Genomic DNA, 72089 nt, shown 5'->3' on the forward strand with positions numbered 1-72089 from the left:
AGTCATGATTTTGTAGATTTCGTGCTCTTCTTTGCGAATTCAAGTCAGAAAACAACGAAAATCGGCGAGAAATCGTCGTTTTGCATCGAAATATGCGGTTTTCTGTAAGAATTTTGATGATTTCGTGCAGAATTCTGCTGTTTTCTTGCAATTCAGCCGTTGAATCTTGGTAAAAAGTGATGATTTTGTAGATTTCGTGCTCTTCTTTGCGAATTCAAGATAGAAAACAACGAAAATCAGCGAGAAATCGTCGTTTTGCATCGAAATATGCGGTTTTCTGTAAGAATTTTGATGATTTCGTGCAGAATTCTGCTATTTTCTTGCAATTCAGCCGTTGAATCTTGGTAAAAAGTCATGATTTTGTAGATTTCGTGCTCTTCTTTGCGAATTCAAGCCAGAAAACAACGAAAATCGGCGAGAAATCGTCGTTTTGCATCGAAATATGCGGTTTTCTGTAAGAATTTTGATGATTTCGTGCAGAATTCTGCTGTTTTCTTGCAACTCAGCCGTTGAATCTTGGTAAAAAGTGATGATTTTGTAGATTTCGTGCTCTTCTTGGCAAATTCAAGATAGAAAACAACGAAAATCGGCGAGAAATCGTTGTTTTGCATCGAAATATGCGGTTTTCTGTAAGAATTTTGATGATTTCGTGCAGAATTCTGCTGTTTTCTTGCAATTAAGCCGTTGAATCTAGGTAAAAAGTCATGATTTTGTAGATTTCGTGTTCTTCTTGGCAAATTCAAGATGGATTTTGTAGATTTCGTGCTCTTCTTTGCAAATTCATGCCAGAAAACAACGAAGATCGGCGAGAAATCGTCGTTTTGCATCGAAATATGCGGTTTTCTGTATGAATTTTGATGATTTCGTGCAGAATTCTGCTGTTTTCTTGCAATTCAGCCGTAGAATCTTGGTAAAAAGTGATGATTTTGTAGATTTCGTGCTCTTCTTTGCGAATTCAAGCCAGAAAACAACGAAAATCGGCGAGAAATCGTTGTTTTGCATCGAAATATGCGGTTTTCTGTAAGAATTTTGATGATTTCGTGCAGAATTCTGCTGTTTTCTTGCAATTCAGCCGTAGAATCTTGGTAAAAAGTGATGATTTTGTAGATTTCGTGCTCTTCTTAGCGAATTCAAGCCAGAAAACAACGAAAATCGGCGAGAAATCGTTGTTTTGCATCGAAATATGCGGTTTTCTGTAAGAATTTTGATGATTTCGTGCAGAATACTGCTGTTTTCTTGCAATTCAGCCGTTGAATCTTGGTAAAAAGTCATGATTTTGTAGATTTCGTGCTCTTCTTTGCGAATTCAAGCCAGAAAACAACGAAAATCGGCGAGAAATCGTCGTTTTGCATCGAAAAATGCGGTTTTCTGTAAGAATTTTGATGATTTCGTGCAGAATTCTGCTGTTTTCTTGTAATTTAGCCGTTGAATCTAGGTAAAAAGTCATGATTTTGTAGATTTCGTGCTCTTCTTGGCAAATTCAAGATAGAAAACAACGAAAATCGGCGAGAAATCGTTGTTTTGCATCGAAATATGCGGTTTTCTGTAAGAATTTTTTCAGCCGTTGAATCTTAATAAAAAGTCATGATTTTGTAGATTTCGTGCTCTTCTTTGCGAATTCAAGCCAGAAAACCACGAAAATCGGCGAGAAATCGTCGTTTTGCATCGAAATATGCGGTTTTCTCTAAGAATTTTGATGATTTCGTGCAGAATTCTGCTGTTTTCTTGCAATTCAGCCGTTGAATCTTGGTAAAAAGTGATGATTTTGTTGATTTCGTGCTCTTCTTTGCGAATTCAAGCCAGAAAACAACGAAAATCGGCGAGAAATCGTTGTTTTGCATCGAAATATGCAGTTTTCTCTAAGAATATTGATGATTTCGTGCAGAATTCTGCTGTTTTCTTGCAATTCAGCCGTTGAATCTTGGTAAAAAGTCATGATTTTGTAGATTTTGTGCTCTTCTTTGCGAATTCAAGCCAGAAAACAACGAAAATCGGCGAGAAATCGTCGTTTTGCATCGAAATATGCGGTTTTCTGTAAGAATTTTGATGATTTCGTGCAGAATTCTGTTGTTTTCTTGCAATTCAGCCGTAGAATCTTGGTAAAAAGTGATGATTTTGTAGATTTCGTGCTCTTCTTTGCGAATTCAAGCCAGAAAACAACGAAAATCGGCGAGAAATCGTTGTTTTGCATCGAAATATGCGGTTTTCTGTAAGAATTTTGATGATTTCGTGCAGAATTCTGCTGTTTTCTTGCAATTCAGCCGTTGAATCTTGGTAAAAAGTCATGATTTTGTAGATTTCGTGCTCTTCTTTGCGAATTCAAGCCAGAAAACAACGAAAATCGGCGAGAAATCGTCGTTTTGCATCGAAATATGCGGTTTTCTGTAAGAATTTTGATGATTTCGTGCAGAATTCTGCTGTTTTCTTGCAATTCAGCCATAGAATCTTGGTAAAAAGTGATGATTTTGTAGATTTCGTGCTCTTCTTTGCGAATTCAAGCCAGAAAACAACGAAAATCGGCGAGAAATCGTTGTTTTGCATCGAAATATGCGGTTTTCTGTAAGAATTTTGATGATTTCGTGCAGAATTCTGCTGTTTTCTTGCAATTCAGCCGTTGAATCTTGGTAAAAAGTCATGATTTTGTAGATTTCGTGCTCTTCTTTGCGAATTCAAGCCAGAAAGCAACGAAAATCGGCGAGAAATCGACGTTTTGCATCGAAAAATGCGGTTTTCTGTAAGAATTTTGATGATTTCGTGCAGAATTCTGCTGTTTTCTTGCAATTCAGCCGTTGAATTTTGGTAAAAACTCATGATTTTGTAGATTTCGTGCTCTTCTTTGCGAATTCATGCCAGAAAACAACGAAAATCGGCGAGAAATCGTCGTTTTGCATCGAAATATGCGGTTTTCTGTAAGAATTTTGATGATTTCGTGCAGAATTCTGCTCTTTTCTTGCAATTCAGCCGTTGAATCTTGGTAAAAAGTCATGATTTTGTAGATTTCGTGCTCTTCTTTGCGAATTCAAGCCAGAAAACAACGAAAATCGGCGAGAAATCGTCGTTTTGCATCGAAATATGCGGTTTTCTGTAAGAATTTTGATGATTTCGTGCAGAATTCTGCTGTTTTCTTGCAATTCAGCTGTTGAATCTTGGTAAAAAGTCATGATTTTGTAGATTTCGTGCTCTTCTTTGCGAATTCAAGCCAGAAACCAACGAAAATCGGCGAGAAATCGTCGTTTTGCATCGAAATATGCGGTTTTCTCTAAGAATCTTGATGATTTCGTGCAAAATTCTGCTGTTTTCTTGCAATTCAGCCGTTGAATCTTGGTAAAACGTGATGATTTTGTAGATTTCGTGCTCTTCTTTGCGAATTCAAGCCAGAAAACTACGAAAATCGGCGAGAAATCGTCGTTTTGCATCGAAATATGCGGTTTTCTGTAAGAATTTTGATGATTTCGTGCAGAATTCTGCTGTTTTCTTGCAATTCAGCCGTTGAATCTTGGTAAAAAGTGATGATTTTGTAGATTTCGTGCTCTTCTTTGCGAATTCAAGCCAGAAAACAACAAAAATCGGCGAGAAATCGTCGTTTTGCATCGAAATATGCGGTTTTCTCTAAGAATTTTGACGATTTCGTGCAGAATTCTGCTGTTTTCTTGCAATTCAGCCGTTGAATCTAGGTAAAAAGTCATGATTTTGTAGATTTCGTGCTCTTCTTGGCAAATTCAAGATAGAAAACAACGAAAATCGGCGAGAAATCGTTGTTTTGCATCGAAATATGCGGTTTTCTGTAAGAATTTTGATGATTTCGTGCAGAATTCTGCTGTTTTCTTGCAATTCAGCCGTTGAATCTAGGTAAAAAGTCATGATTTTGTAGATTTCGTGTTCTTCTTGGCAAATTCAAGATGGAAAACAACGAAAATCGGCGAGAAATCGTTGTTTTGCATCGAAATATGCAGTTTTCTCTAAAAATTTTGATGATTTCGTGCAGAATTCTGCTGTTTTCTTGCAATTCAGCCGTTGAATCTAGGTAAAAAGTCATGATTTTGTAGATTTCGTGCTCTTCTTGGCAAATTCAAGATAGAAAACAACGAAAATCGGCGAGAAATCGTTGTTTTGCATCGAAATATGCGGTTTTCTGTAAGAATTTTGATGATTTCGTGCAGAATTCTGCTGTTTTCTTGCAATTCAGCCGTTGAATCTTGGTAAAAAGTGATGATTTTGTGGATTTCGTGCTCTTCTTTGCGAATTCAAGCCAGAAAACAACGAAAATCGGCGAGAAATCGTGGTTTTGCATCGAAATATGCGGTTTTCTCTAAGAATTTTGATGATTTCGTGCAGAATTCTGCTGTTTTCTTGCAATTCAGCCGTTGAATCTTGGTAAAAAGTGATGATTTTGTAGATTTCGTGCTCTTCTTTGCGAATTCAAGCCAGAAAACAACGAAAATCGGCGAGAAATCGTGGTTTTGCATCGAAATATGCGGTTTTCTCTAAGAATTTTGATGATTTCGTGCAGAATTCTGCTGTTTTCTTGCAATTCAGCCGTTGAATCTTGGTAAAAAGTCATGATTTTGTAGATTTCGTGCTCTTCTTTGCAAATTCATGCCAGAAAACAACGAAGATCGGCGAGAAATCGTCGTTTTGCATCGAAATATGCGGTTTTCTGTAAGAATTTTGATGATTTCGTGCAGAATTCTGCTGTTTTCTTGCAATTCAGCCGTAGAATCTTGGTAAAAAGTGATGATTTTGTAGATTTCGTGCTCTTCTTTGCGAATTCAAGCCAGAAAACAACGAAAATCGGCGAGAAATCGTTGTTTTGCATCGAAATATGCGGTTTTCTGTAAGAATTTTGATGATTTCGTGCAGAATTCTGCTGTTTTCTTGCAATTCAGCCGTAGAATCTTGGTAAAAAGTGATGATTTTGTAGATTTCGTGCTCTTCTTAGCGAATTCAAGCCAGAAAACAACGAAAATCGGCGAGAAATCGTTGTTTTGCATAGAAATATGCGGTTTTCTGTAAGAATTTTGATGATTTCGTGCAGAATACTGCTGTTTTCTTGCAATTCAGCCGTTGAATCTTGGTAAAAAGTCATGATTTTGTAGATTTCGTGCTCTTCTTTGCGAATTCAAGCCAGAAAACAACGAAAATCGGCGAGAAATCGTCGTTTTGCATCGAAATATGCGGTTTTCTGTAAGAATTTTGATGATTTCGTGCAGAATTCTGCTGTTTTCTTGTAATTTAGCCGTTGAATCTAGGTAAAAAGTCATGATTTTGTAGATTTCGTGCTCTTCTTGGCAAATTCAAGATAGAAAACAACGAAAATCGGCGAGAAATCGTTGTTTTGCATCGAAATATGCGGTTTTCTGTAAGAATTTTGATGATTTCGTGCAGAATTCTGCTGTTTTCTTGCAATTCAGCCGTAGAATCTTGGTAAAAAGTGATGATTTTGTAGATTTCGTGCTCTTCTTTGCGAATTCAAGCCAGAAAACAACGAAAATCGGCGAGAAATCGTCGTTTTGCATCGAAATATGCGGTTTTCTGTAAGAATTTTGATGATTTCGTGCAGAATTCTGCTGTTTTCTTGTAATTTAGCCGTTGAATCTAGGTAAAAAGTCATGATTTTGTAGATTTCGTGCTCTTCTTGGCAAATTCAAGATAGAAAACAACGAAAATCGGCGAGAAATCGTTGTTTTGCATCGAAATATGCGGTTTTCTGTAAGAATTTTTTCAGCCGTTGAATCTTAATAAAAAGTCATGATTTTGTAGATTTCGTGCTCTTCTTTGCGAATTCAAGCCAGAAAACCACGAAAATCGGCGAGAAATCGTCGTTTTGCATCGAAATATGCGGTTTTCTCTAAGAATTTTGATGATTTCGTGCAGAATTCTGCTGTTTTCTTGCAATTCAGCCGTTGAATCTTGGTAAAAAGTGATGATTTTGTTGATTTCGTGCTCTTCTTTGCGAATTCAAGCCAGAAAACAACGAAAATCGGCGAGAAATCGTTGTTTTGCATCGAAATATGCAGTTTTCTCTAAGAATTTTGATGATTTCGTGCAGAATTCTGCTGTTTTCTTGCAATTCAGCCGTTGAATCTTGGTAAAAAGTCATGATTTTGTAGATTTCGTGCTCTTCTTTGCGAATTCAAGCCAGAAAACAACGAAAATCGGCGAGAAATCGTCGTTTTGCATCGAAATATGCGGTTTTCTGTAAGAATTTTGATGATTTCGTGCAGAATTCTGCTGTTTTCTTGCAATTCAGCCGTTGAATCTTGGTAAAAAGTCATGATTTTGTAGATTTCGTGCTCTTCGCGAATTCAAGATAGAAAACAACGAAAATCAGCGAGAAATCGTCGTTTTGCATCGAAATATGCGGTTTTCTCTAAGAATTTTGATGATTTCGTGCAGAATTCTGCTGTTTTCTTGCAATTCAGCTGTTGAATCTGGGTAAAAAGTCATGATTTTGCAGATTTCGTGCTCTTCTTTGCAAATTCATGCCAGAAAACAACGAAGATCGGCGAGAAATCGTCGTTTTGCATCGAAATATGCGGTTTTCTGTAAGAATTTTGATGATTTTGTGCAGAATTCTGCTGTTTTCTTGCAATTCAGCCGTTGAATCTTGGTAAAAAGTCATGATTTTGTAGATTTCGTTCTCTTCTTTGGGAATTCAAGCCAGAAAACAACGAAAATCGGCGGGAAATCGTCGTTTTGCATCGAAATATGCGGTTTTCTGTAAGAATTTTGATGATTTCGTGCAGAATTCTGCTGTTTTCTTGCAATTGAGCCGTTGAATCTTGGTAAAAAGTCATGATTTTGTAGATTTCGTGCTCTTCTTTGCGAATTTAAGCCAGAAAACCACGAAAATCGGCGAGAAATCGTCGTTTTGCATCGAAATATGCGGTTTTCTCTAAGAATTTTGATGATTTCGTGCAGAATTCTGCTGTTTTCTTGCAATTCAGCCGTTGAATCTTGGTAAAAAGTGATGATTTTGTAGATTTCGTGCTCTTCTTTGCAAATTCAAGCCAGAAAACAACAAAAATCGGCGAGAAATCGTTGTTTTGCATCGAAATATGCGGTTTTCTGTAAGAATTTTGATGATTTCGTGCAGAATTCTGCTGTCTTCTTGCAATTCAGCCGTAGAATCTTGGTAAAAAGTCATGATTTTGTAGATTTCGTGCTCTTCTTTGCAAATTCAAGCCAGAAAACAACGAAAATCGGCGAGAAATCGTCGTTTTGCATCGAAATATGCGATTTTCTGTAAGAATTTTGATGATTTCGTGCAGAATTCTGCTGTTTTCTTGCAATTCAGCCGTTGAATCTTGGTAATAAGTCAGGATTTTGTAGATTTCGGGCTATTCTTTGCGAATTCAAGCCAGAAAACAACAAAAATCGGCGAGAAATCGTTGTTTTGCATCGAAATATGCGGTTTTCTGTAAGAATTTTGATGATTTCGTGCAGAATTCTGCTGTTTTCTTGCAATTCAGCCGTTGAATCTTGGTAAAAAGTCATGATTTTGTAGATTTCGTGCTCTTCTTTGCGAATTCAAGCCAGAAAACAACGAAAATCGGCGAGAAATCGTCGTTTTGCATAGAAATATGCGATTTTCTGTAAGAATTTTGATGATTTCGTGCAGAATTCTGCTGTTTTCTTGCAATTCAGCCGTTGAATCTTGGTAATAAGTCATGATTTTGTAGATTTCGTGCTCTTCTTTGCGAATTCAAGCCAGAAAACAACGAAAATCGGCGAGAAATAATCGTTTTGCATCGAAATATGCGGTTTTCTGTAAGAATTTTGATGATTTCGTGCAGAATTCTGCTGTTTTCTTGCAATTCAGCCGTTGAATCTTGGTAAAAAATCATGATTTTGTAGATTTCGTGCTCTTCTTTGCGAATTTAAGCCAGAAAACCACGAAAATCGGCGAGAAATCGTCGTTTTGCATCGAAATATGCGGTTTTCTCTAAGAATTTTGACGATTTCGTGCAGAATTCTGCTGTTTTCTTGCAATTCAGCCGTTGAATCTTGGTAAAAAGTGATGATTTTGTAGATTTCGTGCTCTTCTTTGCGAATTCAAGCCAGAAAACAACGAAAATCGGCGAGAAATCGTCGTTTTGCATCGAAATATGCGGTTTTCTCTAAGAATTTTGACGATTTCGTGCAGAATTCTGCTGTTTTCTTGCAATTCAGCCGTTGAATCTTGGTAAAAAGTCATGATTTTGTAGATTTCGTGCTCTTCTTTGCGAATTTAAGCCAGAAAACCACGAAAATCGGCGAGAAATCGTCGTTTTGCATCGAAATATGCGGTTTTCTGTAAGAATTTTGACGATTTCGTGCAGAATTCTGCTGTTTTCTTGCAATTCAGCCGTTGAATCTTGGTAAAAAGTCATGATTTTGTAGATTTCGTGCTCTTCTTTGCGAATTTAAGCCAGAAAACCACGAAAATCGGCGAGAAATCGTCGTTTTGCATCGAAATATGCGGTTTTCTCTAAAAATTTTGATGATTTCGTGCAGAATTCTGCTGTTTTCTTGCAATTCAGCCCTTGAATCTTGGTAAAAAGTCATGATTTTGTAGATTTCGTGCTCTTCTTTGCGAATTCAAGCCAGAAAACAACGAAAATCGGCGAGAAATCGTCGTTTTGCATCGAAATATGCGGTTATCTGTAAGAATTTTGATGATTTCGTGCAGAATTCTGCTGTTTTCTTGCAATTCAGCCGTAGAATCTTGGTAAAAAGTGATGATTTTGTAGATTTCGTGCTCTTCTTTGCGAATTCAAAATAGAAAACAACGAAAATCGGCGAGAAATCGTTGTTTTGCATCGAAATATGCAGTTTTCTCTAAGAATTTTGATGATTTCGTGCAGAATTCTACTGTTTTCTTGCAATTCAGATGTTGAATCTTGGTAAAAAGTCATGATTTTGTAGATTTCGTGCTTTTCTTTGCGAATTCAAGCCAGAAAACAACGAAAATCGGCGAGAAAAGGTTGTTTTGCATCGAAATATGCGGTTTTCTGTAAGAATTTTGATGATTTCGTGCAGAATTCTGCTGTTTTCTTGCAATTCAACCGTTGAATCTTGGTAAAAAATCATGATTTTGTAGATTTCGTGCTCTTCTTTGCGAATTCAAGCCAGAAAACAACGAAAATCGGCGAGAAATAATCATTTTGCAACGAAAAATGCGGTTTTCTCTAAGAATTTTGATGATTTCGTGCAGAATTCTGCTGTTTTCTTGCAATTCAGCCGTTGAATCTTGGTAAAAAGTCAAGATTTTGTAGATTTCGTGCTCTTCTTTGCGAATTCAAGCCAGAAAACAACGAAAATCGGCGAGAAATCGTCGTTTTGCATCGAAATATGCGATTTTCTGTAAGAATTTTGATGATTTCGTGCAGAATTCTGCTGTTTTCTTGCAATTGAGCCGTTGAATCTTGGTAAAAAGTCATGATTTTGTAGATTTTGTGCTCTTCTTTGCGAATTTAAGCCAGAAAACCACGAAAATCGGCGAGAAATCGTCATTTTGCATCGAAAAATGCGGTTTTCTCTAAGAATTTTGATGATTTCGTGCAGAATTCTGCTGTTTTCTTGCAATTCAGCCGTTGAATCTTGGTAAAAAGTCATGATTTTGTAGATTTCGTGCTCTTCTTTGCGAATTCAAGCCAGAAAACAACGAAAATCGGCGAGAAATCGTCGTTTTGCATCGAAATATGCGGTTTTCTGTAAGAATTTTGATGATTTCGTGCAGAATTCTGCTGTTTTCTTACAATTCAGCCCTTGAATCTTGGTAAAAAGTCATGATTTTGTAGATTTCGTGCTCTCCTTTGCGAATTCAAGCCAGAAAACAACGAAAATCGGCGAGAAATCGTCGTTTTGCATCGAAATATGCGGTTATCTGTAACAATTTTGATGATTTCGTGCAGAATTCTGCTGTTTTCTTGCAATTCAGCCGTAGAATCTTGGTAAAAAGTGATGATTTTGTAGATTTTGTGCTCTTCTTTGCGAATTCAAAATAGAAAACAACGAAAATCGGCGAGAAATCGTTGTTTTGCATCGAAATATGCAGTTTTCTCTAAGAATTTTGATGATTTCGTGCAGAATTCTGCTGTTTTCTTGCAATTCAGATGTTGAATCTTGGTAAAAAGTCATGATTTTGTAGATTTCGTGCTCTTCTTTGCGAATTCAAGCCAGAGAACAACGAAAATCGGCGAGAAAAGGTTGTTTTGCATCGAAATATGCGGTTTTCTGTAAGAATTTTGATGATTTCGTGCAGAATTCTGCTGTTTTCTTGCAATTCAACCGTTGAATCTTGGTAAAAAATCATGATTTTGTAGATTTCGTGCTCTTCTTTGCGAATTCAAGCCAGAAAACAACGAAAATCGGCGAGAAATAATCATTTTGCATCGAAAAATGCGGTTTTCTCTAAGAATTTTGATGATTTCGTGCAGAATTCTGCTGTTTTCTTGCAATTCAGCCGTTGAATCTTGGTAAAAAGTCAAGATTTTGTAGATTTCGTGCTCTTCTTTGCGAATTCAAGCCAGAAAACAACGAAAATCGGCGAGAAATCGTCGTTTTGCATCGAAATATGCGATTTTCTGTAAGAATTTTGATGATTTCGTGCAGAATTCTGCTGTTTTCTTGCAATTGAGCCGTTGAATCTTGGTAAAAAGTCATGATTTTGTAGATTTCGTGCTCTTCTTTGCGAATTTAAGCCAGAAAACCACGAAAATCGGCGAGAAATCGTCGTTTTGCATCGAAATATGCGGTTTTCTCTAAGAATTTTGACGATTTCGTGCAGAATTCTGCTGTTTTCTTGCAATTCAGCCGTTGAATCTCGGTAAAAAGTGATGATTTTGTAGATTTCGTGCTCTTCTTTGCAAATTCAAGCCAGAAAACAACAAAAATCGGCGAGAAATCGTTGTTTTGCATCGAAATATGCGGTTTTCTGTAAAAATTTTGATGATTTCGTGCAGAATTCTGCTGTTTTCTTGCAATTCAGCCGTTGAATCTTGGTAAAAAGTCATGATTTTGTAGATTTCGTGCTCTTCTTTGCAAATTCAAGCCAGAAAACAACGAAAATCGGCGAAAAATCGTCGTTTTGCATCGAAATATGCGATTTTCTGTAAGAATTTTGATTATTTCGTGCAGAATTCTGCTGTTTTCTTGCAATTCAGCCGTTGAATCTTGGTAATAAGTCAGGATTTTGTAGATTTCGTGCTATTCTTTGCGAATTCAAGCCAGAAAACAACAAAAATCGGCGAGAAATCGTTGTTTTGCATCGAAATATGCGGTTTTCTGTAAGAATTTTGATGATTTCGTGCAGAATTCTGCTGTTTTCTTGCAATTCAGCCGTTGAATCTTGGTAAAAAGTCATGATTTTGTAGATTTCGTGCTATTCTTTGCGAATTCAAGCCAGAAAACAACAAAAATCGGCGAGAAATCGTTGTTTTGCATCGAAATATGCGGTTTTCTGTAAGAATTTTGATGATTTCGTGCAGAATTCTGCTGTTTTCTTGCAATTCAGCCGTTGAATCTTGGTAAAAAGTCATGATTTTGTAGATTTCGTGCTCTTCTTTGCGAATTCAAGCCAGAAAACAACGAAAATCGGCGAGAAATCGTCGTTTTGCATCGAAATATGCGATTTTCTGTAAGAATTTTGATGATTTCGTGCAGAATTCTGCTGTTTTCTTGCAATTCAGCCGTTGAATCTTGGTAATAAGTGTGATTTTGTAGATTTCGTGCTCTTCTTTGCGAATTCAAGCCAGAAAACAACGAAAATCGGCGAGAAATAATCGTTTTGCATCGAAATATGCGGTTTTCTCTAAGAATTTTGATGATTTCGTGCAGAATTCTGCTGTTTTCTTGCAATTCAGCCGTTGAATCTTGGTAATAAGTCATGATTTTGTAGATTTCGTGCTCTTCTTTGCGAATTCAAGCCAGAAAACAACGAAAATCGGCGAGAAATAATCGTTTTGCATCGAAATATGCGGTTTTCTGTAAGAATTTTGATGATTTCGTGCAGAATTCTGCTGTTTTCTTGCAATTCAGCCGTTGAATCTTGGTAAAAAATCATGATTTTGTAGATTTCGTGCTCTTCTTTGCGAATTTAAGCCTGAAAACCACGAAAATCGTCGAGAAATCGTCGTTTTGCATCGAAATATGCGGTTTTCTCTAAGAATTTTGATGATTTCGTGCAGAATTCTGCTGTTTTCTTGCAATTCAGCTGTTGAATCTTGGTAAAAAGTGATGATTTTGTAGATTTCGTGCTCTTCTTTGCGAATTCAAGCCAGAAAACAACGAAAATCGGCGAGAAATCGTCGTTTTGCATCGACATATGCGGTTTTCTCTAAGAATTTTGACGATTTCGTGCAGAATTCTGCTGTTTTCTTGCAATTCAGCCGTTGAATCTTGGTAAAAAGCCATGATTTTGTAGATTTCGTGCTCTTCTTTGCGAATTTAAGCCAGAAAACCACGAAAATCGGCGAGAAATCGTCGTTTTGCATCGAAATATGCGGTTTTCTCTAAGAATTTTGATGATTTCGTGCAGAATTCTGCTGTTTTCTTGCAATTCAGCCGTTGAATCTTGGTAAAAAGTCATGATTTTGTAGATTTCGTGCTCTTCTTTGCGAATTTAAGCCAGAAAACCACGAAAATCGGCGAGAAATCGTCGTTTCGCATCGAAATATGCGGTTTTCTCTAAGAATTTTGATGATTTCGTGCAGAATTCTGCTGTTTTCTTGCAATTCAGCCCTTGAATCTTGGTAAAAAGTCATGATTTTGTAGATTTCGTGCTCTTCTTTGCGAATTCAAGCCAGAAAACAACGAAAATCGGCGAGAAATCGTCGTTTTGCATCGAAATATGCGGTTATCTGTAAGAATTTTGATGATTTCGTGCAGAATTCTGCTGTTTTCTTGCAATTCAGCCGTAGAATCTTGGTAAAAAGTGATGATTTTGTAGATTTCGTGCTCTTCTTTGCGAATTCAAAATAGAAAACAACAAAAATCGGCGAGAAATCGTTGTTTTGCATCGAAATATGCAGTTTTCTCTAAAAATTTTGATGATTTCGTGCAGAATTCTGCTGTTTTCTTGCAATTCAGCCGTTGAATCTTGGTAAAAAGTCAAGATTTTGTAGATTTCGTGCTCTTCTTTGCGAATTCAAGCCAGAAAACAACGAAAATCGGCGAGAAATCGTCGTTTTGCATCGAAATATGCGATTTTCTGTAAGAATTTTGATGATTTCGTGCAGAATTCTGCTGTTTTCTTGCAATTGAGCCGTTGAATCTTGGTAAAAAGTCATGATTTTGTAGATTTCGTGCTCTTCTTTGCGAATTTAAGCCAGAAAACCACGAAAATCGGCGAGAAATCGTCGTTTTGCATCGAAATATGCGGTTTTCTCTAAGAATTTTGATGATTTCGTGCAGAATTCTGCTGTTTTCTTGCAATTCAGCCGTTGAATCTTGGTAAAAAGTCATGATTTTGTAGATTTCGTGCTCTTCTTTGCAAATTCAAGCCAGAAAACAACAAAAATCGGCGAGAAATCGTTGTTTTGCATCGAAATATGCGGTTTTCTGTAAGAATTTTGATGATTTCGTGTAGAATTCTGCTGTTTTCTTGCAATTCAGCCGTTGAATCTTGGTAAAAAGTCATGATTTTGTAGATTTCGTGCTCTTCTTTGCGAATTCAAGCTAGAAAACAACGAAAATCGGCGAGAAATCGTCGTTTTGCATCGAAATATGCGATTTTCTGTAAGAATTTTGATGATTTCGTGCAGAATTCTGCTGTTTTCTTGCAATTCAGCCGTTGAATCTTGGTAATAAGTCAGGATTTTGTAGATTTCGTGCTATTCTTTGCGAATTCAAGCCAGAAAACAACAAAAATCGGCGAGAAATCGTTGTTTTGCATCGAAATATGCGGTTTTCTGTAAGAATTTTGATGATTTCGTGCAGAATTCTGCTGTTTTCTTGCAATTCAGCCGTTGAATCTTGGTAAAAAGTCATGATTTTGTAGATTTCGTGCTCTTCTTTGCGAATTCAAGCCAGAAAACAACGAAAATCGGCGAGAAATCGTCGTTTTGCATCGAAATATGCGATTTTCTGTAAGAATTTTGATGATTTCGTGCAGAATTCTGCTGTTTTCTTGCAATTCAGTCGTTGAATCCTGGTAATAAGTCATGATTTTGTAGATTTCGTGCTCTTCTTTGCGAATTCAAGCCAGAAAACAACGAAAATCGGCGAGAAATAATCGTTTTGCATCGAAATATGCGGTTTTCTGTAAGAATTTTGATGATTTCGTGCAGAATTCTGCTGTTTTCTTGCAATTCAGCCGTTGAATCTTGGTAAAAAGTCATGATTTTGTAGATTTCGTGCTCTTCTTTGCGAATTTAAGCCAGAAAACCACGAAAATCGGCGAGAAATCGTCGTTTTGCATCGAAATATGCGGTTTTCTCTAAGAATTTTGATGATTTCGTGCAGAATTCTGCTGTTTTCTTGCAATTCAGCTGTTGAATCTTGGTAAAAAGTGATGATTTTGTAGATTTCGTGCTCTTCTTTGCGAATTCAAGCCAGAAAACAACGAAAATCGGCGAGAAATCGTCGTTTTGCATCGAAATATGCGGTTTTCTCTAAGAATTTTGACGATTTCGTGCAGAATTCTGCTGTTTTCTTGCAATTCAGCCGTTGAATCTTGGTAAAAAGTCATGATTTTGTAGATTTCGTGCTCTTCTTTGCGAATTTAAGCCAGAAAACCACGAAAATCGGCGAGAAATCGTCGTTTTGCATCGAAATATGCGGTTTTCTCTAAGAATTTTGATAATTTCGTGCAGAATTCTGCTGTTTTCTTGCAATTCAGCCGTTGAATCTTGGTAAAAAGTGATAATTTTGTAGATTTCGTGCTCTTCTTTGCGAATTCAAGCCAGAAAAAAACGAAAATCGGCGAGAAATCGTCGTTTTGCATCGAAATATGCGGTTTTCTCTAAGAATTTTGACGATTTCGTGCAGAATTCTGCTGTTTTCTTGCAATTCAGCCGTTGAATCTTGGTAAAAAGTCATGATTTTGTAGATTTCGTGCTCTTCTTTGCGAATTTAAGCCAGAAAACCACGAAAATCGGCGAGAAATCGTCGTTTTGCATCGAAATATGCGGTTTTCTCTAAGAATTTTGATAATTTCGTGCAGAATTCTGCTGTTTTCTTGCAATTCAGCTGTTGAATCTTGGTAAAAAGTGATGATTTTGTAGATTTCGTGCTCTTCTTTGCGAATTCAAGCCAGAAAAAAACGAAAATCGGCGAGAAATCGTCGTTTTGCATCGAAATATGCGGTTTTCTCTAAGAATTTTGACGATTTCGTGCAGAATTCTGCTGTTTTCTTGCAATTCAGCCGTTGAATCTTGGTAAAAAGTCATGATTTTGTAGATTTCGTGCTCTTCTTTGCGAATTCAAGCCAGAAAACAACGAAAATCAGCGAGAAATCGTCGTTTTGCATCGAAAAATGCGGTTTTCTGTAAGAATTTTGATGATTTCGTGCAGAATTCTGCTGTTTTCTTGCAATTCAGCCGTAGAATATTGGTAAAAAGTGATGATTTTGTAGATTTCGTGCTCTTCTTTGCGAATTCAAGCCAGAACACAACGAAAATCGGCGAGAAATCGTTGTTTTGCATCGAAATATGCGGTTTTCTGTAAGAATTTTGATGATTTCGTGCAGAATTCTGCTGTTTTCTTGCAATTCAGCCGTTGAATCTTGGTAAAATTCATGATTTTGTAGATTTCGTGCTCTTCTTTGCGAATTCAAGCCAGAAAACAACGAAAATCGGCGAGAAATCGTCGTTTTGCATCGAAAAATGCGGTTTTCTCTAAGAATTTTGATGATTTCGTGCAGAATTCTGCTGTTTTCTTGCAATTCAGCCGTTGAATCTTGGTAAAAAGTCATGATTTTGTAGATTTCGTGCTCTTGCGAATTCAAGCCAAAATACAACGAAAATCGGCGAGAAATCGTCGTTTTGCATCGAAATATGCGGTTTTCTGTAAGAATTTTGATGATTTCGTGCAGAATTCTGCTGTTTTCTTGCAATTCAGCCGTTGAATCTTGGTAAAAAGTGATGATTTTGTAGATTTCGTGCTCTTCTTTGCGAATTCAAGCCAGAAAACAACGAAAATCGGCGAGAAATAGTCGTTTTGCATCGAAATATGCGGTTTTCTCTAAGAATTTTGACGATTTCGTGCAGAATTCTGCTGTTTTCTTGCAATTCAGCCGTTGAATCTTGGTAAAAAGTCATGATTTTGTAGATTTTGTGCTCTTTGCAAATTCAAGATAGAAAACAACGAAAATCAGCGAGAAATCGTCGTTTTGCATCGAAATATGCGGTTTTCTCTAAGAATTTTGATGATTTCGTGCAGAATTCTGCTGTTTTCTTGCAATTCAGCCGTTGAATCTTGGTAAAAAGTCATGATTTTGTAGATTTCGTGCTCTTCTTTGCAAATTCATGCCAGAAAACAACGAAGATCGGCGAGAAATCGTCGTTTTGCATCGAAATATGCGGTTTTCTGTAAGAATTTTGATGATTTCGTGCAGAATTCTGCTGTTTTCTTGCAATTCAGCCGTAGAATCTTGGTAAAAAGTGATGATTTTGTAGATTTCGTGCTCTTCTTTGCGAATTCAAAATAGAAAACAACAAAAATCGGCGAGAAATCGTTGTTTTGCATCGAAATATGCAGTTTTCTCTAAGAATTTTGATGATTTCGTGCAGAATTCTACTGTTTTCTTGCAATTCAGATGTTGAATCTTGGTAAAAAGTCATGATTTTGTAGATTTCGTGCTTTTCTTTGCGAATTCAAGCCAGAAAACAACGAAAATCGGCGAGAAAAGGTTGTTTTGCATCGAAATATGCGGTTTTCTGTAAGAATTTTGATGATTTCGTGCAGAATTCTGCTGTTTTCTTGCAATTCAACCGTTGAATCTTGGTAAAAAATCATGATTTTGTAGATTTCGTGCTCTTCTTTGCGAATTCAAGCCAGAAAACAACGAAAATCGGCGAGAAATAATCATTTTGCATCGAAAAATGCGGTTTTCTCTAAGAATTTTGATGATTTCGTGCAGAATTCTGCTGTTTTCTTGCAATTCAGCCGTTGAATCTTGGTAAAAAGTCAAGATTTTGTAGATTTCGTGCTCTTCTTTGCGAATTCAAGCCAGAAAACAACGAAAATCGGCGAGAAATCGTCGTTTTGCATCGAAATATGCGATTTTCTGTAAGAATTTTGATGATTTCGTGCAGAATTCTGCTGTTTTCTTGCAATTGAGCCGTTGAATCTTGGTAAAAAGTCATGATTTTGTAGATTTCGTGCTCTTCTTTGCGAATTTAAGCCAGAAAACCACGAAAATCGGCGAGAAATCGTCGTTTTGCATCGAAATATGCGGTTTTCTCTAAGAATTTTGATGATTTCGTCCAGAATTCTGCTGTTTTCTTGCAATTCAGCCGTTGAATCTTGGTAAAAAGTGACGATTTTGTAGATTTCGTGCTCTTCTTTGCAAATTCAAGCCAGAAAACAACGAAAATCGGCGAGAAATCGTCGTTTTGCATCGAAATATGCGGTTTTCTCTAAGAATTTTGATGATTTCGTGCAGAATTCTGCTGTTTTCTTGTAATTCAGCCGTTGAATCTTGGTAAAAAGTGATGATTTTGTAGATTTCGTGCTCTTCTTTGCGAATTCAAGCCAGAAAACAACGAAAATCGGCGAGAAATCGTCGTTTTGCATCGAAATATGCGGTTTTCTCTAAGAATTTTGACGATTTCGTGCAGAATTCTGCTGTTTACTTGCAATTCAGCCGTTGAATCTTGGTAAAAAGTCATGATTTTGTAGATTTCGTGCTCTTCTTTGCGAATTCAAGATAGAAAACAACGAAAATCAGCGAGAAATCGTCGTTTTGCATCGAAATATGCGGTTTTCTCTAAGAATTTTGATGATTTCGTGCAGAATTCTGCTGTTTTCTTGCAATTCAGCCGTTGAATCTTGGTAAAAAGTCATGATTTTGTAGATTTCGTGCTCTTCTTTGCAAATTCAAGCCAGAAAACAACAAAAATCGGCGAGAAATCGTTGTTTTGCATCGAAATATGCGGTTTTCTGTAAGAATTTTGATGATTTCGTGTAGAATTCTGCTGTTTTCTTGCAATTCAGCCGTTGAATCTTGGTAAAAAGTCATGATTTTGTAGATTTCGTGCTCTTCTTTGCGAATTCAAGCTAGAAAACAACGAAAATCGGCGAGAAATCGTCGTTTTGCATCGAAATATGCGATTTTCTGTAAGAATTTTGATGATTTCGTGCAGAATTCTGCTGTTTTCTTGCAATTCAGCCGTTGAATCCTGGTAATAAGTCATGATTTTGTAGATTTCGTGCTCTTCTTTGCGAATTCAAGCCAGAAAACAACGAAAATCGGCGAGAAATAATCGTTTTGCATCGAAATATGCGGTTTTCTGTAAGAATTTTGATGATTTCGTGCAGAATTCTGCTGTTTTCTTGCAATTCAGCCGTTGAATCTTGGTAAAAAGTCATGATTTTGTAGATTTCGTGCTCTTCTTTGCGAATTTAAGCCAGAAAACCACGAAAATCGGCGAGAAATCGTCGTTTTGCATCGAAATATGCGGTTTTCTCTAAGAATTTTGATGATTTCGTGCAGAATTCTGCTGTTTTCTTGCAATTCAGCTGTTGAATCTTGGTAAAAAGTGATGATTTTGTAGATTTCGTGCTCTTCTTTGCGAATTCAAGCCAGAAAACAACGAAAATCGGCGAGAAATCGTCGTTTTGCATCGAAATATGCGGTTTTCTCTAAGAATTTTGACGATTTCGTGCAGAATTCTGCTGTTTTCTTGCAATTCAGCCGTTGAATCTTGGTAAAAAGTCATGATTTTGTAGATTTCGTGCTCTTCTTTGCGAATTTAAGCCAGAAAACCACGAAAATCGGCGAGAAATCGTCGTTTTGCATCGAAATATGCGGTTTTCTCTAAGAATTTTGATAATTTCGTGCAGAATTCTGCTGTTTTCTTGCAATTCAGCCGTTGAATCTTGGTAAAAAGTGATAATTTTGTAGATTTCGTGCTCTTCTTTGCGAATTCAAGCCAGAAAAAAACGAAAATCGGCGAGAAATCGTCGTTTTGCATCGAAATATGCGGTTTTCTCTAAGAATTTTGACGATTTCGTGCAGAATTCTGCTGTTTTCTTGCAATTCAGCCGTTGAATCTTGGTAAAAAGTCATGATTTTGTAGATTTCGTGCTCTTCTTTGCGAATTTAAGCCAGAAAACCACGAAAATCGGCGAGAAATCGTCGTTTTGCATCGAAATATGCGGTTTTCTCTAAGAATTTTGATAATTTCGTGCAGAATTCTGCTGTTTTCTTGCAATTCAGCTGTTGAATCTTGGTAAAAAGTGATGATTTTGTAGATTTCGTGCTCTTCTTTGCGAATTCAAGCCAGAAAAAAACGAAAATCGGCGAGAAATCGTCGTTTTGCATCGAAATATGCGGTTTTCTCTAAGAATTTTGACGATTTCGTGCAGAATTCTGCTGTTTTCTTGCAATTCAGCCGTTGAATCTTGGTAAAAAGTCATGATTTTGTAGATTTCGTGCTCTTCTTTGCGAATTCAAGCCAGAAAACAACGAAAATCAGCGAGAAATCGTCGTTTTGCATCGAAAAATGCGGTTTTCTGTAAGAATTTTGATGATTTCGTGCAGAATTCTGCTGTTTTCTTGCAATTCAGCCGTAGAATATTGGTAAAAAGTGATGATTTTGTAGATTTCGTGCTCTTCTTTGCGAATTCAAGCCAGAACACAACGAAAATCGGCGAGAAATCGTTGTTTTGCATCGAAATATGCGGTTTTCTGTAAGAATTTTGATGATTTCGTGCAGAATTCTGCTGTTTTCTTGCAATTCAGCCGTTGAATCTTGGTAAAATTCATGATTTTGTAGATTTCGTGCTCTTCTTTGCGAATTCAAGCCAGAAAACAACAAAAATCGGCGAGAAATCGTCGTTTTGCATCGAAAAATGCGGTTTTCTCTAAGAATTTTGATGATTTCGTGCAGAATTCTGCTGTTTTCTTGCAATTCAGCCGTTGAATCTTGGTAAAAAGTCATGATTTTGTAGATTTCGTGCTCTTCTTTGCAAATTCAAGCCAGAAAACAACAAAAATCGGCGAGAAATCGTTGTTTTGCATCGAAATATGCGGTTTTCTGTAAGAATTTTGATGATTTCGTGCAGAATTCTGCTGTTTTCTTGCAATTCAGCCGTTGAATCTTGGTAAAAAGTCATGATTTTGTAGATTTCGTGCTCTTCTTTGCGAATTCATGCCAGAAAACAACGAAAATCGGCGAGAAATCGTCGTTTTGCATCGAAATATGCGGTTTTCTGTAAGAATTTTGATGATTTCGTGCAGAATTCTGCTGTTTTCTTGCAATTCAGCTGTTGAATCTTGGTAAAAAGTGTTGATTTTGTAGATTTCGTGCTCTTCTTTGCGAATTCAAGCCAGAAAACAACGAAAATCGGCGAGAAATTGTCGTTTTGCATCGAAATATGCGGTTTTCTGTAAGAATTTTGATGATTTCGTGCAGAATTCTGCTGTTTTCTTGCAATTCAGCCGTTGAATCTTCGTAAAAAGTCATGATTTTGTAGATTTCGTGCTCTTCTTTGCGAATTCAAGATAGAAAACAACGAAAATCAGCGAGAAATAGTCGATTTGCATCGAAATATGCGGTTTTCTCTAAGAATTTTGATGATTTCGTGCAGAATTCTGCTGTTTTCTTGCAATTCAGCCGTTGAATCTTGGTAAAAAGTGATGATTTTGTAGATTTCGTGCTCTTCTTTGCAAATTCATGCCAGAAAACAACGAAAATCGGCGAGAAATCGTCGTTTTGCATCGAAAAATGCGGTTTTCTGTAAAAATTTTGATGATTTCGTGCAGAATTCTGCTGTTTTCTTGCAATTCAGCCGTTGAATCTTGGTAAAAAGTCATGATTTTGTAGATTTCGTGCTATTCTTTGCGAATTCAAGCCAGAAAACAACGAAAATCGGCGAGAAATCGTCGTTTTGCATCGAAATATGCGGTTTTCTCTAAGAATTTTGACGATTTCGTGCAGAATTCTGCTGTTTTCTTGCAATTCAGCCGTTGAATCTTGGTAAAAAGTCATGATTTTGTAGATTTCGTGCTCTTCTTTGCGAATTTAAGCCAGAAAACCACGAAAATCGGCGAGAAATCGTCGTTTTGCATCGAAATATGCGGTTTTCTCTAAGAATTTTGATAATTTCGTGCAGAATTCTGCTGTTTTCTTGCAATTCAGCCGTTGAATCTTGGTAAAAAGTGATAATTTTGTAGATTTCGTGCTCTTCTTTGCGAATTCAAGCCAGAAAAAAACGAAAATCGGCGAGAAATCGTCGTTTTGCATCGAAATATGCGGTTTTCTCTAAGAATTTTGACGATTTCGTGCAGAATTCTGCTGTTTTCTTGCAATTCAGCCGTTGAATCTTGGTAAAAAGTCATGATTTTGTAGATTTCGTGCTCTTCTTTGCGAATTTAAGCCAGAAAACCACGAAAATCGGCGAGAAATCGTCGTTTTGCATCGAAATATGCGGTTTTCTCTAAGAATTTTGATAATTTCGTGCAGAATTCTGCTGTTTTCTTGCAATTCAGCTGTTGAATCTTGGTAAAAAGTGATGATTTTGTAGATTTCGTGCTCTTCTTTGCGAATTCAAGCCAGAAAAAAACGAAAATCGGCGAGAAATCGTCGTTTTGCATCGAAATATGCGGTTTTCTCTAAGAATTTTGACGATTTCGTGCAGAATTCTGCTGTTTTCTTGCAATTCAGCCGTTGAATCTTGGTAAAAAGTCATGATTTTGTAGATTTCGTGCTCTTCTTTGCGAATTCAAGCCAGAAAACAACGAAAATCAGCGAGAAATCGTCGTTTTGCATCGAAAAATGCGGTTTTCTGTAAGAATTTTGATGATTTCGTGCAGAATTCTGCTGTTTTCTTGCAATTCAGCCGTAGAATATTGGTAAAAAGTGATGATTTTGTAGATTTCGTGCTCTTCTTTGCGAATTCAAGCCAGAACACAACGAAAATCGGCGAGAAATCGTTGTTTTGCATCGAAATATGCGGTTTTCTGTAAGAATTTTGATGATTTCGTGCAGAATTCTGCTGTTTTCTTGCAATTCAGCCGTTGAATCTTGGTAAAATTCATGATTTTGTAGATTTCGTGCTCTTCTTTGCGAATTCAAGCCAGAAAACAACAAAAATCGGCGAGAAATCGTCGTTTTGCATCGAAAAATGCGGTTTTCTCTAAGAATTTTGATGATTTCGTGCAGAATTCTGCTGTTTTCTTGCAATTCAGCCGTTGAATCTTGGTAAAAAGTCATGATTTTGTAGATTTCGTGCTCTTGCGAATTCAAGCCAAAATACAACGAAAATCGGCGAGAAATCGTCGTTTTGCATCGAAATATGCGGTTTTCTGTAAGAATTTTGATGATTTCGTGCAGAATTCTGCTGTTTTCTTGCAATTCAGCCGTTGAATCTTGGTAAAAAGTGATGATTTTGTAGATTTCGTGCTCTTCTTTGCGAATTCAAGCCAGAAAACAACGAAAATCGGCGAGAAATAGTCGTTTTGCATCGAAATATGCGGTTTTCTCTAAGAATTTTGACGATTTCGTGCAGAATTCTGCTGTTTTCTTGCAATTCAGCCGTTGAATCTTGGTAAAAAGTCATGATTTTGTAGATTTCGTGCTCTTCTTTGCAAATTCATGCCAGAAAACAACGAAGATCGGCGAGAAATCGTCGTTTTGCATCGAAATATGCGGTTTTCTGTAAGAATTTTGATGATTTTGTGCAGAATTCTGCTGTTTTCTTGCAATTCAGCCGTTGAATCTTGGTAAAAAGTCATGATTTTGTAGATTTCGTTCTCTTCTTTGCGAATTCAAGCCAGAAAACAACGAAAATCGGCGAGAAATCGTCGTTTTGCATCGAAATATGCGGTTTTCTTTAAGAATTTTGATGATTTCGTGCAGAATTCTGCTGTTCTCTTGCAATTCAGCCGTTGAATCTTAGTAATAAGTCATGATTTTGTAGATTTCGTTCTCTTCTTTGCGAATTCAAGCCAGAAAACAACGAAAATCGGCGAGAAATAGTCGTTTTGCATCGAAATATGCGGTTTTCTCTAAGAATTTTGATGATTTCGTGCAGAATTCTGCAGTTTTCTTGCAATTCAGCCGTTGAATCTTGGTAAAAAGGGATAATTTTGTAGATTTCGTGCTCTTCTTTGCGAATTCAAGCCAGAAAAAAACGAAAATCGGCGAGAAATCGTCGTTTTGCATCGAAAAATGCGGTTTTCTGTAAGAATTTTGATGATTTCGTGAAGAATTCTGCTGTTTTCTTGCAATTCAGCCGTAGAATATTGGTAAAAAGTGATGATTTTGTAGATTTCGTGCTCTTCTTTGCGAATTCAAGCCAGAACACAACGAAAATCGGCGAGAAATCGTTGTTTTGCATCGAAATATGCGGTTTTCTGTAAGAATTTTGATGATTTCGTGCAGAATTCTGCTGTTTTCTTGCAATTCAGCCGTTGAATCTTGGTAAAAAGTCATGATTTTGTAGATTTCGTGCTCTTCTTTGCGAATTCAAGCCAGAAAACAACGAAAATCGGCGAGAAATCGTCGTTTTGCATCGAAAAATGCGGTTTTCTCTAAGAATTTTGATGATTTCGTGCAGAATTCTGCTGTTTTCTTGCAATTCAGCCGTTGAATCTTGGTAAAAAGTCATGATTTTGTAGATTTCGTGCTCTTGCGAATTCAAGCCAAAATACAACGAAAATCGGCGAGAAATCGTCGTTTTGCATCGAAATATGCGGTTTTCTGTAAGAATTTTGATGATTTCGTGCAGAATTCTGCTGTTTTCTTGCAATTCAGCCGTTGAATCTTGGTAAAAAGTGATGATTTTGTAGATTTCGTGCTCTTCTTTGCGAATTCAAGCCAGAAAACAACGAAAATCGGCGAGAAATAGTCGTTTTGCATCGAAATATGCGGTTTTCTCTAAGAATTTTGACGATTTCGTGCAGAATTCTGCTGTTTTCTTGCAATTCAGCCATTGAGTCTTGGTAAAAAGTCATGATTTTGTAGATTTCGTGCTCTTTGCGAATTCAAGATAGAAAACAACGAAAATCAGCGAGAAATCGTCGTTTTGCATCGAAATATGCGGTTTTCTGTAAAAATTTTGATGATTTCGTGCAGAATTCTGCTGTTTTCTTGCAATTCAGCCGTTGAATCTTGGTAAAAAGTCATGATTTTGTAGATTTCGTGCTATTCTTTGCGAATTCAAGCCAAAAAACAACAAAAATCGGCGAGAAATCGTTGTTTTGCATCGAAATATGCGGTTTTCTGTAAGAATTTTGATGATTTCGTGCAGAATTCTGCTGTTTTCTTGCAATTCAGCCGTTGAATCTTGGTAAAAAGTCATGATTTTGTAGATTTCGTGCTCTTCTTTGCGAATTCATGCCAGAAAACAACGAAAATCGGCGAGAAATCGTCGTTTTGCATCGAAATATGCGGTTTTCTGTAAGAATTTTGATGATTTCGTGCAGAATTCTGCTGTTTTCTTGCAATTCAGCTGTTGAATCTTGGTAAAAAGTGTTGATTTTGTAGATTTCGTGCTCTTCTTTGCGAATTCAAGCCAGAAAACAACGAAAATCGGCGAGAAATTGTCGTTTTGCATCGAAATATGCGGTTTTCTGTAAGAATTTTGATGATTTCGTGCAGAATTCTGCTGTTTTCTTGCAATTCAGCCGTTGAATCTTCGTAAAAAGTCATGATTTTGTAGATTTCGTGCTCTTCTTTGCGAATTCAAGATAGAAAACAACGAAAATCAGCGAGAAATAGTCGATTTGCATCGAAATATGCGGTTTTCTCTAAGAATTTTGATGATTTCGTGCAGAATTCTGCTGTTTTCTTGCAATTCAGCCGTTGAATCTTGGTAAAAAGTGATGATTTTGTAGATTTCGTGCTCTTCTTTGCAAATTCATGCCAGAAAACAACGAAAATCGGCGAGAAATCGTCGTTTTGCATCGAAAAATGCGGTTTTCTGTAAAAATTTTGATGATTTCGTGCAGAATTCTGCTGTTTTCTTGCAATTCAGCCGTTGAATCTTGGTAAAAAGTCATGATTTTGTAGATTTCGTGCTATTCTTTGCGAATTCAAGCCAAAAAACAACAAAAATCGGCGAGAAATCGTTGTTTTGCATCGAAATATGCGGTTTTCTGTAAGAATTTTGATGATTTCGTGCAGAATTCTGCTGTTTTCTTGCAATTCAGCCGTTGAATCTTGGTAAAAAGTCATGATTTTGTAGATTTCGTGCTCTTCTTTGCGAATTCAAGCCAGAAAACAACGAAAATCGGCGAGAAATCGTTGTTTTGCATCGAAATATGCGGTTTTCTGTAAGAATTTTGATGATTTCGTGCAGAATTCTGCTGTTTTCTTGCAATTCAGCCGTTGAATCTTGGTAAAAAGTCATGATTTTGTAGATTTCGTGCTATTCTTTGCGAATTCAAGCCAAAAAACAACAAAAATCGGCGAGAAATCGTTGTTTTGCATCGAAATATGCGGTTTTCTGTAAGAATTTTGATGATTTCGTGCAGATTTCTGCTGTTTTCTTGCAATTCAGCCGTTGAATCTTGGTAAAAAGTCATGATTTTGTAGATTTCGTGCTCTTCTTTGCGAATTCAAGCCAGAAAACAACGAAAATCGGCGAGAAATCGTCGTTTTGCATCGAAAAATGCGGTTTTCTGTAAGAATTTTGATGATTTCGTGCAGAATTCTGCTGTTTTCTTGCAATTCAGCCGTAGAATATTGGTAAAAAGTGATGATTTTGTAGATTTCGTGCTCTTCTTTGCGAATTCAAGCCAGAACACAACGAAAATCGGCGAGAAATCGTTGTTTTGCATCGAAATATGCGGTTTTCTGTAAGAATTTTGATGATTTCGTGCAGAATTCTGCTCTTTTCTTGCAATTCAGCTGTTGAATCTTGGTAAAATTCATGATTTTGTAGATTTCGTGCTCTTCTTTGCGAATTCAAGCCAGAAAACAACGAAAATCGGCGAGAAATCGTCGTTTTGCATCGAAAAATGCGGTTTTCTCTAAGAATTTTGATGATTTCGTGCAGAATTCTGCTGTTTTCTTGCAATTCAGCCGTTGAATCTTGGTAAAAAGTGATGATTTTGTAGATTTTGTGCTCTTGCGAATTCAAGCCAAAATACAACGAAAATCGGCGAGAAATCGTCGTTTTGCATCGAAATATGCGGTTTTCTGTAAGAATTTTGATGATTTCGTGCAGAATTCTGCTGTTTTCTTGCAATTCAGCCGTTGAATCTTGGTAAAAAGTGATGATTTTGTAGATTTCGTGCTCTTCTTTGCGAATTCAAGCCAGAAAACAACGAAAATCGGCGAGAAATAGTCGTTTTGCATCGAAATATGCGGTTTTCTCTAAGAATTTTGACGATTTCGTGCAGAATTCTGCTGTTTTCTTGCAATTCAGCCGTTGAATCTTGGTAAAAAGTCATGATTTTGTAGATTTCGTGCTCTTTGCGAATTCAAGATAGAAAACAACAAAAATCAGCGAGAAATCGTCGTTTTGCATCGAAATATGCGGTTTTCTCTAAGAATTTTGATGATTTCGTGCAGAATTCTGCTGTTTTCTTGCAATTCAGCCGTTGAATCTTGGTAAAAAGTCATGATTTTGTAGATTTCGTGCTCTTGCGAATTCAAGCCAAAATACAACGAAAATCGGCGAGAAATCGTCGTTTTGCATCGAAATATGCGGTTTTCTGTAAGAATTTTGATGATTTCGTGCAGAATTCTGCTGTTTTCTTGCAATTCAGCCGTTGAATCTTGGTAAAAAGTGATGATTTTGTAGATTTCGTGCTCTTCTTTGCGAATTCAAGCCAGAAAACAACGAAAATCGGCGAGAAATAGTCGTTTTGCATCGAAATATGCGGTTTTCTCTAAGAATTTTGACGATTTCGTGCAGAATTCTGCTGTTTTCTTGCAATTCAGCCGTTGAATCTTGGTAAAAAGTCATGATTTTGTAGATTTCGTGCTCTTTGCGAATTCAAGATAGAAAACAACAAAAATCAGCGAGAAATCGTCGTTTTGCATCGAAATATGCGGTTTTCTCTAAGAATTTTGATGATTTCGTGCAGAATTCTGCTGTTTTCTTGCAATTCAGCCGTTGAATCTTGGTAAAAAGTCATGATTTTGTAGATTTCGTTCTCTTCTTTGCGAATTCAAGCCAGAAAACAACGAAAATCGGCGAGAAATCGTCGTTTTGCATCGAAATATGCGGTTTTCTTTAAGAATTTTGATGATTTCGTGCAGAATTCTGCTGTTCTCTTGCAATTCAGCCGTTGAATCTTGGTAATAAGTCATGATTTTGTAGATTTCGTGCTCTTTTTTGCGAATTCAAGCCAGAAAACAACGAAAATCGGCGAGAAATAATCGTTTTGCATCGAAATATGCGGTTTTCTGTAAGAATTTTGATGATTTCGTGCAGAATTCTGCTGTTTTCTTGCAATTCAGCCGTTGAATCTTGGTAAAAAGTGATGATTTTGTAGATTTCGTGCTCTTTGCGAATTCAAGATAGAAAACAACAAAAATCAGCGAGAAATCGTCGTTTTGCATCGAAATATGCGGTTTTCTCTAAGAATTTTGATGATTTCGTGCAGAATTCTGCTGTTTTCTTGCAATTCAGCCGTTGAATCTTGGTAAAAAGTCATGATTTTGTAGATTTCGTGCTCTTTGCGAATTCAAGATAGAAAACAACAAAAATCAGCGAGAAATCGTCGTTTTGCATCGAAATATGCGGTTTTCTCTAAGAATTTTGATGATTTCGTGCAGAATTCTGCTGTTTTCTTGCAATTCAGCCGTTGAATCTTGGTAAAAAGTCATGATTTTGTAGATTTCGTGCTCTTGCGAATTCAAGCCAAAATACAACGAAAATCGGCGAGAAATCGTCGTTTTGCATCGAAATATGCGGTTTTCTGTAAGAATTTTGATGATTTCGTGCAGAATTCTGCTGTTTTCTTGCAATTCAGCCGTTGAATCTTGGTAAAAAGTGATGATTTTGTAGATTTCGTGCTCTTCTTTGCGAATTCAAGCCAGAAAACAACGAAAATCGGCGAGAAATAGTCGTTTTGCATCGAAATATGCGGTTTTCTCTAAGAATTTTGACGATTTCGTGCAGAATTCTGCTGTTTTCTTGCAATTCAGCCGTTGAATCTTGGTAAAAAGTCATGATTTTGTAGATTTCGTGCTCTTTGCGAATTCAAGATAGAAAACAACAAAAATCAGCGAGAAATCGTCGTTTTGCATCGAAATATGCGGTTTTCTCTAAGAATTTTGATGATTTCGTGCAGAATTCTGCTGTTTTCTTGCAATTCAGCCGTTGAATCTTGGTAAAAAGTCATGATTTTGTAGATTTCGTTCTCTTCTTTGCGAATTCAAGCCAGAAAACAACGAAAATCGGCGAGAAATCGTCGTTTTGCATCGAAATATGCGGTTTTCTTTAAGAATTTTGATGATTTCGTGCAGAATTCTGCTGTTCTCTTGCAATTCAGCCGTTGAATCTTGGTAATAAGTCATGATTTTGTAGATTTCGTGCTCTTTTTTGCGAATTCAAGCCAGAAAACAACGAAAATCGGCGAGAAATAATCGTTTTGCATCGAAATATGCGGTTTTCTGTAAGAATTTTGATGATTTCGTGCAGAATTCTGCTGTTTTCTTGCAATTCAGCCGTTGAATCTTGGTAAAAAGTCATGATTTTGTAGATTTCGTGCTCTTCTTTGCGAATTTAAGCCAGAAAACCACGAAAATCGGCGAGAAATCGTCGTTTTGCATCGAAATATGCGGTTTTCTCTAAGAATTTTGATGATTTCGTGCAGAATTCTGCTGTTTTCTTGCAATTCAGCCGTTGAATCTTGGTAAAAAGTGATAATTTTGTAGATTTCGTGCTCTTCTTTGCGAATTCAAGCCAGAAAAAAACGAAAATCGGCGAGAAATCGTCGTTTTGCATCGAAATATGCGGTTTTCTCTAAGAATTTTGACGATTTCGTGCAGAATTCTGCTGTTTTCTTGCAATTCAGCCGTTGAATCTTGGTAAAAAGTCATGATTTTGTAGATTTCGTGCTCTTCTTTGCGAATTCAAGCCAGAAAACAACGAAAATCGGCGAGAAATCGTCGTTTTGCATCGAAAAATGCGGTTTTCTGTAAGAATTTTGATGATTTCGTGCAGAATTCTGCTGTTTTCTTGCAATTCAGCCGTAGAATATTGGTAAAAAGTGATGATTTTGTAGATTTCGTGCTCTTCTTTGCGAATTCAAGCCAGAACACAACGAAAATCGGCGAGAAATCGTTGTTTTGCATCGAAATATGCGGTTTTCTGTAAGAATTTTGATGATTTCGTGCAGAATTCTGCTGTTTTCTTGCAATTCAGCCGTTGAATCTTGGTAAAAAGTCATGATTTTGTAGATTTCGTGCTCTTCTTTGCGAATTCAAGCCAGAAAACAACGAAAATCGGCGAGAAATCGTCGTTTTGCATCGAAAAATGCGGTTTTCTCTAAGAATTTTGATGATTTCGTGCAGAATTCTGCTGTTTTCTTGCAATTCAGCCGTTGAATCTTGGTAAAAAGTCATGATTTTGTAGATTTCGTGCTCTTGCAAATTCAAGCCAAAATACAACGAAAATCGGCGAGAAATCGTCGTTTTGCATCGAAATATGCGGTTTTCTGTAAGAATTTTGATGATTTCGTGCAGAATTCTGCTGTTTTCTTGCAATTCAGCCGTTGAATCTTGGTAAAAAGTGATGATTTTGTAGATTTCGTGCTCTTCTTTGCGAATTCAAGCCAGAAAACAACGAAAATCGGCGAGAAATAGTCGTTTTGCATCGAAATATGCGGTTTTCTCTAAGAATTTTGACGATTTCGTGCAGAATTCTGCTGTTTTCTTGCAATTCAGCCATTGAATCTTGGTAAAAAGTCATGATTTTGTAGATTTCGTGCTCTTTGCGAATTCAAGATAGAAAACAACGAAAATCAGCGAGAAATCGTCGTTTTGCATCGAAATATGCGGTTTTCTCTAAGAATTTTGATGATTTCGTGCAGAATTCTGCTGTTTTCTTGCAATTCAGCCGTTGAATCTTGGTAAAAAGTCATGATTTTGTAGATTTCGTGCTCTTCTTTGCAAATTCATGCCAGAAAACAACGAAGATCGGCGAGAAATCGTCGTTTTGCATCGAAATATGCGGTTTTCTGTAAGAATTTTGATGATTTTGTGCAGAATTCTGCTGTTTTCTTGCAATTCAGCCGTTGAATCTTGGTAAAAAGTCATGATTTTGTAGATTTCGTTCTCTTCTTTGCGAATTCAAGCCAGAAAACAACGAAAATCGGCGAGAAATCGTCGTTTTGCATCGAAATATGCGGTTTTCTTTAAGAATTTTGATGATTTCGTGCAGAATTCTGCTGTTTTCTTGCAATTCAGCCGTTGAATCTATGTAAAAAGTCATGATTTTGTAGATTTCGTGCTCTTCTTGGCAAATTCAAGATAGAAAACAACGAAAATCGGCGAGAAATCGTTGTTTTGCATCGAAATATGCAGTTTTCTCTAAGAATTTTGATGATTTCGTGCAGAATTCTGCTGTTTTCTTGCAATTCAGCCGTTGAATCTTGGAAAAAAGTCATGATTTTGTAGATTTCGTGCTCTTCTTTACGAATTCAAGCCAGAAAACAACGATAATCGGCGAGAAATCGTCGTTTTGCATCGAAATATGCGGTTTTCTGTAAGAATTTTGATGATTTCGTGCAGAATTCTGCTGTTTTCTTGCAATTCAGCCGTTGAATCTTGGTAAAAAGTGATAATTTTGTAGATTTCGTGCTCTTCTTTGCGAATTCAAGCCAGAAAAAAACGAAAATCGGCGAGAAATCGTCGTTTTGCATCGAAATATGCGGTTTTCTCTAAGAATTTTGACGATTTCGTGCAGAATTCTGCTGTTTTCTTGCAATTCAGCCGTTGAATCTTGGTAAAAAGTCATGATTTTGTAGATTTTGTGCTCTTCTTTGCGAATTCAAGATAGAAAACAACGAAAATCAGCGAGAAATCGTCGTTTTGCATCGAAATATGCGGTTTTCTCTAAGAATTTTGATGATTTCGTGCAGAATTCTGCTGTTTTCTTGCAATTCAGCCGTTGAATCTTGGTAAAAAGTCATGATTTTGTAGATTTCGTGCTCTTCTTTGCAAATTCATGAAAGAAAACAACGAAAATCGGCGAGAAATCGTCGTTTTGCATCGAAATATGCGGTTTTCTGTAAAAATTTTGATGATTTCGTGCAGAATTCTGCTGTTTTCTTGCAATTCAGCCGTTGAATCTTGGTAAAAAGTCATGATTTTGTAGATTTCGTGCTCTTCTTTGCGAATTCAAGCCAAAATACAACGAAAATCGGCGAGAAATCGTCGTTTTGCATCGAAATATGCGGTTTTCTGTAAGAATTTTGATGATTTCGTGCAAAATTCTGCTGTTTTCTTGCAATTCAGCCGTTGAATCTTGGTAAAAAGTGATGATTTTGTAGATTTCGTGCTCTTCTTTGCGAATTCAAGCCAGAAAACAACGAAAATCGGCGAGAAATCGTCGTTTTGCATCGAAATATGCGGTTTTCTCTAAGAATTTTGACGATTTCGTGCAGAATTCTGCTGTTTTCTTGCAATTCAGCCCTTGAATCTTGGTAAAAAGTCATGATTTTGTAGATTTCGTGCTCTTCTTTGCGAATTCAAGATAGAAAACAACGAAAATCAGCGAGAAATTGTCGTTTTGCATCGAAATATGCGGTTTTCTCTAAGAATTTTGATGATTTCGTGCAGAATTCTGCTGTTTTCTTGCAATTCAGCCGTTGAATCTTGGTAAAAAGTCATGATTTTGTAGATTTCGTGCTCTTCTTTGCGAATTCAAGCCAAAATACAACGAAAATCGGCGAGAAATCGTCGTTTTGCATCGAAATATGCGGTTTTCTGTAAGAATTTTGATGATTTCGTGCAGAATTCTGCTGTTTTCTTGCAATTCAGCAGTTGAATCTTGGTAAAAAGTGATGATTTTGTAGATTTCGTGCTCTTCTTTGCGAATTCAAGCCAGAAAACAACGAAAATCGGCGAGAAATCGTCGTTTTGCATCGAAAAATGCGGTTTTCTCTAAGAATTTTGATGATTTCGTGCAGAATTCTGCTGTTTTCTTGCAATTCAGCCGTTGAATTTTGGTAAAAAGTCATGATTTTGTAGATTTCGTGCTCTTCTTTGCGAATTCAAGCCAAAATACAACGAAAATCGGCGAGAAATCGTCGTTTTGCATCGAAATATGCGGTTTTCTGTAAAAATTTTGATGATTTCGTGCAGAATTCTGCTGTTTTCTTGCAATTCAGCCGTTGAATCTTGGTAAAAAGTGATGATTTTGTAGATTTCGTGCTCTTCTTTGCGAATTCAAGCCAGAAAACAACGAAAATCGGCGAGAAATCGTCGTTTTGCATCGAAATATGCGGTTTTCTCTAAGAATTTTGACGATTTCGTGCAGAATTCTGCTGTTTTCTTGCAATTCAGCCGTTGAATCTTGGTAAAAAGTCATGATTTTGTAGATTTCGTGCTCTTTGCGAATTCAAGATAGAAAACAACGAAAATCAGCGAGAAATCGTCGTTTTGCATCGAAATATGCGGTTTTCTGTAAGAATTTTGATGATTTCGTGCAGAATTCTGCTGTTTTCTTGCAATTCAGCCGTAGAATCTTGGTAAAAAGTGATGATTTTGTAGATTCCGTGCTCTTCTTTGCGAATTCAAGATAGAAAACAACGAAAATCAGCGAGAAATCGTCGTTTTGCATCGAAATATGCGGTTTTCTCTAAGAATTTTAATGATTTCGTGCAGAATTCTGCTGTTTTCTTGCAATTCAGCCGTTGAATCTTGGTAAAAAGTAATGATTTTGTAGATTTCGTGCTCTTCTTTGCGAATTCAAGCCAGAAAACAACGAAAATCGGCGAGAAATCGTCGTTTTGCATCGAAATATGCGGTTTTCTCTAAGAATTTTGACGATTTCGTGCAGAATTCTGCTGTTTTCGTGCAATTCAGCCGTTGAATCTTGGTAAAAAGTCATGATTTTGTGGATTTTGTGCTCTTCTTTGCGAATTCAAGATAGAAAACAACGAAAATCAGCGAGAAATCGTCGTTTTGCATCGAAATATGCGGTTTTCTCTAAGAATTTTGATGATTTCGTGCAGAATTCTGCTGTTTTCTTGCAATTCAGCCGTTGAATCTTGGTAAAAAGTCATGATTCTGTAGATTTCGTGCTCTTCTTTGCAAATTCATGCTAGAAAACAACGAAAATCGGCGAGAAATCGTCGTTTTGCATCGAAATATGCGGTTTTCTGTAAGAATTTTGATGATTTCGTGCAGAATTCTGCTGTTTTCTTGCAATTCAGCCGTTGAATCTTGGTAAAAAGTCATAATTTTGTAGATTTCATGCTCTTCTTTGCAAATTCAAGCCAGAAAACAACGAAAATCGGCGAGAAATCGTCGCTTTGCATCGAAATATCCGGTTTTCTGTAAGAATTTTGATGGTTTCGTGCAGAATTCTGCTGTTTTCTTGCAATTCAGCCGTTGAATCTAGGTAAAAAGTCATGATTTTCTAGATTTCGTGCTCTTCTTGGCGAATTCAAGATAGAAAACAACGAAAATCGGCGAGAAATCGTCGTTTTGCATCGAAATATGCGGTTTTCTGTAAGAATTTTGATGATTTCGTGCAGAATTCTGCTGTTTTCTTGCAATTCAGCCGTTGAATCTTGGTAAAAAGTGATGATTTTGTAGATTTCGTGCTCTTATTTGCAAATTCAAGCCAGAAAACAACGAAAATCGGCGAGAAATCGTCGTTTTGCATCGAAATATGCGGTTTTCTGTGAGAATTTTGATGATTTCGTGCAGAATTCTGCTGTTTTCTTGCAATTCAGCCGTTGAATCTTGGTAAAAAGTCATGATTTTGTAGATTTCGTGCTCTTCTATGCGAATTCAAGCCAGAAAACAACGAAAATCGGCGAGAAATCGTCGTTTTGCATCGAAAAATGCGATTTTCTGTAAGAATTTTGATGATTTCGTGCAGAATTCTGCTGTTTTCTTGCAATTCAGCCGTTGAATCTTGGTAAAAAGTGATGATTTTGTAGATTTCGTGCTCTTCTTTGCGAATTCAAGCCAGAAAACAACGAAAATCGGCAAGAAATCGTCGTTTTGCATCGAAATATGCGGTTTTCTCTAAGAATTTTGACGATTTCGTGCAGAATTCTGCTGTTTACTTGCAATTCAGCCGTTGAATCTTGGTAAAAAGTCATGATTTTGTAGATTTCGTGCTCTTCTTTGCGAATTCAAGATAGAAAACAACGAAAATCAGCGAGAAATCGTCGTTTTGCATCGAAATATGCGGTTTTCTCTAAGAATTTTGATGATTTCGTGCAGAATTCTGCTGTTTTTTTGCAATTCAGCAGTTGAATCTTGGTAAAAAGTCATGATTTTGTAGATTTCGTGCTCTTCTTTGTAAATTCATGCCAGAAAACAACGAAAATCCCCGAGAAATCGTCGTTTTGCATCGAAATATGCGGTTTTCTGTAAGAATTTTGATGATTTCGTGCAGAATTCTGCTGTTTTCTTGCAATTCAGCCGTTGAATCTTGGTAAAAAGTCATGATTTTGTAGATTTTGTGCTCTTCTTTGCAAATTCAAGCCAGAAAACAACGAAAATCGGCGAGAAATCGTCGTTTTGCATCGAAATATGCGATTATCTGTAAGAATTTTGATGATTTCGTGCAGAATTCTGCTGTTTTCTTGCAATTCAGCCGTTGAATCTAGGTAAAAAGTCATGATTTTATAGATTTCGTGCTCTTCTTGGTGAATTCAAGATAGAAAACAACGAAAATCGGCGAGAAATCGTTGTTTTGCATCGAAATATGCGGTTTTCTGTAAGAATTTTGATGATTTCGTGCAGAATTCTGCTGTTTTCTTGCAATTCAGCCGTTGAATCTAGGTAAAAAGTCATGATTTTGTAGATTTCGTGCTCTTCTTGGCGAATTCAAGATAGAAAACAACGAAAATCGGCGAGAAATCGTCGTTTTGCATCGAAATATCCGGTTTTCTGTAAGAATTTTGATGATTTCGTGCAGAATTCTGCTGTTTTCTTGCAATTCAGCCGTTGAATCTTGGTAAAAAGTGATGATTTTGTAGATTTCGTGCTCTTCTTTGCGAATTCAAGCCAGAAAACAACGAAAATCGGCGCGAAATCGTCGTTTTGCATCGAAATATGCGGTTTTCTGTAAGAATTTTGATGATTTCGTGCAGAATTCTGCTGTTATCTTGCAATTCAGCCGTTGAATCTTGGTAAAAAGTCATGATTTTGTAGATTTCGTGCTCTTCTTTGAGAATTCAAGCCAGAAAACAACGAAAATCGGCGAGAAATAATCGTTTTGCATCGAAGTATGCGGTTTTCTGTAAGAATTTTGATGATTTCGTGCAGAATTCTGCTGTTTTCTTGCAATTCAGCCGTTGAATCTTGGTAAAAAGTGATGATTTTGTAGATTTCGTGCTCTTCTTTGCGAATTCAAGCCAGAAAACAACGAAAATCGGCGAGAAATCGTCGTTTTGCATCGAAATATGCGGTTTTCTCTAAGAATTTTGACGATTTCGTGCAGAATTCTGCTGTTTTCTTGCAATTCAGCCGTTGAATCTTGGTAAAAAGTCATGATTTTGTAGAGTTGAAGTCGTGCACAACACAAAAGCAAATTTGAAGAAAGGATCAATTTTAAACAAAGGAGATTTGATTTGGTTCAGACAAGTTTCGGCCACGCAGGACACTACGTTATTTTTCGAACTACTCATACGACTGGAACTTTTAAATGAAGAAACCCACTCCAAAACAGCGCAAAAAGGAGGTCAACAAAACAAGTCTCAAGAGACAATTGGTTAATTTATTACACAAACCAGCCAGGGTCCATTATCCTCGTAGACATGTAATAATTAAAGGCTTAACAGATTTGGGTCAAGTTGATCTCATTGATATGCGTGATTATTCAAAAACCAATAAAGGATATAATTACATTTTAGTATACATAAATGTGTTTTCAAAATCTGTTGATTGTATCCCCCTAAAAACTAAAACTGGTCTTGAAGTAACCAAAGCGATGAGTACCATTTTGGATAGAATAAAATATCCCGTTTCAAAAATTCAATCTGATGATGGAAAAGAATTTTTAAATACACATTTTCAAGCTTTAATGGAAAAGCATGGAATACAACACTATCGTACATTCTCAAATTTAAAAGCCAGTATTGTAGAAAGAGTTAACCGCACATTAAAAAATAAATTATGGAAAGAATTCAGCTATAGAGGCAACTATAAATGGATAGATATTTTAGATTCAATAGTGGAAAAATACAATGCTACCAAACACAGAACGATTCAAATGGAGCCCCGAAAAGTTAATAAAAGAAATGCTAAAAACATCTTACATAATGTATACGATAAATTAAAAACTGTCGACCCTAAAACACCTCGCTTTCACCTGAATGATGTCGTTAGAATTAGCAAATATAGGTCGATTTTTCAAAAGGGTTACTTACCAAAATATTCAAATGAGGTCTTTACCGTTTATAAGGTAAACAACACCTACCCACGTACATATTTATTACGCGACATGTTTAATGAAAACATAGCCGGGAGTTTTTACGAGCAAGAATTACAATTAGTACCACCTTCATTACACGGTGTACACTTGGTTGAAAAAATACTTCGCAGGAAAGGTAAAAAGGCTTATGTGAAATGGTGGCAAATGGATGATAAGCACAACTCTTGGATTAATCTATCAAACATCCTTACTTAAATGTTTTTTTAATAAAATAAATATATATATAATCATTTGTTTATTGATACATCAAAAAGGCATTTTACATCTATAAAACTCATTTAGTTGTGATATAATAAACTCGGGATATCTGTATCGCAACTCCATCAATATGTTGTTGTTAGGGGTGTTGTCAAATGTCAACTCTTCTATATGTTTAAGAGGGTCACCACCCTGCTTAGAAATTACCCTTCGTTTGGTGTTTTCAAAGAATTCCTCAAATTGGTGTTGTCCTAGTTTCCCCAAATAATCATTAAGTACTGGTTTCAGTTGAAATAATTTTTGTAGCGACTCTTTTCCAAAATATAAATAATGATCGATACCATTGTTCTTTTGGATCAACAACATCTTGTATTGCTGTTCGATTACTCGGAGGGTGAATGTGGGTGTTGACTTCATGATATTCATTGGTTGTTTTCCATCCAAAGCGCTGAAGATCCACTCTTTGTGTTGCAAAAAAGTGAGAAATTCTTCCTTCGTCAGCTCCACACCCGTTGGTACACCAAGTATTTTACCCAAATGGATAATTGGGGTAAAACGAACGTACACATCTAAACCGACACTCACATACTTTGATTTGCTCTTGTTTAAAAAGAACATACGCTCACCCACCAACATGGGGTTTGCATATGGAGGACACACATAGTCAACGGTATTTTCTTCGGAACACATCTTGAACTAACCCTCTATTCCATTACACCATTCAATTTATACACGATAGCATTTTTTTAGTTTCAAGGTTACATTTTCTTTCAAGGCCACTTTTTTCCAAGGCCACTTTTTTTCAAGGTCACTCAGCTTTGCTTAACTCTGTGGTGTTCAAAGCCACTTTTTTTCACTCAGCTTTGCTTAACTTTTCCGTCATTTTTAAGCAGCAACTGCTGCTGAAAAACTTGAAAGGTTTTTCTGAAGATCGAGAATCGATCTTAAAAAGAAACCGTAGAGCTGCAGGCTGCAATGACGAGTCATAGGTGTGCATTATTCGGTCAACGTCTCCGCAAGGTCAACAACATTTCTTTAACAGTATTTATTATAAGTCAACATTATACATACAATTTTTGTAATAAGTAGGATGATCACAATATATTCAATCCTATAAAACTTTTTATTACTAACACAGAGTTTTGCAAAACCACAATCCTTTGAATACTTGAGATGTTCTTCAGAAATTACATCCGTTGAACGAAATGATCCCAGCTCGATGTTGCAATGAAAACAGCGCACAATATCGAACTTCTTGAGGTAGTAAAACCCGTTGTTGGCTAATTTTAATGGATCAACATCTTTTAGCGGCCAATCGTGAAATGTCAACAACCGATCTTCAAAACACTTCATTTGTCTCAACGGGTATTCGATAATATCTTCGGTCATGGTCTTCCGATTACTCATCAATTAATGACGGAGAGCGAGACTGGTGAGCACTGGGTTCAAGGCCAAATAAACTATTCTGTGGCGTTCAACTGTTAGGAGACCCAAATCAATGTATGTCGATAATAATTTGGTAATCACTGCCATGTTGTCACTAATGGTGTTGTATTGTAAGGTTCCATTGAAGTCACTTTGAAAAATATCTCCTTACAATCCTTACACGGTTTTCCATATTCTTGAATGCATTCCCTCAATTTCTTCTCATCACAAATGACGTCGATGGTAAATTCGGTACTATCAAACGTTTCACATGGGGGCGTCACACGACTTGCTTCTTCTTTTCTTTTATCGTAGCAACACTTGCAATAATCTGACAAAGTAAAAAATCTTTGCAGGGAACTACCATCCAAGTCCAAATGGCCCAATTGATTGAAATAACAAGTTTCACTAAACAAACTACCACCAGTACACGTAAAACGGAAATAGCGCATGACTAGATGGAGAGTTAAGGGAGACTGTCCCTGGTCGGTGGTCGGGTGGACACTGCCGCAATTGACCTTGGGGAAAAACTAGGGTGGGGGGTGGCCTTAGAATGGCCTTGGGATGACCTCGTTTGCCTCCCCATTCTCTCACTACTAACCAAGGGCTTGTCTATTCATATCATCGGGAATACAGGCACTTCTTTTGAGTGATCTGTGTTCGCGAGATGTGGTAGCGGCCCGGGTGACAGTCATGAGAGAGGGTAGGCAGAGACCATTTGTAGTGTGCTCAGCCTACTTACCATATGATTCACCTACTTTACCACCATCCAGAGAGCTGATGGAGGTAATTGAATTCTGCAAGAAAAGCAACCTGCCTCTCGTGGTCGGATGTGATGCCAACTCGCACCACATAGTGTGGGGGAGCTCGGACATCAACCCCAGAGGAGACGCCATGTTGCGTATCTTGCCACAACTGGCTTAGATATTCTAAACCAGGGCGACAAACCAACCTTTGTCACAAAGACGAGGAGTGAGGTAATTGATATTACTCTTTGCTCAATAAACTTGGTGCATGAGATAAGAAACTGGCACGTATCGGAGGAGCTAAGTCTATCGGACCACCGATACATACGGTTTGACATCCAAAAAAATTTGAAGAAGACAGAAGGGTACAGGGACCCGAGGGCGACAAAGTGGGCCTCCTACAAGGAGGCTCTAGCTCTCAGGGTCTCAGGACTCTGTTGTAAAATCCATCGCAACGACGAAGCGGAGACTCTGTCCAAGGCACTAAGCGAGGCTATTGTGGAGTCCTACAAAGAGAACTGCTCTGTTCGCAGATCTCGTAAGACTGACAGTGCCCCTTGGTGGACCGAAAAGCTTAGTAAGCTAAGGAAAACCGCAAGGAAACTCTGGAATAGAGCAAGACTTGCGGGAACAAACGAGTCTTGGGAGCTTTATAAGAAGGCACAAAGGGACTTCAAATCTGAGGTAAACCGCAGGAAAAGGGACAGCTGGAGAGACTACTGTGAGCGGATTAACAACTTTCCGCAAGCAGCAAGACTTCAGAAGGTTCTATCAAAAGACAAGTTTGTCAGTCTGGGGTGTCTGAGAACTCAAACAGGGGACTACACGGTCTCCGAGGAGGATACTCTCAGGCTCCTACTACAGACTCACTTTCCAAACTCCTTGGAATCCAAGGAGGAAGGAAGTGTCAACATTGGAAAATGCACCACCTCTCGGGAGGCGTGGAGATTTGCTTCTAAAATCATCACCCACGAAAGGATAAAATGGGCCATAAATTCATTTGCGCCTTACAAGTCGGCAGGTATGGATGAGATATTTCCAGCTCTCTTACAAAAGGGACTAGATATGCTCACCACACCACTGCTGCACCTATTCAGAGCCTGTCTTGCACTTGGCTACATACCACGTAGCTGGAGGGAAGTCAGGGTTATCTTTATACCCAAGCCAGGGCGTGCAACATATGCCGAGGCTAAAAGTTACAGACCGATCAGCCTTTCCTCGTTTTTACTAAAAACCATGGAAAGACTGATAGACAAACATGTTAGGAAGGAGTTGCTGTGCAATATGCCACTACATCCAAACCAGCATGCCTATCAAATGGGCAAATCCACAGAATCGGCTCTGCATCAAATCGTAATGAAGATTGAATCAGGGCTAACTGGAGGATATTACACTCTTGGAACGTTCCTAGACATTGAGGGGGCATTTGACAATGCAACCTATGACTCTATGGAATTAGCTCTAAGGAATCATGGGGGAAATCAAACATTAATAAAATGGGTCCTAACCATGTTGACAAACAGATCAATCAACACAAATCTTGGTAAGTGTTGGGTTAAGGTCACCGCTACACAAGGATGCCCACAGGGAGGAGTTTTATCTCCACTTCTGTGGAACTTGGTAGTGGATGACTTAATACATAAACTGCACATGGAAGGTTGCAAGGTTATGCTGATGACATCGTAATCCTTGTTCAGGGCAAGTTTCTTGACTTGGCTAAAGAGCTCACACAAGGGGCTCTAAGGCTGGTCGAGAAATGGTGCACAGGACAAGGACTATCTGTAAACCCTGACAAAACCAGTCATGTAATCTTTACCAAGAGAAGAAAGGATCAATATACGGCCCCAACACTCTTTGGCAAGACACTAGAAGTTCAAACAGTGGTCAAGTATCTAGGCATCCACCTAGATTCTAGACTCACATGGAGAACTCATGTGCAAAACAAAATTGGAAAAGCTACAGCAGCCCTGTGGGCGTGCAGGAGGACTGTGGGGAAAACATGGGGAATTACTCCCAGAATATTGCATTGGCTGTACGCATGTGTAGTAAGGCCAATGATAGTCTATGGATCCATCGTCTGGTGGGGCGCGACGTCTAGGCTTTGGGCCAAAACTCTTTTGGCTAAAGCTCAAAGATTAGCGTGCCTTACTATAACAGGAGCGATGAAATCCACTCCCACATCGGCCATGGAAATACTGACGGGGCTTACTCCCCTTCACCTCAAAGTGAAGGAGTCAGCTGCGGCGGGATTCCTTAGGTTAAGGTGTACAGGGCAGTGGAAAAATACAACAATGGGCACAGGACATTGGGCTATCGCCCAACTTGTGACAGACATCAACCCCATCTTCAAGATGAGGGAAGATTGTATGGCTCCCATTATTGTGATCAATCACTCATATGAAGTGATAATACCTTCAAGAGAAGAATGGAGTGAAAGAACAAGAGCCATAACTCAGGGGGGCTGGACCATCTGTTATGCAGATGGCTCGGTCTCACAAGAGGGCTCAGGCTCTGGAGCTGTTATTTGGGGCACGGATTTTGGTGTCTCAACATCACTGGGTAGATATACCAGTGTGTTTCAAACAGAAACCTTTGCTGTAATACAGTGTGTTACAGAATGTACTCAGAGAGCTATTGTTAATAAGCACATCTGCTTCTTTACTGACAGCCAAGAAGTTTTGAAAGCTCTGCAGTCATGCAGACATGCGTCAAGACTTGTCAGTGAATGTCATACAGCACTGCAAAATCTGGCAAGGCGCAACAAACAAATTGTGCTTTGCTGGATACCAGGACACACAGGGGTCGAAGGGAATGAAAGGGCTAACCGATTGGCCAAAAGAGGCTCTGCTAAGGGCTTCTTTGGACCGGAGCCGGCTCTTCCAATTCCGAAAACCCTCCAGAAAAACCTCCTGAAAGAGTGGATTGAATCACTCCACAGGGAGGAATGGCAAAAGCTTGAACTGCGACAGTCTGGGCTATTTATTGATGGACCAGACTTAAAACGCAGTGAAGAACTATTGAAACTCTGTAGGAAAGACCTCAGAATATTAGTGGGACTGTTCACAGGACACTGTCCCCTTAACAAACACATGCACACAATCGGTCTCAAGACTGACGACATGTGTAGAGCGTGTATGGAGGACACGGAAACTCCACTACACATATTATGCCTCTGTCCAAATTTTTCTGAACTGAGGAAGGAACATATGGATTTTCATATTTTGGAACCATCTGAGATTCGGGAAGCACCCATAAAGAGCATCCTGGCGTTTGCAAAGACAACAGGGCTCTTATAGGTCGCCCCGTAAACGAGGATTGCACACAATGGGTTAATAGACCTCAGCGTGCGGCTCTTAAAGGGTCTCCTCGGAAACAAAAAAAAAAAAATAGGTGAACGCTGACTACCCCGCGAGTCCCACGTAACAAGCTTCCAGCACTGGAGGGTTTTCGAAAGTCAAAAATCAAAGTTTAATTTTGAATTGATCACACTCAAAAAAAGGAACATGCTAACATTAACGCGAGAGGCTGTTTGTTATGTTGAGTCTTTTGTGACGAAGAAAATCTAAAAAGGAGAATTGGGTTCGGACAAGTACAGAGCAGCTAAGAAAACAAGGGACATACATAAAATACATAAACATATAAATTTTCAGTTTCAGTTTCAATAAAATACAATGGAAGAGAAAGTCATGGACTTTAGGAAAAATGTACTCGTTTTTGCTCACGAATGACACAGAGCGATTCAAAAAGACATTCCCAGTTAATTTGATGTATTTCACAATTTCTTTAAAATCCTATTCTATTTTTAATCCTTTGAACTCAACAGTAAAAATTCCTTGAACAGAATCGAATAAAATTCAAGTTTCCAAAAGTATCGGGTTTCCACGAATCTAAACTGCTTCTGCACGTGTCTTATCGGACGGTGGGCGAACACTGGTTGAATCCAGACGCTTACGTCATCGGAAAAACGCGTTACTTTAGAATTGTACAGAAAATAACTACTTTACATGATTCCGGAGTGACTTCCTTCTTAAAACAACAAATGACAAGAATTATTACATACCAAAAGGTGACAACACACAAGCGCTTCTAAAAGAAGCCCTAAAATAGTCACTACACTCCCGTCAAAGTCAATGGGTTTAAAAAAAAAAGAAAATTATTTACAAGATTTTGACAAACTACCAATGAACAAAACACAAAATGAAAAATTAAAACAAAATAGGAATTGAAATTAACACTTGGAAAAATTTGGCGAAACGCACTCGATAACACAACACCTTGGTAGTTCCGAAGTCGTACCAAGAATGATTGCCTCCGGCGTCGCCCGCCTCCTCCGCTGTCGCGGCGGTGAACTACCCAGTCCACCAACTTCTTAACGCAAAAGTTCCTGCTGTCGTTGTGGCGCGAAAAGTTTGAAATTTGAATTTGAAGTGGGACACTACAAGATGTTTGGAGTGATACATCTCAAAGCAAAAGTTATTTAGGTGTAACTCTCCACTTCTTAAACGGACTTGAAATGGACACTGTCACGCTTGGTGTCTACCCTTTAGACCAAAGACACACTTCTGATTATATCTATAAAATTCGAAGAAGCATTAACCCAGTGGAATTTGCCAAAAGAAAAGATTTTAAATATTGTTACAGATAATGCTGCAAACATGAAAAAAGCTATTATTGATATGTTTTCTGAGAAAATACATTTGCCATGCTTTGCACATACGCTTAATCTTGTTCTGGATGGTTCCTTTAAAGTTTCACGTGATATTGAAAATGTAATTTCTAAAGTCAAAAGTATAGTAACTTTTTATAAACAGAGCGTTAGTGCTGCCGATAAGCTTCGCCAACTACAAACTAAAGATGGTGTGGCTGAATCTGATGTTATAAAATTAAAACAAGAAGTCGCAACGAGGTGGAACTCAAAATATTATATGACTGATAGATTTCTTACCCTGGCGAAATACATTGCAACAGTTAGTCTAGAGGATTCTAGGGCTCCTGTCATGCTCAACGCTAATGAAGTGGAGATATTAAAAGAGTTAAAACAGTTACTGAAACCCCTTGAAATGGCTACAAAGGAGCTTTCTGGAGAAAAGCATGTAACTGTTAGTAAGATTATACCAATGGTAAGATGTTTGGAAGAGACAATTGTTAATTTTTTGCCACAACATGAACAGGTTACACTGTTCAAGGAGCAAATACTTCAACAAATTCAGATACGGTTTGGAAAATTTTAAATACGGTTTTAAAAAATAGAAAAGTTGGCAATTGGAACATTGCTAAACCCAAGGTTTAAGAAAATTCATTTTAAGGATTACTTGGCCATCGAGACCGCTGTAAATAGTATTAAAAGAATAGCAAAAGAACTCTCAAATTTGAACGACACATTTGAGAAAACAGTTTTTGTGGAAAGAGAAGGGAATTTAACTGCTAATAAAGAACGTGATGACAACATTGACATTTGGATTATCATAAATCTTTGGTAGATTATTTTCCTTTGAAGGTTACTAGAGAAGAAAAGGATGAAATTGGTTTTTTAATTAGTCAGGAGCTGTCACTTTTTTTAAGTACCGCAGTCAGTGATTTAAAAGTAAACCCATTTCTCATCTGGCAAAATCTAAAATTTAATTATCCTCATCTATATCCAGTCGCTAAGCAGTATCTTCAAAATATAGCCACATCAGTTCCTGCTGAGCGTCTATTTTCTAAAGTCGGTCATATTTTAAGTGACAGAAGGTGCCGCATCAAACCCGAGAGGTTGAATAAAATGGCCTTTTTAAATTCTTTAAATGAAGAAGACTGGAATTTAATTTGATCTAAAGCAGTTATATTTTAGATTTTTGTTTATTCTTATTAATCTCGAATTTGTTATTTTTTTATAATTTATTTACTTTATATTTTGTTTATAAATTATGGTTTTTATTTATTTTTGTTTTTTTTTGTATATTTATTTATTTTTTTGATGGTTTATTAATAATTTTATTTATTTTTGTTTTTCACTATAAACTATGCTATATTGAATTTTTTATTTACTATTTTTCAAAATCGATGTTTTCTCCGATGTATTAGAGATCGATGTAATTGTGCTCTTGTTAAAATTGAGTTCAACATCGATTTTTTTTTACTCGATGTTCCCATGTTTAGCTCAGACCATTGTTGGTGCGCATCCGTTTGTTTATTCACATTTAGTTTGGATGGGCAATACTAGAGGATGAAAAGGCGGTGGTGAGGATGTTTTAACAAGGGCGCCATGTTGGAAATAGTCTTTCTTGAAATGTATGCAACCAAATTTGATTCAATGTACTGATTAAACAATTTATTTCCATGTTTTTAAAGATGCGGCTCAACCACATCAATATACAGTTTCATTTTAAATTGTCTGGGGAAAATTTTAGACAAAAATTAACCAAAATAGATTTATTTAAACACCAGTAATAATAAATTCAATCAATTTGATATCACTTTTATTCTTTCTATTGAGAGCGGTTCAAATTTTATGCAAAGTTTTGGTCTACAGCATGTACAAATTAAACAATAAACAAAAAAATAATTTGTTTTTCGTAATTTAAGAAGACTTGTGTATCATCATAATTGTTGCGATTCATTTGTTTTGCTACCAATTTTTAAATCAAGTAGCTTATAACTTTGTAAGTATTAAACTTTTTTGTTTTCAAAACGAAATACTTTACACTGCTTAAATCCAATTAACTCAAAACTAATGTAAAAAGAACGAATTTTTGTGAGCGCAAAAGTTTGCATCAAAGTTGGCAGTCAGATAATTTATGATTTATGATCTGCATAATAATTTCTTTTGTTTAATTGTTTTAAAATTTTCGTTTTTCTTGATATAGTTTAAATATTTATTACAATAAATTTAATACGTTAACCTGCAAAAACAACCTCTTTTCTATATTTTTTAACTATTTTTCAAATTGACATATTATGATTGTACGTGATACGAAGGTAAAAGGTAAAAAAAATGTTTTGTACTTTGTTTAGATCACAAAACATCAACTTTCAAAAAGGGCAGATAAAATTAGTTTGAATTTAGCGGGCAGTGTCATAATTAGTATAATATTTTTTTAAGTTTATTTAAGTTAAACAAAATATTGAACTGCTTATCAATTGTTGATAAAAAATAATAATGAATTTAATGATTTATAGACATGTTTCTTTTCATAAAACAACAGTTTTATTTACTTATCTTGTATGCACCCCCTTATTAGTGGGCAACCCCCATTTACACTATGCCCAAAACACAGCATTTGGCTATTTCCAATATGGCGCTCTTTCATAAACAGTTTTGGTTACCCCCTCTACCATCTTTTCATCCTCTAGCAGAGATAACATCGAGATGCCCAAGTACAGGCATTTTTCTACTCCTGAGAACTTGTCTGGTCGACTTTGCGGCCTGGTTCGTGTAGATGCCGCTACTTGTCTCAAAAGGCGCTCGTTTTAAAAACTGAACTGGGGTTTTATTATTCAAAGTAATTTTTATGAATTACTTTAAAATCACAATTTATGTTAATCATTATCTAAATGATAATAATTAACATAAATTGTAATTTTAATGTAATTCTAACCACTTCGTATTCAGATTAATGTAAATAAAACTCTTTGGTTTAACAAATAATTTATTACATAATTATTTTCAATTTCAAAGGAAGTACAGACTATTTTTTTGTTGATAAAAAATCATATATTACACAGTTAGTGATCTTAAAACTACAATATGATTGTGTAATAACATTTTTAAGACTAATTTACATACATAAATAAAATATTACGCAGGTAGGAATTTTCATTACGTCTTAAAAACACTCTGGGGAATCGCATTTTTCAGTGTGAATCATGGACAGAGTTTTTAGGGGTTTTGTGTCCAGACGGTGAACCCCTCGGAGTGTATTGAAGGAAATTATCGTTTTTACAAGTAGTGGTGCCATAAAACCAGAATGCGATTTGCAAATCTTGATAACTAGAAATATGACAAGAAGTGAACAATAAAAACTGAAATAATGAATCTGAGTTGTTTGAATCAAAACGTTTTATACGGGGTCACCCCAATCAGCTAAATTCGACTTATAATTTTAGAATGGTATCCTTAAAAAGGATAAACCGTAAAGATCACTTGGAAAACAAACATACAAATAGCGATATTGAATTTGAAAACTTACGTTAAGTCCACATTTTGAAAATTTGAAGAACGTGTGGTTAATTGTAAATTCTGTTAATTCTTTAAACTTTATACGCATGCGAACTATAGTCGAAATTTTGTAACTTTGGTTTAACCCCGCCCACATGGACAAATGACGATTTGAATTTGTCGAATCAATGAATGGCTAGCCTCCTTTAAACAACATAATAAAAAATTTGACAACTCTAGTGTCACACTTGCCATGAAGATTTGCGGTTTTGCGGGAATTAATAATTGGACCGAAATGGCTTTTTTTAACGTTGGCTCCCAATTTATTAAAGTGTATTTTGGACAAATAATTTGAAGATAACCTTAAATTTTGTCAATGACAAATTTTACGTCAACAATTTTATGACAATTCCCTAGAATCTTGCGTCTCGTTCTAACCCATTGCTTTATGGACTATGTCTGTCTCTCTTAAATTGCGCACTGAAAACTATAGTCAGAATTTTATAATTTTGGTTTAACTCCGCCTACCTTTTGGGCCAATTGAATTTTAGCTGGAAGTCTGATTTACTCTGCAACATTTTGATAGTTCGTTGATATTTGCCAGAAGCCGAGATAGAAATGTCTATTCATTAGAAGACGAAACAAGATCAAAATCGACGAAGGTTTCACGATTAATTAAATTCCCGCAAAACCGCAAATCTTCATGGCAAGTGTGACACTAGAGTTGTCAAATTTTTTATTATGTTGTTTAAAGGAGGCTAGCCATTCATTGATTCGACAAATTCAAATCGTCATTTGTCCATGTGGGCGGGGTTAAACCAAAGTTACAAAATTTCGACTATAATAGCGGTACCTTATAAAACAGAAACTTTGATCTAGTGACCTTATATGCCAAACGAAAACATTTTTGCCAAGAGTAAATGGCACGGCCATATTACTTGTAATAAATGCAGTTGGTCATGGTACGATATAGTGGGAAAAATGCGCATCAGACAGAGACATAAGATTGGTTTAAAATGGGACAAACTCTGCCATAAGACTTGAGGATCTCGAAATTATCTCTGCCTCTAGTAATATTAGTTTCAACTCTCTGGCTCAGACCTATATATTTAGGAACTTTGATTATGTTTATAAAGTCATAAGTCATAAGTCAGTAAATGAAGTAAATGAGAATTGCTAGTTTAAGCGGCAACAGGCGGTTTTCACAAGGTCACACGAGAATGCAAAGAACTGTTTTTTTAGGCATTTTAAGTAATTTTTCTGAATGATCGGTTCGTATCTAATTTTAGCTTCGGGCTGCGTAAATTCAGTTCGATAAAAAGTGATAGCGAAATATTTTTTTATGTAGTCATTTTGACGACCATACAGTTATCTATAAGTAGGTTCGACAGTAAGTAATCAATTTTTTATCAATCCCTTCTAAGTGGTATTGAAACGTTGACTTGATTTTAGTATTCACGCGTGAATGTGCGCAAATTAGCTACCCTTCCAGGGTAGTACTAAGGTGATTAGAGTTTAAGCTCTTTCCAAAATGTCTGAGGTGAGTTCTTCACACTTATTCCAATAACTTAAGTTTTTACCACAATTATGGAACTTCAGCTTTGGTTAATATTTTTATTCGCTTCTTAGCAATTGTGGAAAATACGGTTTTTTTTAACAGAAAATTAATTATACATATACAGAGTATTTTTGAAATAACCTACACTACTAAACAAAAGACGGTAATTAGTGAAAACTAGTAGAATCAATTGACAAAAAATGCTGTATGTAAAAACATTTGAATTAATTTTAGAACCACTAGAATCTGTCAAAGTGACAATTTCGGTTCATAGCAAGCTAACTAAAATTAACAGGTTTGCTACAAACTTTTAGCCAATAGGAGCACTTAAATTGGCGCGAATACGTCACTAGAAAGTTATTTTAAACGCAGATCTTCAGCTTTTAATGTTAATGGGCCGGTTTACACAATAAGAGAATTGAAATTAAAGTAATCTCGCAACTAATTTGAGAATTGCTAACATTTGATTGGCGGAAGAAGGATTACATGTCACTTTAACATGATGTTAAGTAATTAATCGAAATCAAAGATTTAACTTAGCTTCTGTAAACCGGCCCAATATCTTTTAATTTCTAAACGCAATTACTTCTAACAACGATAAATAGGTAAAAAAGATTTCGTTCGATAATTTTAATGATCTGAATTTGAATTTATCGTAGAAATAAATTTAACAAGATCTTATCAAAATTACAATTTATCATCATCAGAGCGATGATTAAACTTATTTTAGTATACCTTTCTTTCCTGCCATACTTCTTGAGGAACTTTTGTTTATTCCTGATGATTTTATAGCTGATGATCGTACCTAAACCTGATGTACTATCGCGGAATCAAAATTTCGAACATCACTTTTTGAGATGGCAATGTAAATCAAGCTTTATTGTTATTGTGACTGACATACAAAGTAAATTTCTGACACTTCTGAGTCTTTTACAAATTTTAAGGTTATAAAGACAAAGGACAGTTTACAATTTTTAAACATCAATCAATTTGATGTTTGAAATTTTGTTTCCGCGATAGTACGTAATGTATAATATTGATGTCCTGTGGCTTCAATTTGTGTTAAATTAATTCTTAGGCTGGGATTTACAACAGATTTCAACGTCGTGGAGAATGATAGTGTGACAACACCACACATTTGTCTGCACAGTTTGTATGTTTGTAACAACCATAACAACTCAATGCTCCTAGCAACCAGTTCGGCCAATCAGAATCACTCGAATCATTCACGTGGCATTTGCAGCGACCGCAGCTCTCTCTCACAATTTTGGGGGAAAGTTTTAGCAAAGTTTCAAACCTTCCAAATTTTATCCCGGTCTTCTTAGGGAAACTTTCTCATCTAAAGTGTTTGATTAATGACTGCCACTACTTCTGTCACTTTTGACATTTTTATTAATCTGAACATTTGGTGTAAGTGCGACAAAAGAAAGCAGCACAACGGCAAATATAGCAGTAAAGTCCGTTTTTTTTTTTAAACCACCAACACGGCAATCTTCCCCTGCGTTACAACCGGCAACGTTGCCTAGGGAGATTTTTGGTGAAAAATAATTGTCAAATTTTTAAAATTTCTGAAAAATGACACAGTGTTTCCGTTAAAAACGTTTCTTTTACAGCCTGTTGGATTGCAAATCATATGATTTAATAGTGAAAAGACTCGGCACAGCCTGAAAGGCCGTTTTGTGTAATCAAATTGTCACTTAGGCAGCTAACCTATTTGATTTTATCACCAAAAAGTCAGGTCAGGAGAGTGGAGAGTGCGGTGTTGGTGGTTTTTTAATAAAAAAATGGACTTTACAAACACTACGAACAAAAACTTTTGGAGCGACTAGAACAGATCAACGTCAGCTGACAAGTGCAAACTATTTGAGGTTAGTTTTTTCCAGAGATTTGGAAAATAATAGATCCGGTTACCATATGGAAATTTGGACATACGTTACACAAAACATGTGCAACAACAATTTTTATTTCCGTCTCTATCTAATGCATTGATTCTTATCGCTGCTACGCTTACGCATTAGTGTCTCTCTCGTCAGGATGGAACCAATCAGGGATCATGACGTAGATCGTTACTCGAATTTCAAATGGCAAATCCAAATTCTCATAGCTAATGTCAATAAAGAACTTTGAATGCAAAGTTTTGTGAATTTAAAGGTTCTAGACGTTATTTCTCTTGTATGTTGCTAAATTTTGTGACAAAGTTCTTTCATCACTAGTTTGATTTCGTTTTGCTGTATTCTAAGTATTGTTAAAACTTTAATTCTTTAATAGGCCGAAGCTCTTCTACATCAAGTGGAGACTCACACAATATGAATGCGGTAAAACCGATTATTTATAGCTCCACAATTAAACGATATTGAGACAATTCTCAATGTGCATATAGTATATTACGTAACGTGTAGGGTAAGAAGCGTATTACACACGAGCGAAAAATTATAAGCACGAGGCGTTAGCCGAGTGCGATAATTCGCGAGTGTACATAAGTCGCCTTACCCTCGAGTTGCGTACTATACTTTTTCTACGATTGCGGTTGAAATGCGATTTTCTACGATTGCGGAGGAAAATTTCAACTAAACTTCAAAAAAATGCTTTTATTTATTATTTGTGTTATAATAATTATTGATGTTTATTGTAACATTTTTGCAATTAGTGAGGGCAACTGGTGCCGCACATTTCGAGGTTGATGGTCCCATTTCTACGTTTCGATTAAATTGAGAATAAGCCACATTTGGTGTGTCACTGTTATTCTCAATGCTGTTACACAGAATATCTGACGTATGTCTTTTAGCTGCCATCGAGTTATCCACATAACCTTCAGCCACGGCTTGGCTTTTCCATCCGCCATGGCGATTCAATGCCATTAAATCACCTCCTCCATCAACCAAAATTGTCGCCGAAGAACGCCTAAAGCAATGGCCTGTGTATTGCTCTGGATGTTCCAAATTTAAAAATTTGGCAATGATTTTTGGTTGATCACCTAACTTGTTAATGCCAACCACTTGACGAGAGCATTTCCCATTATGATGGTTTAAAAAGTACTGAGAACTGTCAGCATTTGCAAGTCGTAGGGTCATGTACCTTTTACAAATATCATAGAAATGTCCAGAAACAATAAAAGATCTTTCTGTTTTATTTTTACTGTCAGGGATTTTGATATAAAGTTCGTTTCCCATGTCTTTCACATGATGTACTTGCATATCTTTTAATTCCTTTTTGCGACATGCACCGAAAACAGCCATAATCAGTGCAACCTACAAATAGATAACTATAATAAAATGTCGCGTTTAGATAGATGAATTACCTTTGAAAACAAATACTTTTCGTCTGGAGCTTCCTTAATAAAACGTTTAATTTGTTCAGAAGTAAACGTTGACGATTTTTTTGCTTTATATCCATCTGAGGTTCGTTTCAGGTATGCACGTAATTTCAAATATGTGGTAATGTCAACATTTTCCTTGATGTTGAGAGTACTTCTCAACATAGAATATGTCGCCCATAATGACGAAGGTTTCAATGTTTTACCTAAAGTTTCAAAATAGGCAAGAATAACGTTTTCAGAAAATGAGGTTATGTTTTTCTTTCTTCTCCAATTTTTCATAATTATATTCATACTTTTCCTTTGACTTTGGCGGCAGCAAATTACTAATAACCATGTTGGCTTGGGCCGTAATTTCAGGGGGTGTAGCCGTAAATTCGTCTTCGGCGTCAGACATTGTATTAAACTGCGCCACGAACTGCGCAACACGAGCAATCGTTGACACTTGCAAATTATCACCCCACTAGATCTAATGCCAATCCACAAACCAAACACAAACAAATTCACTAAAAATTGGATTTTTAAATCGATAATTCAGCTGATTTAAAGCGATTTTACTTTTAAATATCTCTTCCGAACACTTTAATGAACTGACCAAACTGAATTACCAACTAAAATTTTGGATACGTAATCGATTTAAATTTTCGGTTTTTCTGCGGTCGCCATTAATTTAGAATACACGTGTAGTCTAAATAGACTATTACTTAACTGCTGTCAAATACGTAATGAGTAATTTATATTAGAAGGAGTAGAAAAACATAGTTTTCAATAAGTTTAAGGTCAAACACTAATGACAAAATCAGAATTACCAACGTGTGACTAACACTTTTCTAGTCTGACATTAGAAATCTGGCAAAATGGAGAAGCTAATTCAAACAGCCTAGACTAATTGTAAGAACATAAAAAACTTCACATTAGACCCAGACTTCCGAAGAAGAAAATGCAGTAGGTGACGTTTAAGATGTATTTGCAACTATTTACATCAATTTGATTTTGTTCCTCGTCAGAGTGTAAGAAAAGAGCGCAGTCTTCTCTCGGATTGTCAACCTTTTTGCTTGTGTCCAAATCTTAAACATAATCTTATTTGCTACAATGCCACAGGTTTCCTTGCGTGTTCCTCTTTCTGTCCATATTTTGTTAACCAGTTCTGAGCTTCATATTCTTTTGGTGTTTTCAACAATCTAATTGTCCCTTTTTGATGTATTTTTCTATTGCTTCCATTTATGTTTCTTCAATACTTTGAACATTTCTCTATTCATCCAATTTAGTTAGGTACACCTTGGATTTTTATTAACTAGGATATTTCTTTCACTTGAATTTTACTCTTTTCTCTTTTTGTCAAAATCCATGCTTTTCTTCCTTTCCGTATGTTTGGTGACTTCCGTTTCAATTATAAATCTTTTGGTAATCGCATAATAATACACTTTCTTTGCACTTTGTAGTCTGTGGTTGATTTTCATATCTTGCTTCTCAATTTCTCCACAGATGACGACTTGGTTCAGAAACATGCTAGTTGTAATATTCCATCGATTTATATTTCACTAGTTAGCCCTTAATTTGTACCTTTTTTATTTTTTGCTTATGACAAAATCTGTTTCGACAATTCTCTCGACAATTCTCGCACAAATTTGTTCAAATGCGTCTTGAGCCAAAAATTCCTCTTTGAACTCACTTTCTGTCGTCTGTAGTATGCGACGTTGGTAGTTTTTTGGTGCTGAGAGAACTTGTTGTTGTGTTACAGTACGTTGGATTACTCATTTTGCTGTCACACATTACAATTGTTGTCAAGTTTTAAAATTAGCCAATCAAAAACTCTCCATCCTGGCGAGAGAGATAGGTATACACTGTATCCAGTGAATGCGAGCCACAGACAAGGACGAAAGTTGTAAAGCTAGTCGTAGATATGTTTCTAAGACTTTTGACTACTCCTCATTTATTTTGAATACCGGAGTTCAAGGTCATAATTTGTGACAGTCGTGGAGCTGTGCGACAAATTTAAGAGGATTTATGTATTGAAAAGAATCACGAACAGGTTTTTGGGTGTTCCAGTACTCGTTTATATTCAATTCAATGGATAAATCTTCTCAAATTTGACGTAGAGCTCCACAAGTTTCACAAATTATGACCTTGAAATGCGGTATTCAAAATAAATGAGGAGTATGTCCCCCCCATCTATTAATTCCCAAATCTCTGTTTTTTTCTTCGAATGCAGCGCCATGCGGGAATCAGTTGCAAATGCCGAATGCACAGGCCATGCAAAATACATCAACAATTTGTGCGTGCCTTCTAAAACTTTCTTGTGACGTCATTTATGGTCGCGAGTCCCTAGCAACCAAAAGGGGGTGGAGTATCAGCCTTAGTAACGAGCAAACCTGTTAAATTTAGGAACCTTGGGTGCTACCAACCTATTGTTGGTTAAATCGGGTGGAAATGTCAATGCAATGCAGGACGGTTGGACGACTATAATGTTTGCTTTTCAGAACGGACACGAGAAAATGGTGGAGTTGTTGGTTAAATCAAGTGGAGATGTCAATGCAGTGGACAAACACGGTCAGACGGCGATGATGATTGCTTCTCTGAACGGACACGACAAAGTGATGGAGCTGTTGGTTAAATCGGGGGGAGATGTCAATGCAGTGGACATGGACGGTCGGACGGCGATGATGTTTGCTTCTCAAAAAGAACACGAGAAAGTGGTGAAATTGTTGGTTAAATTGGGTGGAAATGTCAATGCAGTGAATAAAAACAGTCGGACGGCGATGATGATTGCTTCTCAGAAGGATCAAGAGAAAGTGGTGGAGTTGCTAGTTGAATCGGGTGGAGATGTCAATGCAGTGGATATTGACGGTTGTACGGCGATGATGATTGCTTCTCAGAAAGGACAAGAGAAAGTGGTAGAATTGCTAGTTAAATTGGGTGGAGATGTCAATGCAGTGGACATGGACGGTTGGACGGCGATGATGTTTGCTTCTCAAAACGGACACGAGAAAGTGGTGAAATTGTTGGTTAAATCGGGTGGAAATGTCAATGGAGTGAACAAAAACGGTTGGACGGCGATGATGGCTGCTTCTCAAAACGGACACGAAAAAGTGGTGAAATTGTTGGTTAAATCGGGTGGAAATGTCAATGCAGTGAACAAAAACGGTCAGACAGCGATGATGATTGCTTTTCAAAACGCACACAAGAAAGTGGTGGAGCTGTTGGTTAAATCGGGTGGAAATGTCAATGCAGAGGACATGGACGGGGGGACGGTGATAATGTTTGCTTCTCAGAACGGACACGAGAAAATGGTGGAGTTGTTGGTTAAATCAAGTGGAGATGTCAATGCAGTGGACAAACACGGTCAGACGGCGATGATGATTGCTTCTCTGAACGGACACGACAAAGTGGTGGAGCTGTTGGTTAAATCGGGGGGAGATGTCAATGCAGTGGACATGGACGGTCGGACGGCGATGATGTTTGCTTCTCAAAATGAACACGAGAAAGTGGTGAAATTGTTGGTTAAATTGGGTGGAAATGTCAATGCAGTGAATAAAAACAGTCGGACGGCGATGATGATTGCTTCTCAGAAGGATCAAGAGAAAGTGGTGGAGTTGCTAGTTGAATTGGGTGGAGATGTCAATGCAGTGGATATTGACGGTTGGACGGCGATGATGATTGCTTCTCAGAAAGGACACGAGAAAATGGTGGAGTTGTTAGTTAAATCAAGTGGAGATGTCAATGCAGTGGACAAACACGGTCAGACGGCGATTATGTTTGCTTCTCTGAACGGACACGACAAAGTGGTGGAGCTATTGGTTAAATCGGGGGGAGATGTCAATGCAGTGGACATGGATGGTTGGACGGCGATGATGTTTGCTTCTCAAAACGGACACGAGAAAATGGTGGAGTTGTTGGTTAAATCGGGTGGAGATGTCAATGCAGTGAACAAAAACGGTCGGACGGTGATGATGATTGCTTCTCAGAAGGGACAAGAGAAAGTGGTGGAGCTGTTGGTTAAATCGGATGGAGATGTCAATGCAGTGGATATTGACGGTTGTACGGCGATGATGATTGCTTCTCAGAAAGGACAAGAGAAAGTGGTAGAATTGCTAGTTAAATTGGGTGGAGATGTCAATGCAGTGGACATGGACGGTTGGACGGCGATGATGTTTGCTTCTCAAAACGGACACGAGAAAGTGGTGAAATTGTTGGTTAAATCGGGTGGAAATGTCAATGGAGTGAACAAAAACGGTTGGACGGCGATGATGGCTGCTTCTCAAAACGGACACGAAAAAGTGGTGAAATTGTTGGTTAAATCGGATGGAAATGTCAATGCAGTAAACAAAAACGGTCAGACAGCGATGATGATTGCTTTTCAAAACGCACACAAGAAAGTGGTGGAGCTGTTGGTTAAATCGGGTGGAAATGTCAATGCAGAGGACATGGACGGGGGGACGGTGATAATGTTTGCTTCTCAGAACGGACACGAGAAAATGGTGGAGTTGTTGGTTAAATCAAGTGGAGATGTCAATGCAGTGGACAAACACGGTCAGACGGCGATGATGATTGCTTCTCTGAACGGAAACGACAAAGTGGTGGAGCTGTTGGTTAAATCGGGGGGAGATGTCAATGCAGTGGACATGGACGGTCGGACGGCGATGATGTTTGCTTCTCAAAAAGAACACGAGAAAGTGGTGAAATTGTTGGTTAAATTGGGTGGAAATGTCAATGCAGTGAATAAAAACAGTCGGACGGCGATGATGATTGCTTCTCAGAAGGATCAAGAGAAAGTGGTGGAGTTGCTAGTTGAATTGGGTGGAGATGTCAATGCAGTGGATATTGACGGTTGGACGGCGATGATGATTGCTTCTCAGAAAGGACACGAGAAAATGGTGGAGTTGTTAGTTAAATCAAGTGGAGATGTCAATGCAGTGGACAAACACGGTCAGACGGCGATTATGTTTGCTTCTCTGAACGGACACGACAAAGTGGTGGAGCTATTGGTTAAATCGGGGGGAGATGTCAATGCAGTGGACATGGATGGTTGGACGGCGATGATGTTTGCTTCTCAAAACGGACACGAGAAAATGGTGGAGTTGTTGGTTAAATCGGGTGGAGATGTCAATGCAGTGAACAAAAACGGTCGGACGGTGATGATGATTGCTTCTCAGAAGGGACAAGAGAAAGTGGTGGAGCTGTTGGTTAAATCGGATGGAGATGTCAATGCAGTGGACATGGACGGTTGGACGGCGATTATGTTTGCTTCTCTGAACGGACACGACAAAGTGGTGGAGCTATTGGTTAAATCGGGGGGAGATGTCAATGCAGTGGACATGGATGGTTGGACGGCGATGATGTTTGCTTCTCGAAACGGACTCGAGAAAGTGGTGAAATTGTTGGTTAAATCGGATGGAAATGTCAATGCAGTGAACAAAAACGGTCAGGCGGCAATGATGATTGCTTCTCAAAAAGGACAAGCGAAAGTGGTAGAGTTGCTAGTTAAATTGGGTGGAGATGTCAATGCAGTGGACATGGACGGTTGGACGGCGATGATGGCTGCTTTTCAAAACGGACACAAGAAAGTGGTGGAGCTGTTGGTTAAATCGGGGGGAGATGTCAATGCTGTGGACATGGACGGTGGGACGGTGATAATGTTTGCTTCTCAGAATGGACACGAACAAATGGTGGAGTTGTTGGTTAAATCGGGTGGAGATGTCAATGCAGTGCAGAAGGATGGTTGGACGCCGATGATGTCTGCTTCTCAGAACGGACATGACAAAGTGGTGGAGTTGTTGGTTAAATCAGGTGGAGATGTCAATGCAGTGTACAAGGACGGTCGAACGGCGATGATGGTAGCTTCTCAGAACGGACATGAGAAAGTTGTAGAATTGTTGGTTAAATCGGGTGGTGATATCAGTGCAGTGTACAAAGACGGTCGAACGGCGATGATGTTTGCTTCTCAGAAAGGACACGACAAAGTGGTGCAGCTGTTGGTTAAATCGGGTGGAAATGTCAATGCAGTGGACATGGAGGGTTGGACAGCGATGATGTTTGCTTCTCTGAACGGACACAAGAAAGTGGTGGAGTTGTTGATTAAATCGGGTGGAGATGTCAATGCAGTGCAGAAGGACGGTTGGACGCCAATGATGTCTGCTTCTCAAAACGGACACGAGAAAGTGGTGGAATTGTTGGTTAAATCGGGTGGAGATATCAGTGCAGTGTACAAAGACGGTCGAACGGCGATTATGTTTGCTTCTCAGAACGGACACAAGAAAGTAGTGGAGTTGTTGGTTAAATTGGCTGCGAAACAAGTAAATGTATCGATTTTCGGTTCATTAGTGACACAATTTTCCAGCTAATTGCCATCACTCAATGCTAAGCATAATTTGGTTAACGGATCTTTCGCGAGTTCTGACACCCTTTGGCTATTTCACAAAATTACTTGGTTTTATAATTTTACGAAGCATTATTTGCCGTCCAAACCGCAGGTGAAGGTAACATTTTGCTATATAGTTGTAAAACCGTTGCAGTGCGAGAACTGAATAACGTTTTTTGCAAAAGTGTCTGTTTTTAATAAAGAGGAATTCAAATGTGTCTCCTGAAAAATTTAACGACAGCAGATGTATTGTCAAACAAAATTCAACTAACTATCATCGTTGGTCATAATAAAGTATCCGGGCATCTGCTTAAATTGTAGGAGTATTTTGGATTCCATTTTGGTCTCGCCAGGCTCGTGATCTTATAGTAATTAACTCTGCATACTTGTATCTAACAGCTTATTGAAAGATTTTGTAGTAGGCGCATACTTCTTATCTAATGAGAACATGAATTGATCTGAATATTGCTTTTTTGATATTTCTTTATCATTACAATTAATTAGTTTATTCCATTCGAAACTAAGTTTTTCTGGGTCAATACAAAAAATGCATTAATTCTGCAAAGCAAGAATTTTGAACAAAACCATTGCTTTGAATTTTCAAAGATATCGAAAATTCTTTTTCCTGTCGTTTGATGTTTACTAATTTCTAGTATTAGTCCTATTGTAATTGTTTAGTCTATCAAAAAATTATTAATCTTTTCAAATTATTTTTAGTTTAATTTGTATTTTATTATCTGTAAATACATTATTATTAAGTAGGTAAGTGTGTATGTAAAAAGACAATAAAATTGTAATAAACAACAACTTTTAGCGCTATTTTCAAATGCATGTTAATGTTTTTTTGGCGGGCCTTTTGGGTTATTAGTATTAATACATTTTTGTTTTAATTTTTATTTATTTTTGTTGAGTAATTGCATTAAGTGGTTTCGGCGCGGACGGGTTAGAACTGCATTCAAAATGACAACAAACAAAGCGCCGCTGAAAATATATTATACAGAATTGAATTTTTAATTCTAATATTTAGCACACTCACGTCATTTGTTTCGCAAGATGTCCCCACAATGCGGAAATAAATAACAGGTCTTTCTGAAAATGTGTGCTCTTGCCATCCAGTATAGAAAGCACCGGTTTTATTGACAGCAGTTTCCCATTGCGATTTATCAATTGAAGTTTGTATACTGTATGTATAGTTATATCGCTCATCTAACCACAACTTGACTGCAGAAATCAAGTACGGCTGAGCTAAAAAGAAGATCGCTTCATATCGATTGTTAAATAGTTCTAGTCTACCTAGTTGTGCCACAATGCTTCCTTTTCCGATTTCATGGTAACTCCAACCATACATTGGATCTCCATTTAGTATACCATTGCCAAAACTCTCCCTAGAAGTGAGTTAAAGACATTATTTTTCACACAAACTCTCACCCTTCAATGCAGAGAGCTCCATTTAGTAATGTGGCCACGTTGCTTGTAGGACGAATGATACCTTTTACAGTGGTGGGAATTTCATTACTCCATAATGCTTCAAGAGACACCAGCTCAAAATTCTAGGGACAAAATAGTTATTTATATCTTGCCAATAGGAAATTTTGATTTTTCGAAAATAAATAATTTCTCCACAAATACAAATTTCTGTTCTTGAATCTACATAAAGACTTTAATCGTTTTAATTACTAATTTCTAATTTAATTCCTAACCTCAAAAAAACACGCGCGCACAGTGGAGCATGGCTAACTATGCAAGGCAGCGAACTGCAAAGCATGGATGTGTTGACAAAAAAAAAACAGTTTATTTAGTCAGTGACCTTTTGAATTTGACTGTTTGGTGATAATTAAGTTTAAATGCAATTTGAATATAGCGGGCAAAGAAAGCAAGTCGATTCGTAGCCAGTCGCTGTTGTGAGATTGCTATGACAGCTTAATGCCCTAGGGCGTAATTGTACCTCTAAAGCCGCGATTCCACTTACTTGTTCTAGCCCAGACCAGAGCAAACATCCAAGATTTCTGTGTTTAGAACATAAGATAAAACATTAAGATGCAATTGCACCTCTGACTACGCAGAAAGCGACTGAAGAATTATAAAAACGTTTCTCAAAATCTTGGATGTCTGGTCTGGTCTGGGCTAGACCAAGCAAGTGGAATCGCTCCTTAATGTACCGCACATCCAATAATAGTATATACATAATAGTATATAAAAACACGTGTTTTATAATGGCCAATTTGGTGCACAAGTTCCCGGGGACAAAACGAGTTTTCTATGGGACGAGTGCACCAATGCCATTATAAAACAAGTCCTTTATACTGTTTTTTCGAATTTGCACCCTTTTTTTTAATAAAACATTTTAATTTTTCAATTCCAAGAGTTTTCGTGTTACACGATTGGTAATGCTTTTGTAACCACGACTTGTCACTTGATTTTCAAATTTAATTTAAAATTTGACATTTATTGAGTTTCACTATCACTGAATTTTGACTTAACGTAAACTAACCTCACATCTATTATATTTAGGTACAATTATTGTTGGCCGCAAAGGAGAATTATATTAATACATTGTTTGTTCACGCAGCAATTTATTAAACACGAATCGTAAAATCCAAATTGACCAAGAACTTGACAGGAAACAGGTGACAGTCAGACGAATTAGTTCTGCCAATTCTTAAAAAACAAAATTTCCTACTTGAGTTCTTTTATAGATACCTTTAAACGACTCCAAATTGAGTACTCTAATAGACCTATTAAAGCGGCAAATTCGAAAAATGTATATTGCGATATTCTTTTATGGGATACTCAAATACTTATTTTTTTCTATTTCACGTTCATAATGAAGATATTTCGATACGCGTTTGAACGTATTTCGGCATCGTAAAGGACCAATCCCGTGCCAATATTTCCAGGAACTTATATTTTTCTTAGGTTGGCAGCAGACAAACTGTCAACCTGCCGTCAACGTTGACAATTTAGATTTTGATTTTGAAAAACCATGATAAATCGATCAATACACTATTATTTCTTGTTGTATTTGCCTTAATAATTCATCGGAGAAAAACTCTTTGGATGCAAGAGAACCATCATGATCATGATCAACATCTTCGCTCCCTTGCACTCCGATAACCTCAAAACGTCACACCTGTCAAACTGACTGAAATTGGATTTGGCTACTTCGATTTTTTTTCCCGAACATTTTGCTAATGCCAACTTACCTTAAATTTCCCTAGATTTCGAAATCAAGTTTTTTCGTTTAAAATAAGGCGAAATAGAAAAAATAGCGTATGATACTTGTTCATAATGCATTTTCCCGCACTTACTACTTTATGACACTCCTCGTCGTGTCTTAAAAACGTGCGTGCGGCAAAATGTTCATTATGAAACGCGTTTCATAATATACTCATTTTCTACTCATACTAGCGTAAGTAGGCATTTTTGCACAGACTACTTGCGTTGTAAGTATGTCATTATGTGTGTACATAATCAGCTAACTCCAAATATCAATGCGGTGACAAAATGTAGTCGTATTCGTAGAAAAAGTATAGTACTCAACTCAAAGGTAAGGCCAATTACACACTTGTGAAATTATTGCACTTGGCTACGCCTCGTGCACAATTGCTTCACTGCGTGCGTAATTGGCTTATTACTATTCTTGTTGCGTAATATACTATCGCGGAATCAAAATTTCGAACATCAAATTGATTGATGTTTAAAAATTGTAAACTGTCCTTTGTCTTTATAACCTTAAAATTTATAAAAGACTCAGCAAGTGTCAGAAATTTTCTTTGTGCGCCTCCGTCATTTTTCATGAGATTTGTGGCAAGAAAATCACCTTTTGAATGTCTAGGCAGTCAAACGTGACATTTCGAATAGTTGGTTTTATTTTACAAGTTGGCATCGCTGCACAAATGTCAATTGTGTCAATTTGTGTACCGATTTGAAGACGAATGACCTTCGAAAATAAAGGTAAATTAATTAAGTAAAGATACCACAAAAATTTGCTGAAACACATTTGAATTTACATTAATCTGCAATCGTTTGATTTGAATAGGGTGCTACCAACCTATTTCCCAGCTGATGATTCCCCTAAGCGAATGACGTTTCAAGTTCAAACCAAAAGTCAAAATAAATAACTAACGGAATCAAAATTTCGAACATGAAATTGATTGATTTTTAAAATTGTAAACTGTCCTTTGTCTTTATAACCTTAAAATTTATAAATAGCACAGCAAGTGTCAGAATTTACTTTGTATGTCAGTCACAATGACAATAAAGCTTGCTTCACATTGTCATGTCAAAAAGTGATGTTCGAAATTTTGATTCCGCGATAGTACTATTGTTGATACCTCTAATTTATGATAAGTACTCACAACTCCTGATGAGCTTTTCGTTCCCACAACTTTTATAAATTGAACCATTTGTTGATTAAAGTGCAAATGTTGCACAGAACGACAAACGAAACGTTGATAGTCAATAATTCTCGTTCAGTTTTGGCGATCACGAGAAATTTCGATGTAGTAAGAATAGAAACTGCAAAGGTAATTGTCAGCAATTTTCTACTTATTTTTATTTTACCTTTGGCTGTTCTCATTAAGTCTCATTTTTATGTAGTTTATACAATACACTCGGCAAAGCCTCACTACAATACTATCATTGCCATTTATAACGTGACGAGCGCAATGATTTTTGCCTACTCCAGTAAGCATTGCAGCTGAAGCAACATTTACATTTTCAACTTAAAAAAACATTTCATTTTACAAAACCGTTAAAATTACACTCACGTGCTAGACATCTAAGTTTTGATCTCTTCGGTTTCACTCCAACAACTTCTAAAATGAACTCAAGTAACGTTTTAATTTTCAGCAAATTAGTGGGCCAGACTATGGACACTATTTCGGTCACTGACATTGTCGAGAAGCGAATGCACTCTAAAACTCCATCATCAACACATTTGTTGCTTTTACACCACTTTTCAGCTAATTTAAAGAGCTTGATTTCCCCAATTAAACAGGAGTCGCGTTGTAATAACCTTATTAAAGATTCCTAAAACTTCTTGTTAGACCAAAAGTGAAACTGTTTTGCTCTTCTACCTTTGATAACTGCTGACAATTGCCTCTTGAAAACACCGCTTCAAAATGGCGATCTATAAACTCGTGACAACTCTTTTGCAATTGAACTAAACTATAAAAATTTGCAGTGTTTAGAATTGGAATCACATTCTCCACCTTCATGGCAGATTTCAGTTCAGCAAAAACGCCAGAACTAAGACGATTTTCTATGTTATGTTCTGATAGCCCAAATTTTTTCAACACTTCTGGAATCGATGCTGAAGATCGGTGCCCTAGAACCAAACATCGACATGAACAAAATTAGCATGAATGAAAATAATTTGACCTAGGATAACACCATTTTTAATTTGCTGAATCGCAGTGAACAATTTTGATTCTTCGATGAGTTTTGAAGGAGCAACAGTATTAAAAATATCACTTTCGGTAAGAGAAGTCAATCTGATGCAGTTTTTAACCAAACCATCTTTGTCTGTGTTGACTTTGCACCAATTTTCTATCAGTATGAAGACTTCAATTTCAGGGAGAGGAAAATCATCACGTTCAAACAACGCGATCATGGACGCCTAAAAATTCAATTAAGAAGTATCAAAAAAGTCTTTTAAGTTTACTACTTGAGACAAAGAGTAAAAAGTGTCGTTTTTAAGGCGAGTGCGAAGACTCGTCGCTGGTCAGAATTCGAGCTGAGCTGTCACATCGGGAAGGTTGTCAAGCGGTACCTCTGTTTACAACACCCCTTACTGTGCTATCGTAAAGTGATCGTAAAATGATAAATGCTTATTTTGCCTCTGTCTGGTAGAAATACTTCTTCATGGGTAAAATAATATGAATCAAAAAAATTTATTTTAAAATTGTAAGTACATTAGTACGTTGTTCAAAAAATAATTTAACTAGTCAAATAATAAATAGATTAAAGTATTATTTAATATTAGAATGCCAAACAGAAATTTTCTAAAAAAAACTAAACTTATCTGTTTTATGTTTAATTTTATTTGTTTTCAAATAGATACGTATTTGGTAAGAAGGTATACTCAAAAGATATAAAATTCATAGTATAATAATGTGTATAATATGTACATGTTAGTAAGTATTTATAAGAAAAGTGGTATTTACATAATAGGTACTTATTTACAATATTGACAATTAACTAATACATAGGTAATACAAACTCAATGACGGCAGATCGGAATAGACAATCTTTGTTTCCTAGAGTCAATTAATTCCAGCAACATGTGATCAAAATAAAACTTAATCAATTTTGGTTCCATTTTTTTTTCCAAAAAGTTGTGTCTTCATAAATATATTCATATTTCATATCACTTTCTTGTCCAAACCAAACACCCAGAATACACTTTTTTTTTCGTGTTATTCTTAACTGCCCTTGGATTTGGTAATACCAATTATGATTTGAATTTACAATGTATGTTCCATTTTTTTCTAGTTACCAGAAGTCAACCTTTTTATTCTCCCAAAAAAAATTTATATTGTTCTCAAAGGAACAAGATTTAGTGGGTTTTTCAGTAAAAGTTGAACCGGCCGGCGGCAAAATGAAAGAAATTGTCATCACCTAGTAAAACTCCGGTCAGTTTCTTAGATAAACTCTAATCCAATATTGCAAACATCAGGTAAATTGCATCCGGTCAGGTCGCTCCATAGAGTCATACCATTCAAAACAATTTCGTTTCATTCAACATTTTTTATTCATTGATGAACTTTTAAATTCTAGTGAAATAAGAAAAAAATAAACATAAATAATAAAATATGTAATAAGAAAAATAGTAATAAATTACTATTTTATTAAATTTCATTTTCTAAATTTTACGTCCAACACCGTGAAATAGTCGAGAAATTAATTCGTGTGTCATTGAAAGACTTTAGTTGAAAACATGACTATAAATTAAATGAATTTTCATACTACATAGTTGTTTCTATAATTTCATACATCAAGCATTATGAAACTTCGATGTGCTTGTACTTATTAGCACTTTTAATAACGCTCTTCTAATTGTAACCATTTTATTATCCTCTGTGCGAAACAAGCAGGTAAAAATTTTAGAAGAAATCCCTTGATTTACAACTTCCAAAGCTGGTCAAGAAACCGCAAATGAGGGTTCGGTTATAAATCACCATAGTCGTAAATTATCTGCAAAGCTCAGAGCTTCGATTGAAAAATTTTTAGTTTATCTCACTCATAACTAGACCAATTTTAATGATATCGATTTAAATTTAGCGGCAAAGTGATTTTGAAAGTATTCTTTACTAATTCTAAGTTTAAAAATTCACAAAAATCGGACATAAACTTCTATTCGTAAAACTACCCCTAAATTATCGAATTTTCAAGTCCTTTAACTTTTAAATTAAATGTTTTTTCCAATGTTTGATTCTTAGTTTTAGAAGAAAATATGAATACAAGCAGTTGAGAATAAGAACGAAACTGATACATGAAAAAATAAGCGAAATATTTAGACGATACTTTACATGGGATTCTCCATAAGAAAAATGTCTTGGCACTCGCCTTAAGAATCTCCATAATGTTTTTATCCATGAAATTCAAACAGTTCTTTTCAAGTTCCTGTAGATGGCATACATTTGCAGTATTTAGTGATTGGCAAACATTCTGACTATTTCGAGTAGTAATTTTTTCAATGATGAGTTTTGCCAACGACTCCAACGAAAACTTATGAACAAGATTTAAAATATCAGCCACTATTGCGCCCTCAGACGGAATAGAAAGAGTTCCTACAACCAACCTTTGATTTTGAACAATATTTTCGTGTATTTTACCCAAGTAAATGAACTTTAAAACTTCTTTAAAAGCTCGCAATGGAACATCCATTTTTACCTCCTAAAAACGAAGAATGCCGTTACTAAATAAAAAACGCAGGGACGTACTTTGACCTCTGACAACAAGGAATCAAAATAGTTGGAGCGACCGGCGAGAATCACCTAAAATTCCACGTCAATAGCAAAAGATTGCAACAATGTCAAATTATGTAACAAGAAACTCACCTTTTAGCGTGGATTTTGACATTTTTGAAATTAAAAATTACGTCGGAAAATCTTAGATTGTAGAGAAATCGTGCCATATTTTTGCCCAAATTTCCCTCATCAGGAATTACTTTGATTTCTATTTCAAACGCCTCCTGCGCCATGGTTTAGAGATGTAAATTTACGAGGGCAAACTGCTAATTGGAAGAATTGAAAACAATTGAGATTACAAGCGGATAATACAAAATTTTATTTGAGAATTGATAAGAAATCGTCAACACGATTTATTGCGATGTTTTCAAATTCGAGGTCTTTGCGAATTCAAGCCAGAAAACGGTGAGAATCAGTGAGAAATCGTCGTTTGGCATCGAAATAAGCGGATTTCTCTAAAAAATTTGATGTTTTCTTGCGATTCAGCCGTTGAATCTTGATAAAAACTGGTGGTTTTGTAGATTTCGAGCTCTTCTTTGCGAATCCAAGCCATAAAACGGCGAGAATCAGCGAGAAATCGTCGTTTGGCATCGAAATAAGCGGATTTCTCTAAAAATTTTGATGATTTCGTGCTGATTTCAGCCGTTTTCTCGCGAGTCAGCCGTTATAGATCAGGGTCGATAATTTTTGAAACCAAAAAAAATCGTAGTAGAATGAAACCTATTGGAAAATGTTGAGAATATTACAAAAATGAAAGGAAAAATAAATTACGGTCGATTCGAGATCGGAAAGTGGGAGAGGGTGGGTTTTAAAGGGTTAAAATCGGTTTATCTCGATTTCCCGCAAAACTACAAGTTTTATGGAAAAAAGTTAAATAGCGAAGTTGTAGGTAATAAAAAGATCTACAACTTTTGTATTTACACCTTTTTCTCATAACCTCAAAATTCACATGAAAAACTCAAAAAAACACGTTTTTGGTTTTTTAATTTATCTTTTACAAAAAAAAAAAATTTTATGAAATTTGGTGAGAACTTATCTTTGTATATACCAAATACACAAGAATTTTTTGGATTTGAAAAATTCATTTTTTCTCCTTTTTTTTTATTTAATACCGAAAATGCACCCTAATTTTCAATCAAAAATTCACGCGTCAAAATATCAGCTTTTTTAAAAAAGTTGGTGGGCTTTTTATTTGTTGAAATCTCTACTTTCGGATAGTGTAATAAAAAATATACGTCACTATGGAAAATATTTTCAAAAAATTTAGAAAACGAAAAAAATTCAAATCGAAAAATTATTTTTCTATCATTATGTACAATTTTGAGTTATTTATTAATATTAACTCTGTAATTACTTATTTAGCGTATGATTCTATGTTACATTGATAAACAAAAAAATTTTCAATCCATCAAACATTAAGATTGCAAAATAAAACATGGGAAAATGGTTGTTAAAAATATTCAAGATAGGATTTAAAGGGAATTTTATCTAAAAAATGAGAATGTTATAATTTTTTTTCAGTAAAAAAGCTGGTTTATTACAGTTTTATTATATTTTTGTCATAAAAAAATCTCATACTACATAAATGTTCTTCGGAATATTTTTTAGTTCAATAATTTCTGTCTCTTTGATGGTATTCTTTCGTCGTTTTCCGATTCTAGCAATGAAATTTCGGGAGGTTTTTAATCTAGACTTATTTATTAATTGTGCCAAATTACAAAATTATCGATCAAAAGAAACACATTTCGAAATTTTTTAAATTGATGATGGAACTAGAAATTTTTGAAAAAATATGTTAATACTTGTAACTCTAACAATTTTAATGCCAAAGCAATCAAATTTGGCAAAGTTACTAATTTGGACTAAGTTACTAACCATACGAAACTTTAAAGTGGACCAAAAACTGTAAAAATTATTTATTAGGGGTTTTATCTCGGTCGGTTTTAACGCCAAACAATAAAATTTGAGGAAGTTACTAATTTAGACTTATTTATTAACTGTGCTAAATTGCAAAAATATAAACCAAGAAAGTCAAATTTTGGAATTTTTTATTTTGAAAAAGAACCAAAAACATTTGGAAAAATATATGGGTCTATTTTAATGACAAAACAATGAAATTTAGCAAGGCTATTATTTCAGATTTAATTACTAAATATGCCAAATTTCAAAATTATACAGCAAAATTTTTGAAAATTTAATTTTTTGATGGAACCGAAATCTGAAAGAATTGTCTAATAAGGGCTGCATCTCTAACAATTTTAATGCCAAAGCTATCAAATTTGGCAAAATTACTACTTTGAACTTAATTACTAAGTCTGCTAAATTTCAAAATTCTACAGCAAAACATACTAATTTTGGCAAATTTTTTTTTTTCATTAAACCGTTAACTGTTTAAATTATATATGTATTAAGGGCTGTATTTTTAACAAACATGAAAATTGAGGAGATTACTAATTTAGACGTACAGTAATTAATATACAATTAACAGCGAAAAAAAATGCTATTACAGATCAAAAATGACAAATTTTGGATTTTTTTATTTTGGGAATAAACTATAAACTTTTGGAAAAAATATGTTAAAACTGTAACTCTGTTAATTTAAATGCCAGAGCAATCAAATTGTAGATGTTTTATCAAATATACACTTATTAACTTAGTTGTTTGTTAATTATAGTAGTATCTTTTGATTAAAAATTTTTTTGGTAATCAATGTAACTTAGAATCATACGCTAAATGAGTAATTACAGTCTTAATATTAATAAATAGCTCAAAATTGCACATAATGATAGAAAAATAATTTTTCGATTCGAGTTTTTTTCGTTTTTTAAATTTAAATTTTGAAAATATTTTTTTTAGTGACGTATATTTTTTATTACACTATCAGAAAGTAGAGATTTCAACGAATAAAACTTTGCCATTTAACTTTTTTCCATAAGACTTGTAGTTTTGCCGGAAATCGAGATAAACCGTTATTTACCCTTAAAAACCCACCCTCTCCCACTTCCCGATCTCGAATCGACCGTAATTTATTTTTCCTTTCATTTTTGTAATATTCTCATCATTTTCCAATAGGTTTCATTCTACTACGATTTTTTTGCACTTTTTACCTTTTTTAAAGGCTTCGACACTGGTGTATTAAATCTTGACAAAAACTGGTAATATTAAAACGTAAAATCTTAAAATAATGTTTTTCTGCAAACGTCACGAAAAGTCACTATTTTTTAGTCGTTTTTAGACAATAAAGTAGACAATTTTGTTAAAGTGATGAAAAGCGCTTGTTGACATGGAAACACTTTTTCTGCTTAGACAGAAAAAGTACTTTTTGTGACGGTTACTATTTGAGACTCTTTGAAACCAATATTTTTCACAGTAAATGTCATCAATGACAACTACATACATAGCCATCCATGTTTATAGTTCAATTTGTGTTTGCTCATTGTCGGTCGTGGAACTGAATATTTCGTTTGGAGAAAAAGTACCACTTTTCTGCCGTATAACAAAATCTACTATTTTTCTAATTACATTAAAGCTTCTTAAAGCAATTTAGGAAAATTACATTATGAAAACTTTATTCTTATGTTCAAGCAATTAATTCAATAGTTTATTGTATTGTTAACTCAAAAGAAGACAAGTTTGTGAACTTGACATCTTTAAACTCAATTTCTATAAAAACCGATTTTTGCAGTTAGGTGCTTTTGCCCTCGAAAATAAGGATAATCCAAACAAAATTCGTTCTTAATCGGTGAATATAGAAAATTTAAATAAAATTTAAAAAGAATGTATACTAATTTCCATCCGATTTTAAAAATGGATCTTATCATCCAAAATCTAGAAAACAATTAAAAAAAAACTTCAAAAAGAACAAAGAACAAAGAACAAAGATTTACGAATATTAAATGTAAAAATCCAAATTTATGATTCTTCAAGCTTCCAAAAGAACCTAAGAAAGTCGAGAGATAATCTAAGAAAAATAAAAAATAAATCTAAAGACAGTATAGAGAACTTGCAGAGAAAATAAAATAATCCGATTAAGAAAATTTTAAATTAATCTGAAAAGAACGAATATAGAAAAAATTGTAATAATTTAACGAACCCGAGAATTAAAGAAAATCTAAAGATTCTAGGAACTTTAGAAATTTTCGTTTAGGTCAACAATTTTCCGCTAATTTAAAAAAAATCCAAAGGGAATCAAAGGTAAATCAGGAATCTAGCTAACCTGACCTCTGAGGAAAACCAACACTTCTGGAACTTACCGGCAGTTTGTCGTTATCTTGAGTCACTGAATGTTAAAATTTATAAACAGATATGTCTAAGAATTTTAGATGGTTTATAGAAAATTTTAAAAATAAAATTTCAAAATTTTCAAGTTTTTAAGTTCTTAGATCCGATTTTCAATCTTATTTTAAGTCCTCAGATTTTCGTCGGAGTTTAGAGTGATTTTTAAATTTCCGAATCCAAAGAATTCAAAGAAGAAAACAACAAATACTGTGCAATGGTTTACATACATCGTTAGAAAAATTTTAGTTTACATTTTACATTACATTTAATTTTTGTATCATCGCATTGTTTTAAAAATTTGACAGATTTGCGACTACATTTCGAAACTTTCCCCAATTTCCTCACACCCTCTGTTCCTTGTCGCACTTTTCTTATGGAACTCCTTCAACAGCTCCCAGAAAAACAAATACAACGTGGTGTGTCTCCCAACTTTAATATAATTCACCCCAAACCCCTTATAAAACGACAGGATTCCTTCTGATTTCACCATCTTATAGATACAGTTAGTCATGTCATCGTACAACACCCCTTTTCCCTTGCTGTCAAGACCTGAAAATCACCCATGAGTACCATCAGTACCACCATCTTCCTCTTACGTTGGTTGTTGAGCCGCACGGAGACGACATCAAATGGTGTTTGGAAAATCACTTGCGCAAATCCGGCAAACCAGCTGGCGATAAGAGCGCTTGAGATGCCGGTGGTCTTGGAATAAATACCACGTACTCCTGAAGAGCTTGTTTAGCGTGGAGGAAATTGGTAAGTTGCGCTGAAGAACCAACGGCCGATCTGATGATGACCGCGTTGGAGCCGCACCACAGCCCGCGGATCTGCAAAAAGGCTTTTTCGCTTTAACAGGTTCATTAGAGTACTCAATTTTGAGTCGTGCAGCTCATTACTATCAGTCCACTCTCCTGTGTGAATTTTCGAAAATTTTTGGGTGTAAATCGGGCTTTCGTTTTTTTAGGGAGAAAATTAGGGGAAAATTGAATGTAGCGATTTTTGAGGTTAACACGTTGTCACAGTTGAGTGTATTAATCAATAACTAAATAAATATTTGTTGCAAAAGAAAGATTTTAACAAGTTTTGGCAATGTTGTGCCACAGTTGCGTCAAGGTCAAACGCTTTTGCTGCCAATTGTTACTGATAAAAATCACTAAGGGTTGTTGCCAACTTAACTTTTTAATGAGTGAACCGATAGTGATGAGCTCTGGTATATAAGAGAACTCAAAGTAGGAAATTTTCTCACGTCTGGCCGCTTTTATTTTTGTCCGTACTAGGGTTACGCCATCTATCGTTAATTGTTTAAATTACATCAAGATACCGATATTACTTCAAATTTTATAATGATTTCGGTAAAATGAAATTGACAAACTG

The 72089-nt window shown here is 36.3% G+C and overlaps 3 protein-coding genes across 3 annotated transcripts; 2 read left to right on the top strand and 1 right to left on the bottom strand.

The window, feature by feature from the left end:
* Nucleotides 1-43753: 43753 nt before the first annotated feature.
* LOC148167659 (zinc finger BED domain-containing protein 4-like) lies at nt 43754-45281 on the top strand. The gene is made up of 6 exons (XM_088044987.1): nt 43754-43867; nt 43910-44191; nt 44235-44313; nt 44349-44534; nt 44579-44849; nt 45242-45281. The coding sequence occupies exons 1-6, from the start codon at nt 43754-43756 to the stop codon at nt 45279-45281; spliced, it is 972 nt and encodes a 323-aa protein (XP_087901113.1).
* Nucleotides 45282-48684: 3403 nt separating this feature from the next.
* Nucleotides 48685-58884, top strand: LOC148167660 (uncharacterized). Its single transcript, XM_088045266.1, has 2 exons — nt 48685-48775; nt 54587-58884. Exons 1-2 carry the CDS (start codon nt 48767-48769, stop codon nt 58445-58447), a joined length of 3870 nt encoding a protein of 1289 aa, XP_087901392.1. The 5' UTR covers nt 48685-48766; the 3' UTR covers nt 58448-58884.
* Nucleotides 58885-62936: 4052 nt separating this feature from the next.
* Nucleotides 62937-66670, bottom strand: LOC148167661 (BTB/POZ domain-containing protein 9-like). Its single transcript, XM_088044990.1, has 10 exons — nt 66569-66670; nt 66411-66464; nt 66303-66363; nt 66030-66257; nt 64133-64185; nt 63847-64084; nt 63543-63793; nt 63234-63495; nt 63028-63187; nt 62937-62982 (listed from the first exon to the last, which is right to left on the bottom strand). The coding sequence occupies exons 1-10, from the start codon at nt 66668-66670 to the stop codon at nt 62937-62939; spliced, it is 1455 nt and encodes a 484-aa protein (XP_087901116.1).
* Between the last annotated feature and the right edge of the window lie 5419 nt (nt 66671-72089).

Source organism: Gnatocerus cornutus, chromosome 9, assembly GCF_029298725.1.
Source record: "Gnatocerus cornutus isolate USDA-ARS CGAHR chromosome 9, icGnaCorn1.1, whole genome shotgun sequence".
Taxonomy (NCBI): domain Eukaryota; kingdom Metazoa; phylum Arthropoda; class Insecta; order Coleoptera; family Tenebrionidae; genus Gnatocerus; species Gnatocerus cornutus.

Coding starts and splice junctions, on each gene's coding strand:
- LOC148167659 (XM_088044987.1), top strand. CDS start 43,754: ATGAAAAAAGCTATTATTGATATGTTTTCTGAGAAAATACATTTGCCA. Junction 44,192..44,234: donor AGCTTTCTGGAGAAAAGCAT/GTAACTGTTAGT, acceptor GATGTTTGGAAG/AGACAATTGTTAATTTTTTG. Junction 44,535..44,578: donor TTTAACTGCTAATAAAGAAC/GTGATGACAACA, acceptor AATCTTTGGTAG/ATTATTTTCCTTTGAAGGTT.
- LOC148167661 (XM_088044990.1), bottom strand. CDS start 66,670: ATGGCGCAGGAGGCGTTTGAAATAGAAATCAAAGTAATTCCTGATGAG. Junction 66,258..66,302: donor TTTAAAGTTCATTTACTTGG/GTAAAATACACG, acceptor GGTTGGTTGTAG/GAACTCTTTCTATTCCGTCT. Junction 64,186..66,029: donor TATGGAGATTCTTAAGGCGA/GTGCCAAGACAT, acceptor AATTCTGACCAG/CGACGAGTCTTCGCACTCGC.